This window comes from Talpa occidentalis, unplaced genomic scaffold (genome assembly GCF_014898055.3).
Source record: "Talpa occidentalis isolate TD23 unplaced genomic scaffold, MPIMG_talOcc4v2.1 talOcc4.17, whole genome shotgun sequence".
NCBI classification, from domain to species: Eukaryota; Metazoa; Chordata; class Mammalia; order Eulipotyphla; family Talpidae; genus Talpa; species Talpa occidentalis.
Window position 1 is genome coordinate 32,571,263 of NW_023601754.1, and position 72,089 is coordinate 32,643,351.

The following is a 72,089-nucleotide window of genomic DNA, read 5'->3' on the forward strand; positions in this document are numbered from 1 at the left end:
TCACCCGGTCAGTAGAACTATTCACTTCTCTATCATTCATATAAATCTACTATGTACAGCAAATAATAATTTAATCATTCCACTGTTATTCTCATAGATAAAGCTCAGTCACTTTCTTTAGAGTTATGTTACAGATATTGCAGAATATGTTATTCACACAGGACAAAGATAACAAAAAATGTGCAAATTCTATCCTAATGGAATATTTATGTATAAAAGTTTGTTCAAATAGGGAATGTTTGAAAGGTCACAAGTACACCATGGCATCTTTCTTTCCCAGTCTCTATTATGCATGTGTACTTGTGCTTGTGCAGACACATATATATACACTTCCACCCCAGATATGCACAGATTGATTTATTTCCATCTATGTCACCCTTCTATCTGTCCATCTAGTAGGAGCTATCAAATGCAATAACCAAAAAATTAGTCTAGTTTTCACTCTGCAGTACTTCAGTCCCTTGTTCATTATCCATTAACCAAAATCTTAAGTAGAGTGATCTTCAAATTGTATATCCAACTATTTATTCTAAGGCCACCCACTGGCTTCCCATTTTGGGGGGGTTAAGGTACAAGCTTGAAATATGCAACGCCTCTGATTTTCTAGATTTGGAATCTGAAAACTGTAGCCTCTGAGTTAAATTAACTACCTTATTAGTAAATAAAATTCTATTACATGTTGCCATACATATTGATTTATTGTATATGGCTGATTTTGTACAGCAATGATAATTGAGTAGTTGCAACAGGATTAAAAAACTACAAGTAATTACTCTCTTGTCAGAATTTGTTTCCTGATAGGTAAGTAACTACCACAAAATTATCAGCTGAAAAAGGAAGAATTCTATTACATGCCATCCCACTCCACATACCAGGGCACCTTTGAACTTCTACAATAGTGCTCACTGAAACATGTGTGTGTGTCTGTATGTAAGGCAGTAGAGAGAAAGATGCTACAATATGTGATTTCATACTTGTGATCCTTCAGTAAACATTTCCTGTTTGAACAAACTTGTATGGATTTTTCCTTCACAAATAAACAGGCTTAATTAAAATGTAATGAGATGGCAAAGGAGATTTTGCATGATGAATTTTAAAGTGGTGACAAAATAATATATAATACAACTATTCATATGTACTTGAGATTATCTTAGGTAGGTGGGCATAATTTGCTGTGGCTTAAATGTTCAATAAGCTATAATATTTGTTGTAGTTATATAGAGTATATCAAAGCTGTTCTGAGTTATTTTTTTATATTCTCATTTGTATCTCTGTTATATTTTTATATACAATTAATCCCCAAATAATCTTTAGATGAAGACACCAGTTCTTATGAGTTATATGAATGTTATTTTTTTTCTTTTTCATGTTTAGAACTAGTATTGGAATAAGACAGGGCAACTAGGGAGGGGCATACGAACTTCACTTTAGAAAGAGTTAACTGCAGAATGTGGGGAACCTTTCACCCTCTGAAATTTATACTTTGAAATAGCCCACTAGAGAGAAATTGTGTCCTGTCAAGCAATTTAGTCTCCCAAGACATCTTTCTTGTAGTACAGAAAGGGAAAGAAAGAAAAATGTTCACAATTCCATAATTCCAGCAGTCTAACCAGATTAACCAGCAAAACCAAGATACAGGCACTGAAATAGGTCACCTTCCATGAGATAATTCATTCTGCCTTTCTACGTCCCTCCTACACAATTATTAAATACTCATATTAATTTCCCCCATTTTACAAATGGGGAATCTGTATATTGCTGCAGATGTGAAATACTTAGTTCTCACAATATGTCCCAAGTCCGCACAATTTTAAGGGGTGCATATGAATATTGACTGATTTATTTCAGGGTTGTGTATATAACCTTTATGCGGTCTTGCTTTTCGTTATATATATTTTTTGAGACTCAAAAGATAGAATCTGATTATATGCTCAGGAATTAAGTTTACATACTGAAATTAATGTAAGGTATTGAATATATTTTGTGAAACAAATTATATCTTTGTTATCTATAAAGAAAAAAATATGTGATAATGTTATTCATTTAACCCAAAGGGCTTTGAATTCTCTATATTTTCAGTTTTTAAGTCCTACTATGATTATCTATTACCTTCTTTCTTCCTTGTGGGTTATATATTTATTTTATTTTTGTATTTTAACCTCTGTAGATCTATTTTGAAAACAAGGTGAATAATTGTGTAACTAGGAAAAGTAGTGTGATGAGATGGAGAGGTTCTTTTACCAATTCATTTCAATATCTTGTGTGATTCTTAGCCAGACTATGTGGATTCTGTGTGTAAATAGATGAAGTTGATCTCTAACTCTGAACTGATGAATTAGACATGTGACATTCTGTGTGTGTGTGTGTGTGTGTGTGTGTGTGTATTTCTTCCTTTCCTTTTTCCCCCTCAAGCTGCCCCAGTTCTCCTCTTGATGCCACAATACTGAATCCTTGCCCATATGTGAATTCCCTATGCACATCTCACTGAAAAATGTCTCACACAATCCTTCTCCAACATACCATCTTTCTAGGGATTAACTCAAAACTCACTACATCTTGAATGAGTAGATATCCACAAATGAGTACCATCTGGAAAGGCTTAGTAATTAGCAAAATCAACTCCATTTTTCAAATGGTGAAATTGAGTCCTCTTTTCAACTAGATCCTGACTTTGGACTCTGCCCTTAACCCTGTTTTACCAGTTTAACTATAATCCTACTGAGTCAGTTTAGCAGAAATCTTATACCCTTGGTCTACCTACTTTATTTTTTTTTAAGATTCATTTATTTATTTATACAAGCACTGGGTACAGTCAGAAGCTCGGGAGGGTGAGAGAATTCACCAGAGCCGGGGGGAGAGCAGAGCAGGCAGACTGATGAAGTACACTGCTGAGGGGAGCAGCGAGTGGCAGGAGAAGTCTGCGTGCCCTATGGGACCCTCGCCCTGCAGCTGGGGATCGAACCAGTGCTGCAGAGGCTGCGGGCAGCTTTGCAACCCAGAGCTCAACCGCTGCGCCACCGGGGAGGCCCCTCTAACTACTTTATTACCCTGGCTGCTTTCAGCAAAAATCTTGTTAAATTAGTTGAGAAAAGAACTACCCTACCTATTAAGGTTCCCTGTGTCAACCTGCTCATCTTTCCCCTTGTTGGTAAGTCCTTTTTTTGTTTTTTTGTTACTGTCTGTAGAATTTAATTCATCACTCTTCTTTACTATGAATCCACGGTAACAGTAGCCCCTGCCTTGAATTAAGTCTTCCTTACTGCTTTTTTTTTTTTTTTTAATATTTAAATTGCAGGTTTACTAGGGAAAGGGACAGCAGAGTAAAAGACCCTTGCATAGACACCAGCAGGCAGGATGAGCTGCCCCCAAAGGGACATGTTTGCTGAGAGAGGCCCGCATGGCTGCAGGCGGGCGCCTTGAGAAGAGCTGCCTCCACTGAGGGAGGTCAGTGAGGAGAAGCCCCAGCAGGTACAGGTCACAGGCAGGCAGGTAGCTGCTGCCCTGCAGAGGAAAGTTGGTAAAAAGATGCATCTGCATAGTCACAGGTGGGCAGAGGGAGTGCTGCCTTCCTTACTGCTTTTAACAAGTGTTATGAATGATTTTGTAAAAAATAACATAGATAGAAGGTCAAATTATTTGTTTCCCAGTTTAAGACTTAAAAAAAAAAAACAACTTTTGCTAATAATTTCATATAGTTTTTTGTTTTGTTTTTAATGATCAGATAGTTTTTTCCTTCTTTTTCCTTCTTTTACCCTGAAAAATCTGAGTCATCTTTAACTGTGCCTAAGTGGTAGTTGTTGAGGAAGTAGGAAATAAAACATGCCCAGATAGTTCCAGTTGCAATCCCAGCTTTGTTTCTACCTAGTTTTGTACTCTTAGGCAATCATGTAATAGCTCTAAATCTTATTTTAGTTTACCTAGGGAAAATACTGCCTGCCTCAAAGAGTTGTGAAGAGTTCTTGTGAGCACTTGGTCATAAGGTGTCCTATGGTAAAGACAGGAAGTAGTAGTTACCATTATTCCTCCTAGTCACATTCCAGCAGATTAAAATGGCATAAGAGACATTCATAGTGCTGACAGTGGGTGGAGGGGGAAATGGGAGAGTTTGGGTTTTGAAATCAGAAACAATTGTTTTTAAACCCTCCAAATAACTCATTTATTGAAGTTTATAAGACTTTAGCTTACGTAGACTTTATATGGTTTTTGTCTATTCTATCCAGCAGTGAGTTTGATGATGTTGTTTGTTGATTTGCTTTCCTTAAATAATTCCAGTATTTCTCATAGTATGCCAGGGTATTTTGGGAGAGCGCCTTAAAATTTATATTCTAGGGCAGCACTTCATATCTCTTCAACCAGTACTTCTAGGAATTATCCTTTTCATTGTGTTTTTAACAAGAATGTTTTTGAGAAGCTTTTCCAAAGAGAGAAAATGAAGCAGTTCATTTTCTTTCCTTATGAGTCCACTTAGAAAGTAATCTATTCCAGAAACACAAAGGGCAAAGAAAGGCAGAATATAAATAGAGAAGAAATTCCAATGTGTTTGACACTGATATACGTCAACTCTGGAAAGTACTGAAAAACCAAACACTGAAATATCACAGGCATAAGATGCCGACCCTTACTTGGCTGGCAGCTGAGATCAAAGTCAATCAAAATTTCCTTTGAGGAATTTCCACCAGTTGCTGAAGGATATTCAGTATCCTTGTCAAGATAAGTGTCAGGTTAATTTGGTAAAATAAAGTAATAACAATGCAATATTCTTTTACATGTTTTTAAAAGATACAGCTTAGGTCATAGAAAGTGAGATTTATTTAATGGCACGTGAAATTATGGAAAAGTACTACACATGATTTAGTGGATAAAATTCAAGGATATGATACTGATAATAACCAGTAACCAATCATAGAATGTGATTAAACTCATATAACATTCTCAAAATGACAAAAATATAGAGATGGTGTGATGGTTAATTTTATGTGTCAACTTGGCAGGACCATGGAATCCCCAAATTAATAAACATTATTTCTGGGTGTGTCTGTAAGAGTGTTTCTAGATGAAATTAGTACTTAAATTAGTGGACTCAATAGAGTACTTTACCTAGAGTGTATGTGTTTGGGAATCATCCAGTCTGTTGGAGTCCTGAATGGAAGACTATGAAGGTGAAAGAAGGAGCTATTTTCCTGTTTTCTGCATGTGTGCTTGAGTTGGTACACTGAACTCCTTGCCTTGCACTGGGGTTGACACCATATGATACTCTGGTACTAAGTCCTTTGCACTTGTCCTGGAATTACATTACCAACTTTTTGTTTCTCCAGCTCACAAACGGTATATCACATCATGGGACTTAGCCTCCATGGTCAAATGAGTTCTGCAGTGTGTGTACATACATATGCATGTATACCTACATAATCTTATTGGTTCTATTTCACTGGAGAATCCTGACTAATACAACTAAGGAACAGATCAGACATTAATAGGAATAAGGAAGGGGAGGTAAGGTGTGTCTGTAGAGTAATAGTGTGGAGGTGCTTTAAGATGAGAGAACAGTTCAGTGTCTTGATTATGATGGTTATAAAAATCTCTTAAGTGCTATTACATATCATAGAACTATACAGAGGCATGTAAAAATTTTTCATTCACAAACTGTTGAAACTTGAGTAAGATCACAATATATTTGTTTAGTGTCAATATCATAAATGTCCTGTTTTGATAAAATACTATGATCATGTAAATATTAGTGTTGGGAAACTCAGTTACACACAAATAGAACATGTTTGTAGTGTTCTTTTCCACTTCATGTAAGCCTATATATTATTTCAATGTAAACAGTAAAAAAAATTGGCTGTATGGCTGATACTACCATAATTGTTGGAGATTTGAGAATGTGAATAAAGCACATGGATTCCTGATCCTTATGGAGCTTATAGTTCAGCATAGCTAAACAAGAAGCAAGAAAATAAATATTTAATATTATGGGGGGCAATGATTGATTCTGTGGGAAAAAATAAGGAGATAGAGTTTAAAGGATGCATTTTGGGAAGTCACGTCTGGAAAGGTGACATTTGAGACTTAAAAATATTTGGATATTTGGAAGGAGTCTAATGATGTTTCCATTTAATTAATTTGTTCATATAGAATAACTTGAGTATTCTTACATTTAAAAAATCAATAAAAGTAGTCTGGCCTTTAGGACATTATGTGTAAGGTAAGATCCACTGAGAAATAACTATCTGCAAGATAATACTGGTTTTATTTTATTTTGTGGGAAGAAAAGAGTGTGTGAGTTCTAAAATAAGTGATTTTTGTGTATTGTTCTTTGAAGATTAGTGCCTGGAGATAATAGCATGTAGAAACTATTATACTCAATCATTATGGTAAAATTATTAGTTAGCAGCTTTTATATTAGACATTTGATGCATTTTAAATAGAAAATTCCTCAACTGCTTCAATCTTCACTACTATCCTGAAGACGAGTCTTTGGTAATAACTTTAAGTGTCCAAGGACAGACAAGTGGATAAAGATGAAATGGTCCTTACACAAAGGGAATGCTACCCAGCTGTAAGAAAGATGTAGTCTTGCTCTTTGTAACATCAAGGATGGAACTGGAGGGGATTATACTAAGGAAAATAAGTCAGAAGGAGAAAGACAGATATTGGGTAAATTCACTCCTATATTAAGTAAGCAAAGGAACAGACCAAAACAAACAAAACAAACCCTTGAAATCTGAGAGCAGAACTGAGGCTACCAGTGGTAGGTGGAGCACATAGATAAACGGGTCTAGTGACTATGGTGGAAGATTATTGAGACTTTGGAAGTGGCATGTTGTAAACCTTACCTCTAAAATATATATAATGTAAATCAACATTATCTCAGCAAAATTAGTTTAAAAAAATGATGAGATAGGGCCTCCTCTGGTGGTGCAGGTGGTTGAGCGCAGCACTGTGAAGATGTCTGCAGCATCTGCAGTGCCAGTTTGATCCCGGCCGGCCGGGGAGAATCCCACATGGCAGAACAGACCTCTCCTGTCGTGCCCGCTGCTCCCCTCAGCAGTGTATTTTGTGGGTCTGCCTGTTCTGTTCCCCACTCTGTCTCTGGTGAATCCTCTCACCCTCCCGCACATCTGGCCTGTACCTCGGTTCTTGTATAAATAAACACATACATCTTTAAAATAAAATAAAATAATAGCACCAGCAAAGAAAAAAAATGATGTGATATATACACAATAGAAGACTACTCAGTTAGTAATCTTGCTCTCTGTGACAACCTGCAAGGGCTTGGAGGGTTTGGTATTAAGTAAAATAACTCAGATAGAGAAAGATAAGTACCTATGAGTTCAGTTATGTGGAAGATAAAGAAACAAAACAAAACAAAAACAGACTCATAGATTATGAAAGCAAAATGGTGCTTCCTAGAGGATAAGGACATTTTGGGGTGGATAAGTCAGGCAATGTGGGTCAGCTCTATGAATACTAGACTTGCTGGGGATAATAATTTGTTACATACAGATGTCAAATTATAATCTTGTCTACCTGAAATCTATGTTTTAAGCCAGTGTTACTTCAGTAAAAGTTTTAAAAATAAACATTAAAAGCAAGATGTGAAAAAAAATATGCTATTTAACTAGGAACCACATTTGGCTAGGTGAGGAATTGAGACTCATAGAGGTTAAAATAAATTGCCCAAGCACACAGAGTATATGGTAGAGACAGATCGTTGGCCTCTAAGATATGTCTGTAAGTAGTATTTTGCAAAAATAGAGGTGGGAAGAGTGGTACTCCAGAAAGAGGTTCTTCATCAGTGAAGGTAGTAAATCCGTAGCTCATTCAAGTCTTACCTAGACTTGTGCCTAGATAATAATGTAACAAAGTAACTGGCCACTGGGAGAGGCAATTTATATTACTTACATAAATGATACAATGTTTTTCAAAACCCTAAGGTAGATATTAGCACCATTTTAATGATGTTAAAATGACGAATGGAAAGAAAAATTTACTTGACCAAAGTTACTGCACTGGTATTAAAAAATACATTCAGCTGAGTAAATTGAGTAAATTGTAAAGATCTTATTTGGTTTGCTCTATGATTCATTAATTGAGCAGCATCCAGCTTAGCAGATAGAAAGGAACACTGAGCGCTATACAAAGTGAAGGGCTTGTAGGAATAAAGAGGTTATAGTAAACAACAACAACAAAAATAGTGGTTATCACAGAGTTACTTTTCCTTTTTTCTTTTATATATATATTTTAACATCATTCTTCATTTTTATACAATGTATTCTTTATCATCTCGGGTACAGTTCCCATGCAAGGTTGTTTTTCTTTAGAGATTGGTGTAAGCCATCAGGCAGGTTTCCTAACTAGGATTATTCAGGTCTCCTGGTGGACTGATTTAAGATTCCACTTCTGGGAGGCCCCAGATTCTTAAGTTTTGGTTTATTAGCACATAAGACTCTATTTGGGGCTTATCTTTTTTTTTTTTTTTAATATAGGTAAAGGAAAGAGCTGGAAATTACCTGAGTAAGCACCTCCCCTACTACCTACTCCTTTAGAATTTATCTTGGTATCCTTTTCTGCTAAATTTCAACAATTCTAAATTCTTTATCAACACATTACCCTGACAATATTTACTGATTAGAATTACCAGAAGGGAGAGGAAGTATTCATTCCCCATGTATAGATGAACCCTAGCATCCAGTGTTCTATGATTCTTTGTTCTGTAACGTGAATTAGGATTTCCCTTTACAAAAGTTTTTGTTCTTTCCTCTGTCCAACCTGTAGCTATACGGGGGTATGTATCAAGGCCCATAACCAAGGCTCATAAACACATGAGACTTTGTCCTGCCTGTGCCTCTAAGGTACATTAGAATGTAATATGAAGGTTTTTATTTAATAGTATGGGAAAGGGGAAAAAAAACTCATAAGATAATTTGACATGGAAGAGAAAAGCATAAACCATGCAATTAAACCAAATTTAATTTTTCTGTGTCCTGCATGACCTTGGCCAAATAATTTAACCACTCTAGAACTCAATTTCCTCATATGAAACATTGTTAGAATACTGCTATCTTGTTGAATTTTCTCAGAGGTTAAGTGATACCTGCCACATAAAGCTTTAAGTATAGTGTTTGTTTATAGAATGCACTAAAAGAACATTTGTTCTCTTCCATTTTCATATTATGTAGGGGAATTACTAAAATAGAGCATGTGATTTTTCCCTGGACATGCAACAGTATTAGACTTTTAGAATCAGAGAATGTTGAGGTGGAAACAGTCTTTTGATCATGCTGTACTGTCTTCCCCTTGATGGCTGGACCAGGAATTATCAATTTCTTTGTAGTGTTTAATGCCTTGCATTAAAGTAGTGGTTTATCTACTTCAACAGCTGAATATCTATTCAAATCCTTACTACTTAGACAAAAAGAAAAAAGGCACAGTATATCAAACACAAAATAAGTAATTTTATTTCTAGAGTGTTATGACCTAGATTCTGTTTACTTCAAGAGTGCTACAGTGGTTCCTCTTTAATGAGTGTCCTTTTTAATAAAACATTAACTTGAAATAAGTTTCTGAATTTTTCTTAAGTATCAGATAGATTTCAATTGAAACTACATTTGTTCTGAAGGGCTTGAATTACCATTTGGATGAGGACACGTTCACCTATATTGCAGGTCATTATCTAAATTAAATCTGAATAAAATGGAATTCAAAAATATGAAGAAAGTACTTTTTGTTTAAAATATTGTTTTACTTTTTAATATGTCATTGATTGGTAGTAACTGTGTTGGAACTTTGCAAAAGTGTGGAAGGTGCTGGCAGCCTTGTTAGAAAGGTTCCCTATCTGCCAGTTTAGTGAACCACTTAGGGAAAGTGTGTGATATTAGAATATAGCATCCAGAGCTTTAGCTAGCAAATCTGAAATAATAGGTATGCACCTGGGACTCTAAAGCTTCTTTTATATCACAGCATCTTAAATGATGATTTTGCATAAATAGGATTACTTATATAGATAGGATTACTTTTCTCTAATTAATAATAATAATTGGCTTGGATGAGAAAGTAAAAAACAAAGTTCTCTGTATTCAGGATGTGTTTTTCTCAGACTGTATAATTGTGCTGCTTATAAACTATATTTAACCATTTGGATTCCTTCTAATATCTTCTATTGCAAAATGCATAATATAAATTACCATAATAATGCAAAACAGTATAAAAAGTAGTGGCATGTACTCAGTGGGACTTGTCACCGGGAATTACCTTCTGTGGCCCAGTCTTCTTTGCTTTTGGCAACATTAGAAACTGAAGCTGAAGACCGTTGTTGTGACATTGCATTTTGATACTTCATGATGAAGCAGTTCTGGGAATAGTATAAATTCATTATCCTGCAAGGGATAGTTGAGTCTATCTTAGTATCCTATTAATATGAGTGATGCAGTAGTTTCCCAACATTTCCTTTCAACAGTCACATCTTCACATTTATTTGTGACTAGACAACCATAATGCTCTTCAAAATATATAAAACATATCAATCTCTGCTTAAACTCAAGGGAATCCCACTGTTTGGACCAATCTTTTCTGCAGCTTTCCTGACTCTTCCAAAATTATCACATGCTTCTCTTCCTTTGCATACTTGAGAGTGGAAGGAGAAGACTGAAATATTTTTCCTCACAACTATTCAATAATTGGGCCTCCCTAGTGGTGCAAGGAGTTAAGCAACACACTATGAAGCAGTCCACAGTGTTTGCATGAGTTCAGTCCATAGCTGGCCAGGGAGCTACCCACATGGCACAGCAGACCTCTCCTGTCTTGCCCACTGCTCCCCTCAGCAGTGTATTTCAGTACATGTGCCTGTTCTGCTCTCCACTCTGTGTCTGGTGAATCTTCTCACCCCCTGCATCTCTGGCTTGTACCCCAGCTCTTTTATGCATAAATAAATAAATCTTAAAAAAAAGACAAACAAACTTCAATAATCTCAAAGACAGAGTCCTCCAGAAAATCAAAAGGGGCACCATAGATATGACTGCCTGAATCTTGAAAGTGACATAGCAAGGGAAGATTCTTGGTAAGATGAACTTCACAATCCACTGAATAGAAAAGCACTTAGGTGCTTCTATTTACAGTGATTCCTCTCCCAGTTTTCTGTGTCTAATATCACCACATAAAGACTGACATGGGGAGGTTAGTGGAGGTAGCAATGTTACATTCATCCTTTGACTATTGCATATCCATACCTCTAGTTCTCAAGACTTCATGGGATAAATCTGAATGAATCCACTCCCGCCCCTTCTTATAACACTATACTTTTTTTTTTTCTTTCTGCTTTTCTAACCCCCTGTTAAAATTAATAATCATTTCACTGCTATAAATCTTCCAAATGCATGTTGACTCTTCTCATGTGCAAATGCCGTCTTTTTCATTCTTTTACTACATAGGTTTTTTAATTAAAAAAATGAGCCATCTACTATCATTTTAATAGACATCTGCATGAGGAATGCATGAATTCAATAAAATATGTTAGGCCTCTTTTTTATTCACCAACAATAAAATTCAATTGTATATGCATTAATGCACTGTAGTCTTACATTCTAAGTTAAATAAGAATGTTTTATTTGAGATAAACTTCATATTGCATCCATAATTTCCAAATATTGAATTGCAGTCAAATAAAGGGTCATTTCTGTTCAGAGATTTATAGTTTAGCAGATGCCCCAACTATTATATCTCTCTGGTTTCCACTCTGTATTAATTAAAAGTCTCATTTATTCTGTCCTTGGCCATAGACCACTGATCTGAACAATTACTCTAGGCAGAAACTGTTGTGAGCACCAGCTCAGGTGAATAGTAAAATAGAAATATACTGCAGTTAATTTTGAAGCCTGTCAATGCCTTCATAAAATATATATATGTATATATAATTGTGTTTATATCTATGTATATGTGTAGATAATACATATATACATATAAAATGAAGAACATCTTTTCCCCTAAACCATCTTTGTGCTATACATCACTCCAAGGTATCTATGTTCACAACACATCAAGTATACTAACATTGCTTCTGATATTTTATTGGATCCATTTAATGGATGAAGTTAGGGCTTAGAAAAGTTAAGAACTTTATTTTTTTTTAATTTTTTAAGATTTATTTATTTATATAAGCACTGGGTACAGTCAGAAGACCGGGAAGGTGAGATAATTCACCAGAGCCAGAGCAGGGAGCAGAGCAGGCAGAAGGACCGAAGTACACTGCTGAGGGGAGCAGCGGGCGGCAGGAGAGGTCTGTGCAACATGTGGGACCCTCCTCCGGCGGCTGGGTATTGAACCGGCGCTGCAGAGGCTGCAGGCAGCTTCGCAACCCAGTGCTCAACCGCTGCGCCAACGGGGAGGCCCAAGAACTTTTTTAAATACTTGTGTGGTAGTATTAATAATAATACACTCTAAATGTTTAACTGAGCCAGTCACAGTAATACTTGTTTTTCATTTATTAGTATAATAATTTGCCATAAAATTCCCTAGCAATATAGATGATATTCAAGCAATACCCATTCAAACAATTGAGAAAACGATAATTAGGAAAGTTTAAGAAAATTATAATTTGAAAAATAAAAAGCAATGCAGAACATATATAATATCATGAAATTTATCAGTAGACCTGGGGTTCAAGGTGAGAAGAATCTGATTCTAAAATATAAGATGTGGTACATATATACCATGGAATATTACTCAGCATTCAAAAAAGATAAACACATGCAATTTGCAGCAACATGGATGGCACTGGAAGGGATCATGCTCAGCGAAATAAGCCAAAAAGAAAAAGAAAAATACCGGATGGTCTCACTCATAGCAGGAATCTAGAAAACTTAAATAAGGGACCAGGAAAATGAATATAAGAAAGTGAAAATCAAAATCAACAAAAAACTATGAACCAGAGACACTTTTTGGGGGTGGGGGGCTGGAGGGGAAGGATTGGGGTCAGAATGGGGCGTTGGCAATTGTATGGGGGAATATAAAAATAAAATTTAATATTTAAAAAAAAATAAAATAAAATAAAATAAAATATATGATTCTTCCACAGCCTTCACATAGCTTGTTACATGACTATGCCTCTCCATGACTTGAAAGTTATGAAAATATCAGTTAGTACTAATAACTTTGAATTAAAAGCAGTGATTAAAAATAAAAAAAAACTTATGTCACATTGAGTTTTGGATCTCTTCTCATTATCTTTTGGTTATAAAATGTAGTACCAAATTTAAGTCGCAAACACAGACTTTTTATTTTCATTTTTTTATTCAGGTAACATTGGTTTACAACATTGTGTGTGATTTGTCTTTCCCATTCATGTACCACAGGACGCCTCTCACCAGGGTATACCCATAATCTTTTACCATAAGCCACTGCACTGCTCCTCCATATAGTCTCACCCTCACCTTCCTCCCCACAAGTAGCCTCAATACTGAGGTCATATTTCTCACATTTGCTGCTGTTTAGTTTTGTCAGTTTCTTTGTTTTGTCTCTCTAAATTCCACATATGAGAGATGGCATCTGTCACTCGTCTTTCTCCTTCTGTCTTGTTTCACTTAGCATAATCTCCTCCAGCTTCACTCATATTGTCAAAAATGACAGGAGTTCATCTTTTTTTTAAACTAAATAGTATTCCATCATCTGTATATACCACATACTTTGAATCCACTGCTCTGTGGTTGGACACTGAGGTGGTTTCAATAACATGGCTGTTATAAATAGTGCTGCAATGAACACAGGAGTGCATAAATCCCTTTGAATTAGAGTGTTCGCATTCTTTGGTTAGAGTTGTAGGAGTGATTCTGCTGGATTCTATGATGTATGTATGTATGTATGTATGTGTGTGTGTGAGACCTCCATACTATTTTCCATATGGATTGGACCAGTCTATTTTATACCAACTGTGTATCAGGATTCCTTTTTTCTTCACATCCCAACCAACATTTTTTATTTCTGCTTTTGGGGATTTTTGTTTGTTTTTGTTTTTGATATGGACCATTGTTTAAGGAGTGAGGCGGTATCTCTTACTGGTTTTGATTTTTATTTCCCTGATGATAAGTAATGTTGAACATTTTTTTTATGTTCCTGTTGCCCATCTGTATGTCTTCTTTGGAGAAGTATCTATTTAGCTCTTCTGCCTATTGTTGTTGTTGTAATTATTATTATTATGTGGTTTTCATTGTGTCGAGTTTTATGAGTTCGTTATAGGTCTTGAATAATGGTCCCTTGTCCTATGTATGATGTGCAAATATTCTCTCCCATTCAGTATAGTATCTTTTTATTTTGTTTTATTTTTTTAATTAATTTTTATTGATACATTGCTTTTTTTTAAAGATTTATTTTTATTTATTTATATAAGCACTGGGTACAGTCAGAGGTGCGGGAGGGTGAGAGAATTCACCAGAGCCAGAGCGGGGAGCAGAGCAGGCAGAAGGACCGAAGTACACTGCTGAGGGGAGCAGCGGGCAGCAGGAGAGGTCTGCGCGCCATGTGGGACCCTCCTCAGGTGGCCGGGGAGCAGCCGGGGATCGAACTGGCACTGCAGAGGCTGCGGGCAGCTTCGCAACCCAGCGCTCAACCACTGCGCCACTGGGGAGGCCCATGTGTCTTCTTCTTTGTACTTTATGGTTTCAGGTCTTTCATCCAAGTCTTTAATCTATTTGGAATTCATTTTTCTGGATAATGTGAAAAATTGGTGTAGTTGCTTTCTTCTGCATATGACTATACAGTTTTCCCAGCACCACTTTTTGAAGAGACTTTCTTGTTTTAATACTGTCAGTCCCGGGCCTCCCCTGCTGGTGCAGGTGGTTAAGCGTCACGTTGTGAAGCTGTCCACAGCCTCTGCAGTGCCGGTTCTATCCCGGCCGGCCAGCGAGGGTCCCACATGGCATGGCAGACCTCTCCTGTCATGCCCGCTGCTCCCCTCAGCAGTGTATTTCGTCAGTCTGCCTGTTCTGTTGCCTGCTCTGTCTCTGGTGAATCCTCTCACCCCCCTGCGAATGTCGCCTGTACCCCGGTTCTTGTATAAATAAATAAATCTTTAAAAAATATATATTGTTGGCCCGTTTATCATAGATTGTCCCTAGAATTGTGGATTTATTTCTGGGCTCTCAATTCCATTGATATATGTATCAATATTTATTTCAATACCATACTGCCTTGATTACTGGAGTCTTATAGTATCATTTTAAGTCAGGAAGTCTGATAATTTCCTCTTTCTTGTCATGATTGCTTTGTTACATATGTTGATTTATAATTCCATATAAATTTCAGCAATGTGTTGTATTTTGAAGAATTTCACTGATAGTTTGATAGTAATTGCATCGAGCCTGTAGTTTACTTTGAGTAAGATGGATATTTAACATTTTTTGATGCTACTATAATCAGAATTGTTTTCCTGATTTCTTTCTCTCCAGTTTGTTATTTGCATATAGTAATGCAACACATTTCTATTAGTTTTTTAGTGGCATCTTTAGATTTTCTATTTTATTAGGATGGCATCTGCAAATAGTGATAGTTTTACTTTCTTCCAATATGGTTCCTTTCATATTTTTCTCTTGCTTAGCTGTTCTAGATAGTACTTTCAATACTTCATTAACTAACGGTAGTGGTGAAAGTGGGGGGTTTGTCTCATACCCAATCTTAGAGGAAAAGCTTTCAGTTTTTCACCAGTGAGTATGATGCTGTGATTTTTCCTCCATTATTTCTTTGAGAAAGCTTTTTGTTCCCTTCTTTCTTGCTTCCCATTCTAAGATACCCCTTATTCTTAGGTTGGCATTCTTAATGGTGTTAATTTTTCAGTTGCCAATTTTTAACACCTTTTTCCTTAAACATCTCATTTCTCCTCTTCCACTTGTGGCCTGAGTATATCACTGTCTTTGAGGTCAATGAATTGATCCTCCATTTGATAGATTCTACTTCTCTGACATTTTTTTTAGATTTCTTCATCTCATTTATTGAAATGTATCACCTGAGATGGTGCACGGGCGAATTGGTGAAGGAAATTCTATGGGGACTGCACCTGCGTAGTAGGAGGAGTGGGAGAAACAAATATTGTTTAAAAATGAACAGTGAGGGCCTCCCCGGTGGCGCAGCAGTTGAGCGCTGGGTTGCGAAGCTGCCCACAACCTCCCCAGCACTGGTTCGATCCCCGGCTGCTGGGCGAGGGTCCCACATGGCGCGCAGACCTCTCCTGCCGCCCGCTGCTCCCCTCAGCAGTGTACTTTGTCAGTCTGCCTGTTCTGTTCTCCGCTCTGGCTCAGGTGAATTCTGTCACCCTCCCACTCTTCTGACTCTACCCAGTGCTTGTATAAATAAATAATTTTTTTTTTTAAAAAAAAGGTAATTTATAAAAAAAAGAACAATGATATAAAATACAAATAAATAAATAGAAATTTACCACCTAATTTCTATTATTTTCTTATTTAAAACTTCAGTTTCTACCTCTATTCACTGATTTTATTTCTGAACTCATTAACTTGTCTTTCTTGGTTTTGTTGTAATCACTTTGATAACCTTTCTCTGAGGTCTTCTGTATTTCTTTGATGTGCGTTTCTAAGTTGTTACTTTGACTTGACTTTCTGAGTTTTCTCCTATCTCCTTGAGTGTTTTTTTTTTCTTTGTTTTTATTAGCGGTTATTATATCTCTATTGGATAGGGAGCTATAATCTCCCATCTTTTTTTGGTTTGAATTCTGAAGATATTCTTACCTTGTGATGTCATACTTTCTTGAAGTCTCCCATTTCAGTGTGTTATATATATATATTTTTTGTCTACCCATTTTGCTCCTCGAGTTTTCTTTATTTTATTATTTTTATTATCTTTAATAATTACCTAGAGATTTCAACTATTTTACTTTTCCTCCAGGTTATTGTTATGGTTTTGATTGATTTCATTTATTCATTTAGTTCTTTGCTGGCTCCTGTATGTATTCAGGTCTTTTTATAGTTGATATTTCGGCAGGGAGGGGAAGGGCCTTGAGGAATTCATATGTTGGTGTCAGTTAGTTGGGTTGTGACTGGTTTATTTTTGTGACATCGTGAATACCCCCTCTCTCTGGGTTTTGGAATGAGAGACTTGTTAGTCTCTGTGCTTTTATTGCTCTTCATAAGGTGAAGGTCTTGTGAAATACCTATCCTAAGGCCTAGGAAGGGGCAATGTAAATCAGAATAACAGATCTGCTACTTTATTTACTAGGACTCAGCCTGTGTGGAACATCCCAGCTCTTCCACAGATTTCCCCTTCTTTTAAGGGACTATGCTTCCGCACAAGCTCTGCTTCCCAGTGATACCAGTTTTTGAATAGGCAAGTAACTATCTAAGATTCATCTGGCAAAAGTCACTTCAATAGGAAGTGGTTTTTTTTTTTTTTCCCCCAACTGTGCTTCACACCTTTAATATTCTTCAAGAACATTCATTCAGTGTTGACACCATTCACAATTGTGCAAATGACATTATCGGATTGTCAGGCAAATTGAAGTAATTATCTCATGAGTCTTAAGTAATGCACACATTGACATATATTTGCCTTTTGATAACAAGAAGTGATCTGTCAGCTGAATAGCAGGTCTATCATCGAAATGCTTCTTAGATATTTATTTCATTTCCAGGCAAATGACAACTTTGGCAATAAACAGCGATATTCTTTCACTTAAGGTGTGTTTTAGGATTTGAGAGCTGAGTTAGCACTGGCAGCTTGGCATATATTAGCATATGAAAACACTCAGCATTTTGTCTCTTGGGAAAGTGGTAATTAATCATTGACAAACAAACTGTAATTCTTATTATGCATAATACTGAAGAAATAATATCTCAGCTTTCCTCAGACTTGGTTTCAGTGCGGGGTGAGGAGCTGAGAACTGCACAGTGGGAAGCCCTGTAAGAGTGTCTGAGCGTAGAGCTCACCGTATGATACATTTATCTGACAGAGAGAATAGAGCAAAACAAACCATAGTGGGGTAAATAATCGTAATGAACAATAGTAGGAGTATTTTCTACTACCAAGATGAGTAGTTCAGTTATGCTCATTTATTTTCATTTTGTTGTAAAAACATGTAGTCTACTTCAAGGTCAACTTTTGTCATGTAAAAATTAGGACATCATGCAACTAACAAGTATGGTTTTTGCCACTATATCTACCCCTGCCCGTATCTACTTACTGTTCAGTGACTGATGTGCATGTAAATGCGGGCATCCTTTCAGCCTGCCACTAAAGGTTATTTAGTATTATCATATAGCACCCAATCAGTATGTGTACAGATGTTCACTGATCTATGAACTTTGCTCAAAATAGTAACTATGGGGATTGAATCAGGTGATAAATAAAATTACGTTGTGTGGCTGTTGTACAAAGGCAACTATAATTCAACTAGATTTATTCTTTCTTTTTAACTTTGATTTTGAAATAATTTAAAATATACTCATGTATCTCTAATGGTAACATGGACCCTTGCACTGTGCTGTATTTCATGAATAAGTTGGCCCTGTAAAGAGCTACCCTCAAGGGCCTCCCTGGCGGTGCAGTGACTGCAACACTGTGAAGCTGTCCACAGCTTCTGCAATGCAGGTTCGATCCCTGGCTGGCCAGGGAGATACCCACATGGCATGGCAGACCTCTCCTGTCTTGGCCACTGATCCCCTCAGCAGTGCTTTTGGTCCTTCAGCCTGTTCTGCTCTATCTCTGGTGAATCCTCTCACCCTCCCACACCCTTGGCCTATACCCCAGCTCTTGTATAAAAATAAATAAATCCTTAAAAAAAAAGAACTACCCTCAAGTCAATTTAGATTCCCATCTTTATGTTGTAAAAATGCATAACTAGCATCTGATTATCATCTTCCTATTTTTTATGAAAGTAGACTCTAAAAGTGAATCAGCATCAATTGCAACTTCTATCTAGGATTTCTCACTATAATTTTTATTTTAATTTAATTAATTTTTATTTTCATACATCATTGTTCATTTTGTACAATCTCTGATTTCTCCCCTCAGGTTGAATCGCCATTCTTCTCCCATCACCACAGTACCCGTAAAGCATCACCAAAGTCCCTGTGCTCTTCCCTTCCCATATTGATCCCTTTCTCTCCCAGTCTCCTGCCGTGTGCCAAAGATCTGTGGTCGCCTTGCAGTTTTGTCTTTTTTCTGAACTTTTGTTTAGTTTTCCTTTATTTCACTTACACATTAAACCATCTGATATTTTTCTTTTTCCTTCTGACTTACTTTGCGTAGCATAAGTCCTTCCAATTCCATCCATGTTGCTGCAAATGGCATAAGTTTATCTTTCTTGACCACTGATGGTACTCCATTGTGTATACAGACCACATCTGCTTGATCCATTTATATGTTTTGGGGCATTTAGTTTGTTTCCATATCTCAGCTATTGTGAATAGATTCACTATGATGTGATTTATAATACCTTTATAAGTGGAACAAGTAAGATTTATTTGGACATTAGTATTGTCAAATGATTTTACAAATTTTGTTATTTAAGAATAACAAAATGTTTTTGGCAACAGAGTATTTAATTTTCAAAAATAGATATATGTAGCCAGAAGTTAGGATAGAATTGGAATTCATATTTGAATTTTGATTTTTCCACAAAATAATTTATGTTCACTATTAACTTTTTCTTGTGTGATTCTTTCAAATATATTCATATAACAATTCCAGCACTTATTTAATTACTATCTCAAAGATGACCTCCCCTCTCTTTGTGTTGTTCAGCTTTATACTCTTTAAGGGGAAAAGTACTGTGGTCCACTCATTTTGAGTGGTATGATATTTAAAATAAATATATGAATACATTATTGACATCCTACTGTCATTAATTATTTGTTTGCTGGGAAGTTGTATATTGGCTGAAACTCTTAACACTGTTTTGTTTAACCAAAATGATGGGCCACTTAACAGGTAAATTATGACAGTATACCTGGTGTTAAATAACTTTCTACTTATGTGTAAATCACTACATAGTTGTTTTTAAATGATATGATTTTTTAAATGAGCTATGAAAAATAAAGCTTAACTTGTTGTAGAAAATAGTTGTAAGAAATATTCCAGCCAGTAAACTGTTGCAGAATATGAAATGTTAAAATCTGTTCTGAAATTTAGCAAGCAATCTATTCATAGAATTTAGACATTGGTGAGAAAAGAGGAAAACTTGCTGTCTTATGCATTCAGGAAAAATACAGACAAAGGAAAAGAAAACAGTTTCAGAGAATATAGCCATATTAAAATAGACATATTTTATCTCTCCTCTATTTTAATCAGTGTTACTGAGATATAATGTATTTACAGTAAAGTTCTCCAAATGTATATATATAATTGAATATGTTTTGTTTTATTTTAAGATTTATTCATGCATACAAGAACTGGGGTACAGACCAGATGTGTGGGAGGTTGAGAGGATTCACTAGAGACAGAGGAGGGAACAGAACAGGCAGAATGACTGAAATACACTGAGGGGAGCAACGGGAGAGACAGGAGAGGTCTGCTGCACCACGTGAGTATCTTTCCAGCTAGCCAGGATAGAACCCACACTGCAGAGGCTGTGGACAGCTTCACAGCACTGCGCTCAACCACCTGTGCCACCAGGGAGGCCCTAGAGATGAATATGTTTTAACAAATTAATTTCTGTAACCACCACCTCAGTCTTAACATTAAGAATTTCCAGTACCCGGGGCCTCCCCAGTGGCGCAGCGGCTGAGCGCTGGGTTGCAAGGCTGCCTGTGGCCTCTGCAGCGCTGGTTTGATCACCGGCCACCAGCCCAGGATCCCACATGGCGCGCAGACCTCTCCTGCCGCCCGCTGCTCCCCTCAGCAGTGTACTTCGTCAGTCTGCCTGTTCTGTTCTCCGCTCTGGCTCTGGTGAATTCTCTCACCCTCCTGCACTTCTGACTGTACCCCAGTGCTTGTATAAATAAATAGATTAAAAAAAAAAAATTCCAGTACCCACCATAGTCCTTTTTATTAATTCTCAAACCCATAACTCTGACCTGGGAAACACTGAACTGCTTTCTATCATTTCTACAATTTCATAAAAATGGAGTGTTGCAGTATATAGTCCTTTTGGTCTTACTAATCTTGTTGAGACTACCACATTAAAAATCCATCAGTGTTGTGTGTGTACTGGTAGTTTATCTTTGTTGTCATTGTTATTAATTCATTATATAAATATATACCATAACTCTTATATGCACCAAATTGATGGACATGCACTTTTCTTGTGTGATGATGGTCAATTATGAATAAAGCTACTGTGAGCATTCATTTACATATATCAATTACACAAAATGGTATGCCTATGTATAATATGTTTGTGTTTATTGAGCAGTGACCTAGGAATGGGATTGCTGAGTCCTGTGGAAATTATACTTTTAACTGTATAAAAACTGCCAAAATGTTATCTCAAAATACCTGCATTACTTTGACTTATACCAGGCATATATGCATTGTTTGGTTTGTTCTCCATTCTTGTCAACATGTAATATTGTCAAGGCCTCCCCTGGTGGCGCAGGTGGTTGAGCGCCGTGCTGTGAAGCTGTCTGCAGCCTCTGCAGTGCTGGTTCGATCCCGGCCAGCTGGTGAGGGTCCCACATGGAGCATCAGACCTCTCCTGTGGCGCCCACTGCTCCCCTCAATAGTGTGTTTCATCAGTCTGCCTGTTTTGTTCCCTGCTCTGTCTCTGGTGAATCCTCTCACCCTTCCGCACATCTGGCCTGTACCCTGCTCCTCGTATAAAATAAATGAATAAATATTAAAAAAAAACAAAACATGTAATATTGTCAGATTTTCAAAAGAAATTCAGCTACACGATCATTTAAATTTTATCCTTTGTAGTGGGTATACAGTCATATCTCATTATAGTGGCAATATAAAATTCTCTGATGATAAATGATGTTCATCATCATATGTGCTTTTCCCTTTCAGCTGTCTTTCTTGATAAAACTTTCAATTGCCCTGATTTCTTTATTAGTTTTCTATTCCCCCATTAATAGCTACCTCCATGTTTATTATTTCCTTTCTTCTGCTTGCTTAGGTTTAGTTTTGTTTGTGTATTTGTTTGTTTGTTTGTATGTGTGTCTTAAGTTGGAAGCTTAGGCTATTGATTTGAGATCATTTTTTAAATATAGACAAATTAGCTGTAAATTTTAATCAAAGCACTGCTCACTGCTCACTTTTGTCCTTAGACACAGTTCATTAACTTTTGGTCAGTTTCAGACTTTTAAGTCTTGTTCTAGGCTTTGTTTTGGCAATTCCAGAGATCCTTGATTCTGGAATTTCTTTAGCCCCAGTACTAAAACAATACTTTTCTGAGGAGTCTATCAAAGGTGTCATTTTCTAGGAGGTCTTTTCATGCCAATTGTTAGGATCAATTATTGTAAACTTGTGTGAATCATGGGGATGTGTTTTCTAGTGCTTCTGACCTTAGTTAGAATCTTCTTATACATGTAGGAGCTCTCTTTCTATGTAATTCCTTTTTTTCTTTTATGGTCACCTGAAAATTCTAGTTGTCTCAGGCTTCCTAAATTCTAATCTCTTCATTCTTTACTCAGTAAGTTCACGAGACTCTGTTTGCATCTTCCATCTCTCTGTGACCTGAAAATTGTTTCTAGTCCACAAACTGAAGCAATCATAACACCTCAATTTTGTTCTTTTGTTTAGGCTTGCATTCTTTTTATTATGTGTCTAGTATCTATTTGTATTCAATATATTTGTTTAATGATCTAGTTGCTGATGGCATGAGGGCAGATCTATACCAGAATATTTTTCTTGTATCTTGTATCAAATGTATCTTTTCTTTCTAAATTACATTAGTACAGAAAAAATTAAAATTGAAAATTAATATTTAAAATATAAAATAGTTACAATGTAACTGCTTAATTTCTAACTTGAGTTAGTCTATTTTGCTAAAAATGTTTTTTTTATTTATACTTTACTAAATTCTTGACACAGTATATTTTAAATAAATATTGTATGAATGACTGAAGAATAAATGCTGATTATACAATCTATAAACAATGGGGAAATTTATTGTCTATATTGCTTATAATAATGGAGGTGTCAGGATACTCTCCTGATGGAATCTATTTTTTTAATACCCTGGAATCTGAAATTTACTGGTCTCTTGATAAGGAAATGAATGGTGAGTGTCAACATGTGACACTAATTGCTTAATTTTGTCTCCTTTATAGAAATGACCAGTAAACATAGGAAAAGTATCAGACTAATTGATCCTCCATTGGCTAGGTCCTGCCATTGAAGTAAAATGGAATAAGTTCATCTGATCATTTGAGTTTATCAGATTCCTTGTTCCAATCTTAGTGTTACCCCTGACTAAACATGATTTTGGAGATGACACCTCAGTTTCTCAGGTCTAATTTTATATCCCTAGAAAATGAAGTTGTACTAGTTAAAGTACCTGCTCACTCTGAGAAATCAGCCCAAACTATTCAAGACAGTAATATTTATTTATTGAAATAACATTGCATTATAACACATGTGAATTTCTTTTCTCTCATTTATTCTATGATATGCAGTTGGGAGAGAGGGTTACCTAATGCAGTTCTTCAAATGCAACCTTAGAACATAAAAAGGTAAGTGTATCAAAGAGAGGAAGTAACACAAATATCAATAATACAAGTTGCAATATAATTTTATTGCATTTGATATGATTTTTTCGGAGCTAAGTTAAAGCTAGCAGAAAATTCTTTATTCAGTCATTAGTTCAGTGTTCCATAGAATAAAGTACTTCTAGAGCTATAAAACTGGGCTGCATCATTCAATGTGAGAGAACTGAATATGAACTTACTAACATATTACTACAAATTTCCTTTTGCATCTGCTTTATGACTTGCACAATTAGGGATATGAGAAGTACATTTAGTATTATCTTTGCCCCATTTCATACATTACCTTTTATTTTTTTTCAAGATTTATTTATTTATGCATACAAGAGCTGGGGTACAGGCCAGAAGTGTGGGGGATGAGAGGATTCACCAGAGACAGAGTGGGGAACAGAACAGGCAGATCCACTAAAATACACTGCTGAGGGGAACAGCAGGCGAGTCAGGAGAGGTCTGCTGTGCCATGTGGGTAGCTCCTTGGCAGGTGTCGAACTCATGCTGCAGTGGCTGTGGATAGCTTCATAGGTTATGTCTTAATCCCTTGAGCCACCAGGGAGGCCCTCATATGTTACCTTTTAAATTTATCCCTTAACTTGTTCTCAGGCTTTTCTTTGCATTGTTATGAAATTGACTTTTAATAGCACTGTAAGTAAGTTTGTAGTATGTTATAATGATACAAACTGTATTTGTCTAATCCACTTATTTTATAATTAGTGTTATGATTTATACATTACTTTTTTTATAAAATAGAATGATTATGAAGTGGTAATTTGAATTCTTACAATTTTAAAATGAAAAGTATTAACATTTCTAATATTACTGAAATATTGGTGGTGAAAAAATATTGAGATATTTTTTATTGTTCCTCTTATCATTATAATTATAAAACAGGAGATTATCTAGTTACATATTGTCATTTTGTTTAAAATCCTTCAATCTAATCATTCATTTATTCCTCCAACAAATAACAAGTTTCAAGCACAATCTGTGCGCCATCAGTATAATAGCAAACACAGTAGAAATAGCACCAGCCCTTATGGAAACTTGCCGTAACTTGAGGGAGACTGTCAATACCCAAGTAACACAAATAAAGATACATGCAAAATTGGTAGCTATGTTAGATTTAGGAGAGTTTTCAAGACCATGCAAGGTGATGTGCATGGATAGATGTGTATGGGCAGTTCTATGAAAGATAGAACTGGTAAGTTAAGGGTATAATCATCTACAGATCACCCTGAATCTCCAAAAGTATAGCTTTCCCACATTTTTCTAGTACACACATCTGTCTGCTATACAATTCTTTTCTCTAAATATTTCTTTCTCTTGTGCTCTTTTTTTTTTTTTTTTTTTTTTTTTTTTTTTGGTGTTGAAGAATTGGAGTGTAGGCCAGAGATTGAGGGGAGGGTGAGAGGATTCACCAGACAGAGCGAGGAGCAGAAGGGGCAAATTGACTGAAATACACTGCGGAGGGGAGCAGCAGGTGAGACCGGAGAGGTCTGCTGTGCCATATGTGGGTTGGCTCCCTGTCCGGGGATCAAACTCAGGCTGAAGTGGTTATAGTGCTGAGACTTAACACTTGCACAAACATTTCTAATGGATAATGTACACAGTGAGATCCATTATTTAATGACTGAGTTTCCTAAGCTTAGCTACTACCTAACATTGATACTATACTCCTACTGATTTGCCACCCAAATATCCCTTGGGTATATTCTGTTTCTCTTGCTCCACGTGAAAACTCCAGTAATGTATTTACTTTGGGGTGTTCAGTAGATATGTGGTACTGTGCCATATCCAGAATACTTTGTACATACATAATCATCACCCCAAGATAGTCATTATTAAATTCTTGGCCTTTGGACCCCAGAGCTTGCTTTTAAGAACATAACACTCTTACAATCTATTTCCTGAACTGTTTGACATCCCTGAAATATTAACCTTGCACAGCAGTGCAAGATCACCACTTCTTCTGACAAAATTCTTTATTCTTGATCATGCACAAAGGCAGTATAGACCTGATAATAGTGATGACATGGGTACTTAAAAAAAGTGTGTATGTATGTGTGTATGTGTGTGTTTATATGTCATATATAATTCATGTATATATTTATATGTGTATATTTGACCCCACCCTACTTGTACAGAATCATAAATTTAAAGAGTGAGGAGTAGAAATCTGTTTTTCCTAATCCTGTAGGTAGTTCTGCCAATATTGGGGAGCGATGACTTTCCACATTGTCTGAGCTTCTGATTATCTGTTTACCTGAAATGCTACTACATTCTCCACTCTACTTTCTAACGTGTTCTGTTGTCATTGAATAATACTCCTCAAACACACCATCTTTTCTTACAACTTCTTACCACTTTTTTTAATGAATGTTGTTTTACAGTACCTCGGTATTTTAGGGGTATAGGTTCATACCTCTTCACATATATGTTGGCAGTCCAAGCCCACCAGCAAAGTATGCCCCACTATAACCTGTTCAGCTCCCTCCCCCTTTTGTTGGCCCTCCCCCCTTTTCCTCTGTGGACTTAGTTCTTTACTCAGATTTTAAGAATTTAATTTGGTTTGGTTTTGTGTATTTGTTTACTTTATTTATGCTCCACTTATGAGTGAAGTCATCCAGTATGTATCTTTCTCCTTTTGGCTTATTTAATATAATCTACTCCATATTTTTGTAAATGACCCGATATAATTTTTGTAAGTACTTGAGTGGTATTCCATTGTGTACATGTACCACATTTTCTTTACTCATTCATCTTTGTTGGACTCATTATTGGCTATTGTAAGTAATGCTGTGATGATCGTAGGAGTGCATACATCTCTTTAAACCATTTTTTTTTTAATTCTTTGCATAGTTACCTAGAAGTAAATTTGTTGGATCATGTTGTAATTGATTTTTAATATTTTGAGAACCTCCATACTGTTTTCCACAGGGACTAGACCAATCTACATTCCAACCAATAGTGAGAGAGTGTTTCTTTTTCTCCATATTCTCACTAACACTTATTATTTTTGGCCATTTGATATGAATTGACCTCACAAGTGTGTGGTGGTATCTATGGTTTTGATTTGGATTTCCCTGATAATAATTAGGTGATGTTGAACAGTTTTTAATGTGACTGTTTCCCATTTATATTTTCTTTGGAACAATGTCTATTTAGATTATCGGCAAATTATTTTTAATTGCATTTTCTTCTTTTTGAAATATTTGTGTTCTTCGTAGATCTTAGATATCAATCAGCCTCCTTTGAGATGTATGATTCACAAACATTTTCTTCCATTCAAAAGGGTGTCCTTTTGTTTTAATAAGTTTCTTTCACTCCACAGGATCATTTTAGTTTAATGTAGTCCAATTTCCACAGCACTTGTCTGGAATAATATTCTGTCATTCTGTTAGCAAGTTCCTTTCCCAACAGTCAATCAAAAAACCTGTGCACATCCATGGGAATTTTTTTTTTCCTTTTTTCCTTGTCAGGTTACTTCTGCTGTGTCCTGTGTAAAGGTATTTCATGATCAGGCCTCTACTTCCCATTGAAGAAAATATTAAAGAAAATTGATGTAAGAGCAGTGGACTATTGATCTGGTATCTATTCCTAGATCTGTCATTCATGCTTGTGTTGTTGTTGGTGGTGGTGATGATGATGATGATGGAAGTGGAGCCAGTACTGTGTACCATTAGTTTAATAAGTTTGAATGTTCACCTATAATGTAGAACCAAAAATTCATCAGAAATATAAGTAAAATAAAATCAATTTCATTGAGGCCTTGCATGATGTAACTGATATTGGATTGTTTTTTATTTTCCTTTTTGTACATGAGAAGTTGTAGAAGTTACCTAGAAGTTACCTAGACTGAAATGAAATTAACAAGAGGAAGTAAGTCTAGGAAATGGCAGAGGAAAGTACAGGTGATGAAATAAATGGATTGCAGGTTAAAATGAGTAGGAGCATGATTTCAAATTCCTGAAATATACCAGCTCTGAAAATTCAGCTCTCATTAATATCACTCATCACAGCTGTGTAAGAAAAGAATTGTATTCTCATTCTTAAGAGAATCCTAGAGATTGAGTAATTAGTCCATATTCATATTATTACTTGTTGGCACAAACAGGGGTCAAGTCTGTAGTTAAATCATCATTTTTTTCTGTTCCACCAAAATTTTCTCAATTTAAACACTCAGGTTAACACTGAATCTTTGGTTACGAGTAAGACAATGAACAATGAACAACGAACAACATTAAATAAATAGTATTGTATACTAGAAACTGAGAGCTATAAACATATAGATGTAATGAGCTTCCTAATCAGGGAAATGAAAGCTGGTAATTTATCTGTTGTGATGCTTAATTTTGTGTCAGTCTGATTAATATATCTGATGTGTTGAGGGATTTGGTTGGAGACCAGAGAAAGCAGGAAGAGATCAATGAGGGAAGAATGTTTGGGATGTGTTGAGAGATAAAAAGGGACAGACTTTGACAGGACTGGAGTATGGGAAATAACGTTGATTCTGATTATTCATAATTGTTATGTTCAATAAAGTAATCATAAGCACTAAATTAGAGAATATAGAACTATTTCTCTTACAGAGTAAATTTCCTTTAAGACTAGGTTACAGTGTTTTTGTGAACCAAAATACCATTTGCACTGTAGAAGTTCATTTGCCAACATTCTTACAAACCAACCAGTATTATCAGAGACTCAATGTAGAACATTGAAAACATGTTCTGCAAAACCCTTTTCCTGTGTAATAGTTATCAAATTGAAAAAAAAAAAAAGATAAGTTCTTCCCCACCTTCTAGATCTGAAGAACTGGCCTCACCTGCTAAATATTTTTGTACACCATATTGTCTTTTGAAATGAGTAGTCAGCTGGCACTAGCTGAGTGGGACTCAACGCTTTTTTGATCCTCGGTGGTTTTAAATATTTCTGGCTTTCAACGTCACAACAGTGCCATCCACTACACATTATTTACCAGACAGCTTATGAATCTACAAGTTTTACCATTTGTCTGTTTTTTCATAGCTTCAGTATACTCTCTAGATGTAACTTTAGCACTTTCTGGAGTGGCCTCACATGCATACTGGCAAATTTCCCATTCCTGGATGTAACATATTGTTGATTCATGAACTTTAAATTCATGGCCAATAGTACTGTAACTCATACCTTAAAGAAACTAACATGTGTTTTCTCTGTAAGGCATCTCACAGCCTTCTTAGGAACACTAGTCAGTTTTTCAGTACTGTGCTTAGGGGCCATTTTAAGCAGTGAAACACTGACAAAAAGCACAGAAATGCTGAAATGTGGCATTAAACAGGTCAATGAAAAGACACTTGTTTACAGCATGAGAGATGAAATAAGAAATGTGCCATCTTACTCACCCTCTACTCAAATTTTTGGCTGCTGCCCATGTGAATGACTGTGAATGAGTGAGAGCACAAATATTGATTTGGAGGTTACAAGTAAATGTTAATAAATAAGTACATTCAGAAATTCAGAATCTGTAAATTGTAAGGATTGACTGTATTTTGAGCCACTGAATGAAATGAGACACTTTGGAAGGTTCTGAGTAGAGAAATAACACATTTGAATGCTGAGAAAGCATAAAGATACTGGCATAAATTTATTTTTCTGTTTGTTTCATAACTCCAGATACTTTTGTTCGTGCTGAACTTACATCTTATACATTTTTGTATTATTTTGATTCCTCTTACATGCTACACAGCACATACCTTCCTTTCATGATCATGTATGTTTACCCAGCACACTTCCTGCATGTGTGTCACTGGCTGAGGAGTTGGCACAGGTGCCAGTCAGTGAGCTGGCTATCCGGTGCCCCTTATATTTTTGAATCATGTAACAAAAATAATCACATTTTAAAAAATGTAATTAGAAGATGAAAATAAAAATGTTCATTGCAGAAAGAAAAGCTTTAGCTGATAAGAATAAGAAAGAATATACACTGGGAAAGACAAGAGCTCATTCCAACTAACTTCAGGCTGAATGAGCGGAGTTTGAAAGAGACTAAAATCTACAGGTGCAGTGATTAGTGATTGACACCAGACTCATGCCAGTTAAGGCCTAATGGGGTAAAATGGTGCCTGGTATGTGTGTTGGTAAAAAAAAAAAAAAAAAAAAAAAAAAGAATATAGGAAAAAATATATTTTTTATTTTATTTTTCTATTTAAATATTTTATTTTATATAATTCTTACATCTTTTTTTTAATCTTTGCACAATGTATGTATTTTCTTTTTTTTTTTTAAAGATTTATTTTATTTATTTATACAAGCACTGGGTACAGTCAGAAGCGCGGGAGGGTGAGAGAATTCACCAGAGCCAGAGCTGGGAGCAGAGCAGGCAGAAGGACCGAAGCACACTGCTGAGGGGAGCAGCGGGTGGCAGGAGAGGTCTGCGTGCCATGTGGGACCCTCCTTCTTTGTCTGGGTAGCAGCCGGGGATCGAACCGGCGCTGCAGAGGCTGCGGGCAGCTTCGCAACCCAGCGCTCAACCGCTGCGCCACCTGGGAGACCCTGCATTTTCATTTTGGTTATATCTCCCATACAATTGCACCCCCCCCCTTATTTTGACTCTAGTCCTTCCTTTCCCTGCCTCTCCCTTCCCCCCAACACCCCGTAGTGTGTCTCTGGTTTATAGTTGCTTGTTGATTTTGATTTTTACTTTATATTGATTAGTCTTTTTCCTGGTCCCTTATTTAAGTTTTCTAGATTCCTGCAATGAGTGAGACCATCTGGTATTTTTCTTTTTCTTTCTGACTTATTTCGCTGAGCATGATCCCTTCTAGCTCCATCCATGTTGCTGCAAACTGCATGTGTTTATATTTTTTGATTGCTGAGTAATATTCCATTGTGTATATGTACCACATCTTCTTGATCCAGTCATTTATTTTTGGGCATTTGGGTTGCTTCCATATACCCAAATGACACAGAAACAGTAATTCCAAAGGGCACCTGCACCCCTATGTTTATAGGAAAAAATATTTTTACAAGATTAAATAAACAAACTTACCTGGTCTTTCTGTAGAATTACTTATGGAAGGAAGTTCTGCTAATGAACAATTCTCAAAGAAAACAAAATCAAATGTAAAAAAATATTTATTTCATATTGTAAAATTTTCCCCCAAAATAATAATGCCTTATTTGGAGCAATCTCCCATTTATATAGGATGAAATGCAAAGTGGAAATATAATTCAATTGTAGATTCTGTTGGTACATTGTTATAATATATTGCTAAAAACATAAGTTGGTGCTATATAACCAATGTATATATCATACTAATACATATTATATGGTGTTTATGTAGAGAGAAGGCCTCTTGGTCTTCAGTGACTGCATACCTGTGTGTATGTATATAGTATGTGTGTGTGTGTATACATACATTTAATTATCTCTTCCCTAAAACATAACGAGTTAGGTTAATAAATCTATCTTGTATTGAGGTGCTAGAGTTTATTTAAATCTGTTTTAGAGTCAATGAAAAAGATCATTAGGGAAAGCATGATTTTTTTTTTCCTGGTATATTCTTTATGCTATGGAAATTTGGAGTTTGGATTACTTTTAAGACTTATTTTCTCAATGATAATCATAACCCCAGTCTTCATTAATCCAGTAAAATAATGTTATTTTAGATACTTGTCAAAAATACTATGCTTATTTGGAGAAATCAGTGTTCATTCGTTCATGCTTTCCTATAGCTCAAAGAAGGTCAGCATAATTCATTTTTAAACAATGCTGAAATGAATCCCCAAAATTAAATTTTACTTAATCTTTGCTTTATGAGAAATCTTTAGTCTGTTTGGTGTCCATGAAGAGTAACTGTACTTTGAGGAGAATAATGATGATATACACATCTATGTCCATTCATACATTCACTTCTCTAAGTACACTGCTCTTTTTTTTTTAAAGATTTTTTTTATTTTATATAAGAACCGGGGTACAGGCCAGATGCGCAGGAGGGTGAGAGGATTCACCAGAGACAGAGCGGGGAACAGAACAGGCAGACTGAGAAAATACACTGCTGAGGGGAGCAGCGGGTGAGACAGGAGAGGTCCGCTCGCCATGTGGGACCCTCGCCTGCCAGCTGGTATCAAACTGGCACTGCAGAGGCTGGGAACAGCTTCACAACGTGGCACTCAACCACCTGCGCCACCAGAGGAGGCCCTATACTGCTCTTTCTGAATGTTCTGTGGATCTATTTTTTTGTCATGGATTTTGCCGTAACATTGAAAAGCAAAGATAAATATGGCACATGCTCTATCCTGGGGTGACTGGAAGTCAGTTGAAACAGGCAGAGGTTAACAAAGTTAGTAAACCTTACTTAAAGTGCTGACTAGAACAAGAACACTAAGGTGTGCGGATTATAACCAGCTGTTTTACCAACCAGTAGGTAATCAAACATCCATATATACAAAGAGCCATCAAGGGAATCAATCAAGCCAGCATACACTTAGCTTCTCTCTGGAGTGGGCATTTTAATAGATGCTGGGGATAACAATAGGGATAAAGCTTATTCCTGCTTCTGAGGAGTTCCAGAATTTACATCTTTTTGTGTTTTGAGTAGGGCACCTCAGAAAATACTTGTTCAGAAGCCATGCCATGACAGCTATACCTAGAATATATTGAATACATTCTGCAGTTATTTTTTTTTGGAAGGTCTGAAATGCATATGAAAACATGGAAAGCAATGCTTGTAAAATGAGTTCATATAAGTAAGGATAATTTTCTAAGAAATATGTGAATGATTAGACAACAAGTTCATTGTTGGTTTAAGCCAGATAAATAGCAAACAGATAAAATCAAAAGGAATTAGTAAAGGCTTTCAAGATTGTATTTTAGAAAAAAAAATTACCTTTTTTCTGCAAATTACTTGAAAGCCCCAAATAATAGGAATTAAATTATTCAGGAAGTTTATCATTATTCTGAGTATTTAAAGTTTTCTCTCTAAGTTATTGCTAGTTTGGAAATCACCAATTTCATCAGCTTTGATTTTTTAACTTTTCAAATAAAAAATGAGTTTATGTAAATCTATTTAATATCATACTTCTAGTCAATCTTTAGGCATCTCTGAGATATCTCAACTACTGAGTACACAGAGATAATTTTCATGCTAAAACGACTTTAATAATTGTGATAAAGAACTCCACATATTAGCTTCCTATTGTAAACTTACTAAATTACCACAAATTTAGGTGCTTAACATGAAACATAATATTATTATACATGGAAATGACATATAAAACACATGTCAACAGGACTGTGATCATTTGAAAACCTCAAGGGAACCCTTTACAACTTCTAGAGATTGTCTACCTAGTGGCTCAAAGTCATATATTAGCTTTGGAATCAGAAAAAGATAGTGCTAGTCCCATTGCCATTCCTAGGATATGTGTGTGCCTATCTCATAGAGATTTTTTGAAACACCACATTCCCTACCTCCTTCTCAGTTTTTAGAAATCAAGGAGGTATAAAGTTAAAAGTATCTGTCTCTTAGGAACCCAAGTTCTCCATTTTCAGTGAAATGTGATTTAAAAAAGCAAAAATCAATAACTCAACTTCTTTCTGAGGGCTGTTTTGGCCCCTTCACGTTCTTTGTCTACCTGGCATGCTGTGATATTATCTGTCTCGCTGCAAGACACCGAATGAGAGCTGTCAGTATGACGTGAACTGAAAAGGAGTAGTTTATCCCTAAACCAGGGCTCCTCTTGGGTCTATTCAAAAGCATTTTACTTTTCTCCAGTGACTTTCAGTTTCTATTTCTTTTGTTTGATCAGATAAAAAAGAAAGGACTGGGGAGAAAGGGGGCAGTAGAATAAGATGACAATCAAAACACAAGTATAAGTTTACTGCATAAATAAAAAAAAACCTGATATTCTTACAATTGGAAAGCTTATATGTGTTAAGTACTTACGTTGGACCTGGACCTTTGGGATTCAGAAACTAGTTTTACTTTTTTTTTGAAGTTTTATTATTTTTTTGACTTAAAACTTGCCTTATTTGTCATCCAAAAATTCTGGATTGTGGAGAACTGCTAATTTAGAATATTCCTTTCTATTTAAATGTACAGAAATTTGACATTTTGTATCCAGAGTATAACCCCATTATGCTTGTTGATGCATAAAACAGCAATACAAAAATGGTTACTCAGACAAATACAACTATTGTGGACGATAAAATAGCCACATTTTATATAATAAGACTTACTCATTCACTTTCATTAACAATCTAAAATGTAGTATCTGTAATGGGAAGGGCAGACACATCAAAATTAGGTTTAATTCCCAATAAGCTGCACAAATTAACTACCTGATATCCATTTTTCTCAATTGTATAGATATAGTGAACTCTGATTTCATTTTGAGGGGTGATTCCCACAATGCCTGATACAATGGAAATGTACAAAAACTACCTTTTTTCTGTTAGACAGATGCCTTAATACTGCAAAAATCATGAGAAGCCAACATTCCAAATCACTTGCCTTATATCTTTCTCACCCCGAAATCCATATTATATATAAATCAAGAGTGAATCACAAGGTGTGGGAGACATCAGGACTCTAACATAAATATTCAGAATTGACAATGAAGAAAACTTCTCCATAAAATGATTTGCAAAAAAAAAAAAAAAAAAAAAAAAAAGATGGTTATGGAACCAATTATTTAGAAAATTGCTCATTTTACCCTTTTTTGGGAATTGATAATGCCATTTGACTAAAAAAAAATAAGAAAAACAAAGTGAGATTTTTATTTTATTTAAATGCATATTTTCTCAAAATAGTTGATCATAGAATATTTTTCTTTAAAGATTTATTTATGCATACAAGAACTAGGGTACAGGCCAGAGGTGTGGGGGATGAGAGGATTCACCAGAGACAGAGTGGGGAGCAGAACAGGCAGATTGACTGAAATACACTGCTGAGGGGAGCAGCAGGCAAGACAGGAGAGGTCTGCTGTGCCATGTGGGTAGCTCTTTAGCGATCATTAAACTCATGCTGCAGAGGCTGTAGATAGCCCTGGTCATAGAATCTTTTTGGTTTCAATTTAGCATTTCAAACACTGAGTATTCTGAAAAATATACTTTTTGTAAATGCTAGTTTCTAAGTCCATGGAGAAAATCTTTCCAGTTTTCTTTCACACAGCTACTGTTAGGTGCTTCGTTCAATCAAATCAAAACATTCACTTGTGCCATTTCTGTTAGTCAAATAGAAAAGAGATGGCTTCCTTTCTCTATATCCCTCCCCCCACCCTGTTCATGATTGTGGCAAAGATTTTTAGTGATCAAACCCCAAGAGAAAATCATCAGCCTTCAGATGAATTAATCTCAGGTGATAATACCTGGTTATTGTTGAAATCACTATCAATATATAGTTTTTTTCCCTTCCTGAAACTCCTGCAAGAATGTGAAAATATAATTTCCAGAACATAACCTGCATCTTACTTCTATGTAATTGTTCTGCGTTTGACACAAAAGGTCTGAAGCAGAGGCACCCAGGGAAGAAAGCATTATGAGAACAGTCAGATTAGATTTGTGAAGACAATTAAGCTCAATTTTTTATGGCTTCTTCTTATTCTTAGCTATGAAATATTTCTTGCCGTTGAATCATTTGGATTCCTGGTAGCATTGCTGAGTTGGAAAAAAAAAAAAAGAGAGAGATTTATTAAACAAACAAGTAAGAACAAAGTAATCAATCTACTTTTGTTCATACTATGTGAAAATGAATTGAGGGACTATAAAAGTTTACATTGTTTGTGTTTGGATTTTTAGAGAAAAGTATCATTTCCTTTCCCACAGATAAGTATGTGCAGAGTGCTGTCAAATTTTTATTGTCCCCAGAGGACAGGTTACAGGTAATTAAATCAGTTCTCTCCAGCAAAGAATACTTTGAATAATTTTTAGAATCCTCTTGTTTTCACATGTCCTTTGAGAAAATCATTTTGGAATTGGCATGGTTTGTGTTTTTCTTAAGTGTTTATCTTTGGCGGAGGTGAATTTTCACATGACTACATGAAATTTGAGGTCAGTTCAACTCAGATACTCTTAGTCATTTGCTTTTCTCAAATCGGGTGCTTCTTGAATGGAATCCTATTTTGTTATCTCTTTCATCAGTGGAGCTATATGAATAAAAGTGAATGGTTTACTTCACATACATCAAGAATGGCTTACACTTTTAGAAACTAGGTAGGACATTACCCCCCCAAAAAAAAAAATGCAACAGCTACCCTTATGCTTGTAAGAATCTCATTGATGATGCTGATGCTAATCCAAGAACTTTAGCTGATTTACCTATAGGAGAACCTTTGAAAGGGCTTGGGAAATACTTGGTTTTGCTCTCTTCCCAACTTTATTTTTCCTACTCACCCCACCTACTCACACACATGCCCAGGCACACACTTCCCAACTTTAATTCCAGTTCCCTTCTTGTATTGTTTCTAAAGCACTAAGTCTCTGGCCAGCTTCGATATATGAATTTGCATAGTGGGAAGTTCTCAAGTCTGGAGCACTTTCTTGTCCATCTGTATGTAATATGATATGATATAACATGATACAATTAGTATAATAAACATAATATATAATATAATATAATATAATATAATATAATATAATATAATATAATATAATATAATATAATATAATTTTGTATACAGCCAATTCTCAGAAAATGCTTATTAAGTATTTTAAGGAAAATGGTAGACCATTGGATTTGAAGTTGGAATAATCTATCCCATCTTTCCCACTACATTACTGTGAACATTTGAGCAAGTAAATGAATCTGTAGTGGTATCAATTTCCTTTTTGTAAAAGAAGGTATTTTTAATGTAAATTTTGATAGACTGTGTTACAAATTTCTATGTCCAATTAAGCAAAGGATATAGACATGAGCTTTTCTTGAACATTCATAGCTGGTTACCTATGTATTTTAATCATCATGTATTTGTCAAGCTTGTTTGATGGGACTAAAAAGATTAATGAGTTCACCCTTACCTTAAAGAAGCACATTGTGAGGATATAATTCTATAATTAGACACTTCTTTCTGAGCATTAGGCTTCATTTCAAAGTATTTTACAGATTTAAAGTTTTCTTGTGGCTGTCATTTTCTCATGACGCTACCTATAAATTTTAATTTTTTTTTAAATTATGAAAGTAGTACATGATGATTGAGAGGAATTAAGCAAATGAAAAATGGCATGGAAAAGGAAACAATAATCTCTAGGATCCAACTAATCAGAAGAAATGTGAATTTTGAAAACCCCATATTGCCATTTTAATTCATCTGTGCATGCACATATATAATGATTGTGTATGTTGTATAGGAGTGAGTTATTATGCTCATATTAGAGTCCTATTTCCATATACAAATGTGTGTCCTGGCATTTTTCTCTTTTTCACCTGTGATGCTAATAAACATATGTTACTAGCAGAATTTTACTATCTTCAGATTATTTGCCCATACTAATGAAACATATTTATCTCATTTCATATTTATATCCTTCTTTAACTTTTAGTGGAGCACATGCACGAAATAAACATTAATAAAGCGTTTATGAAAGTTTTCAGAGCATAGAGTAGACATTTAAAAGTTAAATTAGGGCCTCCCCAGTGGCGCAGCGGTTGAGCGCTGGGTTGCGAAGCTGCCCGCAGCCTCTGCAGCACCGGCTCGATCCCCGGCTGCTCCCGGGCCACTGGAGGAGGGTCCCGCACGGCGCGCAGACCTCTCCTGCCGCCCGCTGCTCCACTCAGCAGTGTACTTTGGTCCTTCTGCCTGCTCTGCTCCCTGCTCTGGCTCTGGTGAATTCTCTCCTCTCCCGCGATTCTGACTGTACCCAGTGCTTGTATAAATAAATAAAAATAAATCTTAAAATAAAATTTAAAAAAGTCAAATTACTTGTTTATGTTTTACAATATTTAAATTTTTTCTCTATTTTTTTTTATATTTTGTCTTAGAAACTTATTTTTAGCTTACTTTTTCTCTTGAAATATTTAAATGAGGTTATGCTTTTCTCAGCCATGTTACCAATAGATGGAGCTTGGATATCCCTTTTTTCATCCCCACTAGTATTTGCCTAGATACTACTAGAATACTAGTCTTAGGCATTTAACTAAACAGGACTTCTTTTCATTGACTCAGTATATTTCAAATGTCTCACAATCTTACATTCTAGAGTGATTCCTTGAGGATGTGGAGTCTGATGTATTGCTGGATAAATTTAAAAGTCATCTAAAATTTGTCCCTTGATAAAAGCACCACCAGATAGAATAAAATGGAATATAATTATGAGATAATAAAGAATTTCTAACGTATTCTCCTTCTGTGACCTTTTCTTTCTCTGCCATTCCCGCAATCACATTGACATCATCAAATGCAATGTATAACCACCTGTCCACTTACATCTTCCTCATTACCATTGTACTGTAGTAAATTTTCATCTCTAATTGGATGTGCCAAGATGGATGAGGCACATAGATGAAGATATGGCACAAGTGTAGCACATGAAATGTTTCAAGTACTTTAGAAATCAGTTCACTCAAAGCAGTGATATGCCACCTCCTCTTACTCTGTTAAAAATAATCCGTATCTGAGAAAGTGTCAGCATGGAGTCAGAAATATATATCCTCTGTAGCTTCCCCCCATTTTTTCCTCTACATACTCAGTATTTTAGGACTGGTCTGTTTCACATTTTAGTTAGTGGGAATTCACTCTAAGATTCGTAAGGATCAGATGAATTATTAACCAGAATTTCTCCTTTGGTCCATGTGAGCCAAGTGGCATACACACAGTGATATAGAAGTGTGTGTCATGCTTCTGCAAACTCATTTCTTCTTCTCCAACTCACCATAAAAATCTCTGTCTGACATCTGAAATGGTATCTTCAACATGTCAGTCATTTGCATAGCTTTCTATGAGGCTGCCTATTCTAACCCTTATTTTTCATTTGGGTAGAACTATATGAGGGTAGACACAGTGTTCACTTGTTTCATTGATCTTGTCCAGTGCCAGATGAAAACATTCAATAATTTGCTTAATAATCCTACTTATCACTGCCCCCGCTGTGCCCTCCTTACAGTATAAGACTGTGTTACATCAGTATGTAAGCTGAGATATTAAATATATGCCTTTCCCTGGATTTAACCAGTTGGGGTCCATACTGTCATATCTTTTAAGTTCTCGTGTGTAGTATTCAATAAAGAGGTATCAACATTCATGAATGTTTTTCTTGGATAACAATAATCAGGATAACAAAATAGTGGCCGTAAAAGTAATCATTCTTTATTGCTGCTGTGTACTGGGCATTCTAGTGAATACTTAAAATATTACTTTATTATAGCACCACATCAACAGCTTATGAGAGGGGCTATCACGTTCCTTTATAAAATAAGTAAACTAACTCTAGAAAGTTAAGGTATCATTCATGTGCTATAGCAGATTTGTAATTCAAATCCAACCCTTTTGAACAATAGTGTGATTTCCCCCTTGTATTCCAGGAGGGTGTGTGTGTGTGTGTGTTTATTTCATAATTCTGTAATGTGCTGATGGCTCCTTTGTACGTATCCTATTTGGTAGGCATGATATCAGTATTGTACATCATTACACATTATTGGTAAACATATGTATGTAGTAACTTTGAATTTCCGATAAAGAGGAAAAATATTAATCAACATGTATGAAATACCATAGTTATTTCTTTCTGATTAAAAGGTAATCAATTGCATTTTTTCCTTGCAAAAAATGATTTCTTATTATCCAGCTTTTTCAAGCCCTAGCTGATGGTATTAATCATCCTTCATCTCCTTTTATTGCTTCAATCCAAGTAGTTCAAAGTTGTGGGCTTCTGAGATAATAAAACAATGCTGTGTCTTAAATTACTCCTTGTTCCACCCAGTGTATAGTGTAAATCGTCACACTGCTTCCTACTAAACAGTTGTGTTGACAGAAATCCTCCAGCAGCAATAATTGGCTTGACATTTATACATAGGATTTAGTTCAGGTATTAAAGAAAGTCTTATTGTTCATTCTTTTAACAGAAGTTTGTAAGGAATAAGTATCTGTAGATAATTTTCTGTTCTTCATCCAATCTTTAGTTCCAAAATGGAAAAGCAGAATCCTAATTTAGTGATGAAAATTTACTTTGCTTCAAATCCATATTAGATTTGAGTAGACTTAGTTTACATGTAATATTGAATTCAAAAATAATTGAGCAGCTGCATCAATTTTGGTGTAAGTAATTTAGAGTGCTTTCCATGGTTTAAATCTTAATGGTATTTCTGATTTGCCCAAATAACAGCTCAAAATCAGAGTTTTATGAGTAAATGATCGAAAATATCATTAAAGTTGTTGAAAGTAAATGTCACCTAAAATTTAAATACAGATTTTTTCCCACAATTTTCTTTCTTTCTTTAAAAACTCCCCAAATTTTGAGAACAGTGTCTCTGAAAAGAAAAAAAAAATGAGGAAATCATTCTACTTGCTTCCTTAGTTACAAATGCAAAGATAATTTGACAATAGTTCACTAGAAATAACTCCAAAGTATTTAAATTGCTTATTTTGAGGAGATACATATGTTTTGTACAGTATGAACAAAATTAGAAAATTTATTGTTCTCAGCAACACCACAGTAGGACTCATGGTACCCATCACTATCTGCCTTTTTCTAGCATGTAATCCAACCTTGGTCCCTTAAAGATGACTGGTTAGTGAAAACTCCTGCTGCCACCACTATTTGGAATTAGAACTTCCCTTTTTCTCAAAGCCAATATTGTAACTTGTCTTTCTAGAATGGGACTCATAATTATAAATTTCTGATCTAGCATTGACCTCCCAGATTCAGTGGTAGGAGAGCGTGCCCTATAGTTCTACTACCTACTGGATATCATAAATTTAAGACTTACAGATATTTTGTAATTCATGGAAATAAAATCACAGTCATCTCCCCTTCCTTTTTGTAAATAAATTTTAAAAAAAAAGACTCTTTTTCTTAAATTTTTGGCTTTTCCATTTGTTAACTTTATTTTGGTAAGATGTTGGTCCCCTCTCATATGTCAACATCTACTAGTTTTACAAACTGGAAGTCTGAAATTCATCCTAAAACCCATCTTCTTTATGACAGTACTGGCCCTTGTGCACAATAAAGAGCCATAACCTATTCACTTTGTCCACCTTTCATAATCATAGAAATTGCATCAGAGTCCTTCTTCTATTTGAGACTATTGGCATGCATCCTAACTACCTATTCTTTCAGTATTGACATTTTCAGTTGAATTGATCTGCCCACTCTTCTCAGAACGGTCTGTCTGGAATGGAAATGAAAACATGTCTTGCTTTAATCAGTGCAATGGCCTGTTTTTACTGCATTCATCCTTTGTATATAGAATTCAGATATCTACAGTTATCTTTGATTAACCCTTTGCACTCCGAACCATTCTGGACATTGGCTACCAGGTACTTGACGCTACTTTGCGGCGGAAACGTGCATTTACAGACCCTTGTGTTATTTAGTATAATTTTGGAACCAAGTAATGTATTATAATGATATTGGACTTATATGAATTGGATGACATCGAGGAATGTGTATTTGCAAAAAAACCAATATTTTATTGTTTATAATTTTGTACAGTATGATAAGTTTTGTAACACTCCCCAATATGCACTGCAGGCTGATTAGTGCATGTTTGACATGTCTGTATAGAGGTCTGTCTGGAGCTCATCTTCACTACTACTTGTGTCATGAGACTCATTCGTGGTTGGACACTTTGCCATTGTTCTAATAAAAAATATGAATAAATGCATGGGTTGAAAATTTCTAATTGTTATTACTAACTGACAAGATGATATTTACCAAAATAGCTTTCACCAAACAATTTATTCACTAAGAAAAGAATCACTTTTCCGATTTTCTCCTCGTTAGATCTATGTGCACTGCTCGAAGCTTCAAACCAAAATGAGCTCAGCTTTGAAAATCTTTTCCTCCAGATGTAGACTTGTTTATTTGTAATTATATATCTCACTATACAGTGCGTGCTATGTTCGAAAACCACCCTTTCTTCTACAAACTCCCCTTATCGCTCTTTTCAAGTGGCGTCGCAAAGTGCTTGGACCATCATGAGCACGCATCTCACGTTCTTGTCCGACACAAAACCCGCTGACATTTCTTGTATATATCTTAGTAATTTTACGATATTTTGATTTAATTTCTTGTGCCATTTCAAGATAAAACTTCAGGGAAACATGCATGTCTCAAAAAGTTGCGTTGAAATAACTCAGTTCCCCGTAATCACTAATAAATTGCAATGTCCCCTGAGAGGGGACATCCGAGTGATATGCTAGAATTCCGATGTCCCCTGAGAGGGGACAGCGGAGTGCAAAGCGTTAACATCCCTCTAACAGCTCCTGAGGAGGGAGTAATGGGACATGAGGGCATGCATGTTTAGTGAACATGACAATAACTGCCACCCTTAATAGACTGGCACCTAAACTTCTTTATCTTCATTTACCTAGGATACGTGCTGCTCACCATCTCACATTACCCAGTTTATATTGAGGCAATGCTTGCTTAAAATAAACCTCTGAAGCTGTTGATTATGAATTTTAATTTAGGCATACATGCAAAATTTCTTTCACCAACTCTTTATTTTTTATATTATGATATGTTCTTGGTACCCCTTGGTTAATGACCTAAATCAGCTTTTCAATGTTTGCTATATTATGGTTGTAATTTTTAAATATATCTTTATATATTTATGTCTCTACGTCTGTTTCTATAGATCTGTATGTACAAAAATAATATAACAGAAGACATAATATACCACGAAAAATGAAAATAGGTGATTTGAAAAATATTTTTGACTCTCTCTCTCTCTTTTTTTTTTTTTTTAAAGATTTATTTATTTATTTATTCAAGCCCTGGGTACAGTCAGAAGCGTGGGAGGGTGAGAGAATTCGCGAGAGCCAGAGCAGGCAGAGGGACCGAAGTACACTGCTGAGGGGAGCAGGAGGCGGCAGGAGAGGTCTGTGCGCCATGTGGGACCCTCCTCCGGTGGCCGGGGAGCAGCCGGGGATCGAACCCGCACTGCAGAGGCTGCGGGCAGCTTCGCAACCCAGCGCTCAACCGCTGTGCCACCGGGGAGGCCCCTAACTCTCTCTTTTAACCTTGCATAAATAATTCTCTTTCACTCTCTCAATCTCTTTCTCTTCCTATCCTTTTTTCCTCCCATTTAGTGCATGCTATTAATTATCAGGGGAATTTCACATGTCATCTATAAGGAAATGATATTTCATTTTGTCCCAGAAATGAAACTCTGGATCTTTAATCAGGAATATAGATTATCTTTTCCCAGTATGCTGAAAATAAAGTTTTCTTCTCTCGACAGCCCTTATTTCCTTCATGTAATTCATTATGGCCCATTGAGCTCTGAGTTTCTTAACTATTGGTGCAGGAAGGTTCCAGTTTCAATTAAATCCAGCTTATCTTGTTCATTGATTACTGAAAAATCTTAGAAAGTAAGTAAAGCAGCTACTGGGGATTCTGAACAGTAATTAAGATCAGACTGACTGAATAGGACAATCAAAACTGAAAGAATGACCAACCATATGGTCATCAATTCCTTTGTTGTGTTTTGTTTTTTTTGTTGCTTAATTGTGCTATTTTTAGTTGCCATGTGCTTTTAGCATATTGTCTTCTCTTGTCTCTCCTTGACTACACACAATGGATATAAATAGACATTTTCTAAGAAAACATACTTTCTCTAGATAAGGGAATGAAATGGTGGTGTGTGCAATAGCAGAATTAAACGATTTTGATGCTTTCAGCAACATAATGGGCAAACCACAATAGCAAACTGAATCCTTGTGATTGTGACAACAGTGGCAGACAGTGGATGTTCATTCAAGTGGCAAGACTAAAGTACTTTGTAGGGAACACTTTGTCAAAAATGACATTGTGTATGGAATAACTGACTTAAACTAAGAGCTTTAAATATATTGGTTTCTATTTTTCCCACTGAATTATAAACTGATTACTGAGACTCTGCCTTCAACCTCTTTAAACCTTGACTTTTCTGTTGATGGAAATAAATATTCAGTGATTCATAAATCTATTCCACAAATATTTATTGAGTACCACTTCAGTGGTAGGAAGTGTACTAGGCATTTTGAATGATTTTTTTTCAGGGTGAGTGGTGAAAATTTGAATATTCTAATAAGAGGCATAATACTTAAGTTTTAGTTTTCATTAAGTCATGTCTTAACTCTGTAATTTCAAAATGCAGGCTTCACTTCTTGGTTTATCTGCCCTGCTTACTGGGATAGAAGAATAAACTATATCATTTGAATGCTAAATTTCTACTGCTAGATAGCATTTATTATATAATTAAATTATCATGTACTTCTTGGACTAGCACTTTAATTTGCACATTTCCCCTAGATTGGGTAAATATCACTAAGGCTGGTATTTTCTAGAGATCATTATCCATTCAGAAACCTATATTTTTCAATACATTTTTTTACAAAATACTTTTTGTCATAAGGAACTATATCATATGTATATCCTTTCCATAATTCCAAGTTGATACAGTATGAAAGATTAATGTCCTCTCAGCCTTTCTTCTGCCTTGTCTTATGATGACCAAATAGTTGATAACAAAAAAGAGGAGTTTCCTCAAGTGGCTATATCATTTATACTTTCCCGCATTTGTGTAAGAAGTATTTATATTCTCACTGTGAATCTAAACTTCCTGTTATCAGTAGGACTTTCCTAGCAGTCATTTTAAGGACTTTGAAACTGTACAGTGTAGTGTGCTAGTTAATTATATAGACATGCATATTTTTATTTTATTTATGTTAAATATAAATGTAAATCATCACAGACGTAACTACTTTTAGTCCAAACTATATGAAGTATTTACTCCCCAGTGATGTCCTGTGTCTTTCCTTCTGTCATGAGAGTCGAGTCGACAGGTTAATGGTCATGCGGGTCAGTTAGTGTTTAGTTCGGTCTCTGCCATAAGGTTCATCAAATGAGTAGGGCATTTCAGCATGTTGCTATTCCAGGAGAGAAGACAATCATCTACTCTTGCATGTCAACAGATTGTGTCACAGAAGACAAAAGTGTTTCTGAAGGCAGCTTGGAGAAGAGTGCTGTCAAAATGTGAAATATTTTCTACTGTCTTTATAAAGTCCGACTATAGTATGAGACTTACTGTGGTTAGCAGAAAAGACATAAAATATTAGAGAAAGATAATACTGAGAGGAAAATTAATACAGTTATATAAGTTGATCAGGGCATTTCAAGAATTTCTTGCTATTCCAAAATTTTTAACAAAAACTTTCAAACATCAAATTGAGAATGTGATTTTAGGAGGGAAATGCATTCCTGTAGTCAATTCAAGTGTCCTTTGGTCACCCAGAAATCAAGCAGGAAACAATCTTAGCTCTAGAGATCTGCATAAACCAGAGAGTTCAAGAATGACCAGAAAGGGGCCTCCCCGGTGGCACAGCAGTTGAGTGTTAGGCTGCAAAGCTGCCCACAGCCTCTGCAGCACCGGTGGTTCGATTCCCGGCCGCCAGTGAGGGTCCCACATGGCCCGCAGACCTCTCCTGCCACACCCACTGCTCCCCTCAGCAGTGTATTTCGTCAGTCTGCCTGCTCTGGCTCTGGTGAATTCTCTCATCCACCTGCGCTTCTGACTGTACCCAGTGCTTGTATAAATAAATAAGTCTTAAAAAAAAAGAAAAAAGAATGACCAGAAAGTTAGACAATGTGTCCTTTAAGTCCTGATGTGGAATTGGTACAGGATTTTTTCCAGTTCTTTTAAGGTTAATAATAGGATCTCTGACTTAGAAAGGGACTAGAAATATTTGATACCCTTTTAATTTTGGGAAATCTTTACCCCTGCTATCTTCCATTCATATAATTCAGTCAGTGAAACACTGAAAGTTTTTTATAAAACAGAATTTCATTCTCAAGTCCTTGGTGATTTGGACTAGACTTGGGAACATAATCCAAGCTGGCACAGTCAGTGCCAGTAATTTGGCATTTGGAACTGTTGAGTTTACTTTCTCTCTTCAAGTGGCTGGATATTTAACATGTTAACTAAGGACTGACTCTGTATGGTTTTGACTTGTGGAATATCAAACAAAAGAAACAAGGAATGTCACTCTGGACAAAAAAGAATAAAACAGACATGCAGGAAGTAATAAGAGCCTTTGGAGAGGGGTTCCTCATGGGCTTGAAATACCTGATTCTGGTTTACTTTATGACACAAATGTCCTGGATTCTTACAACAGATTGTACACAATTCGTTACCTTAAAAACTTGCTCATTGCAGAAGATAGTCTACCTAGTATATAAGAGAAAGACAGTAAAATACTAGAATGGATCTTTTTATCAGTTTCACCAATTGGAGTTAAAGTTGAACTTGCCATATTTCAAGATCTATCTAGAATCAGAATTGTATCAGTGAAAAAGAACACTGATTCAAGTGACATTTGTTTACCTAATTCTGGATCTGGAATTTAATTTTATGGCATATGTGTCTAAAAATTTATGTTTAGAAATAAGAAACTAGGACTCCCATAAAGGGCACAATTCAGGAAAGCAATGAGCCAAGAATGCTTGTGAAAACACCATCTAGTGAAAGGGAATAGTATGCAGCTTGTCCGTGTGTGTGTGTGTGTGTGTGTGTGTGTGTGTGTGTGTGTAAACTGCAGTTTTTAATCCCTTGTGTTAAAGAAGAGATAGCTAATATTTGATGATTTAATATCACTTGTTGAGTTCATTTACCTTACTAGACAAAGGTCTAGTTAATTTAATACCAAGTTATCCTTTATCATCCTACTGATCCAAATACGGAAATCAAAGTTCAAGGTAGTGAAGCTTTTTTTCTTGGTCAGAAAATTCAGGATTAATACTTGTCTTTGTGTACACATTCCATATATAATTTTTCTCCTTCACTTTGCCATTTACCAATAATTATTATTTCTTGATTCTCTTCTGTATGCTCACACTATAGTAAATTTTTTACCTATTATAGACAATCATTATAATCATCTAATGTTCTAAAGGTGTGTGTTAAATGTGACAGTCAGAGGATCAAACTGGGTTGGGATACAGTGGACCATAGTGGAAGATTTTGGTTTCTTGATGGTGTGTGTGGTGGTCACTTACATATGAAAAGGTATGATCCTATTCCTCTGAATAATATACAGTGTTGTAAACCATTGCTATCTCAATTAAAAAAAATCAATGAATAAAATAGTAATAGAGCCAGATTTTATATTTAGAACTGCTTGACTCTGAAATTTACCATATTACCACATCAAACTACTTTGTGTGTGTGTGTGTTTAATGAAGTGCATTTGCATAATTGACTCTTTCTTAGTTGCTAGAAGGGAAAAGTATTATTTTCAAGAAACTAACATGTATTCATGGAGATCAAACTAAAGAACCAACTCTAAGACAATTATGATACTTAAAATCAGGAGCCATAGAGTTCAGTGTGGATTATATATCAGTATCCTCAGAATGCAGTGGAATAAAGTAGTTTTTATATATTTTTATTTTTTATTTTATTTATTTATTTATTTTATTTATACAAGCACTGGATACAGTCAGAAGTGTGGGAAGGTGAGAGAATTCACCAGAGCCAGAGTGGAGAGCAGAACAGGCAGGCTGATGAAGTACACTGCTGAGGGGAGCAGCAGGCACAGCAGGGGAGTTCTGCATGCCATGTGGGACCCTAGTCGGTGGCTAGGGATCTAACCGGTGCTGCAGAGGCTGTGGGCAGCTTTGTAGCCCAGCGCTCAACCACTGCACCACAAGGGAGTCCCTATTTTTATTTTTTATTTAATTTTATATATTTTACATCATTTTTCATTTTTGCACAATGTATGCATTTTCATCTTGGTTATACTCCCCATACAATTCCCACCCCCCTTATTTTGACCCTAATCCCTCTCCCCGCCCCCACCATAGTGTGTCTCTGGTTTATAGCTGCTTGTTGATTTTGATTTTTACTTTATTGCAATTAGTCTTTTTCCTGGTCCCTTCTTTAGGTTTTCTAAATTCCTGCTATGAGTGAGACTTTCTGGTATTTTTCTTTTTCTTTCTGCCTTATTTCGTTGAGCATGATCCCTTCCTGCTTCAACCATGTTGCTGCAAATGACATGAGTTTATCTTTTTTGATTGCTGAGTAATATTCCATGGTGTATATGTACCACATCTTCTTGACCCAGTCAGCTATTTTTGGGCATTTGGGTTGTTTCCAAAGCTTAGCTATTGTAAATAGTGCTGCTGTAAACATAGGGGTACAGGTGCCCTTTTGAATTAATGATTCTGTGTCCTTTGGGTAAATACCTAGGAGTGGAATTGCAAACTGGTCCAACCACTATGGAAAGCTATGTGTAGATTCCTCAACTTACTAAAGATGGAGTTTCCATATGATCCAGGAATAAAATAGTTTTTAATAGGATTAGACTTAAAGAGACTTATCCACCTTAAAACAGAATGGGAATTTGGGTATTTTAGGGGTTTTTATTGGCATCTTCCTTTTGCAGTTATTCAGGATGGGAGTATTATTTTGCTAGGTTTTTTCTTAAAAGGTACCACAAACTGGGTGACTTGAACAAAATAAATGATTTTCTCACAGTTCTGGATTTTAGAAATTCAAGATCTCTGGGTTGGCCAGTTTTCTTTATTTGCAGGGCTGTGAGAGAGGATTGATTCTGACTTTTTCCTAGTTTCTGATCATTTGCTGGTAATTTTTAGCCTAGAAGCACCACTCCAATCTCTGTCTTCATCTTGAGGTGGCATTTTCTCTTAGTGTATGTCTCCATGTACATCTTTACTATTTTTATAATGACACCAGTCACACTGAGTTAGGGACCATCCTGATATATTAAATTAGATCATAATCTGAGGTGCTAGGGGTTAAGCTTTTAACATATGGCTATCTGGAGGGGTGTTGTGTAGTTGTGTAATCTCTAACTTTAGTTTATCTTTGAAGTTGCTTTTTGGGCAAACAGGTATTGACTATGTAGAAGGTTAATCTCACTATCCACATTCTTTCCGTTCTCTGTCAGGTTCTCATCTTCCAGGTGACTTCTACTTTATCTCTCCTTCCTTGTCTTCAAGTCTCCGCCATTTGTCACTGTGATGTCTCTTTAGTAGCATAGTTTTCACTGGTCTGTTTGTATAGGGGAAGTAGGTTAAATGGCTCTATCACTTCCATCTGTTCTGGATGATTAAATCTCTCATATATTCTGACCATGTGGTAAATCCAGCATTATTTTCAGGCAATTGCAAAGTTGTTCTGTTCACTTCTTTTGTCGAAGAAAATACCAATCAGTAAATTTTACTGGCAAGAGAGTCTGTCTCATAAATTTCTCGCACAAACATTATGAAGAACCATGCTAGGAAAGAGTCAACATTAGTTCATTACTTTTATTCTGTGTTATTCTTTTTGAAAAAGATATTTTAAACTTTGTTCTACCTGACTTCCACATTTAATATAGAAGTGTTAGGTTAGGCACTACTGACTCAGCACAGAGCCCATTAAAGCTTCGTCATTGTTTCCTTCCTTTGCAGGTATCATTAAGCATGAAATATTTTGATGCATTTGTGTTCCCCAGCAGTTAGATTACCAAGTCCACTTGTCATATTCATGAAACCAAACATACTTTAAAAATTGATAATAATAAGGAGATCTAGGAAACTCATACCAATTGGGGTCAAAGTAAAGTTCCCTTCATTGTCAAATTGTCCTACCTTCCCCCAAACCTGACTCCTAGATTTGCCTAATGTTTTGGGTTCTATACAATTCTCTATGATATAGAGATAGAAATCAATAATGTTTAGTTATTTTTTTAAGATTTGTTTATTTATACAAGAACCGGGGTACAGGACAGATGTGTGGGAGATTGAGAGGATTCACCAGAGACAGAGCGGGGAACAGAACAGGCAGAATGACTAAAATACAATGCTGAGGGAAGCAGTGGGAGAGACAGGAGAGGTCTGCCTCACGATGTGGATTGCTCCTGGCCGCAGGGACTGAAACTGCACTGCAGAGCTACCTCACAGCGCTATGCTCAACCACCTGCACCACCAGGGAGGCCCAATGTTTAGTTATCTTTGGACTTTTGACTTACTATCTTTTGACTTATTATTGATATGAAGTGATATCTACTTGGTCCCCACAACTCTTTCTGATTAGCTCCTCCACTAATACTTCATATCAGGTTAGCATTCAGCCTAGTGTTGCATATATGGCATTAAAAGACAATTGTATGCATCTCAGACTATAAAAAAAGAAATTAAAAAATGAGTTTTATTCCAAAATAATAGAAAATTCTCTTCACGACCATATGTGATAATTAAGAACACATTAGTTCAGTAGCTCTATTATTGCCTACGTGGAACAAATATATATCATTTTTATAACTCCATGGGAATTTTAATCGGCATTTTATCTGTTAGGCTTCAATTTCTAGGAAGGAAACGTCTTTAATCTTCTCTACTGCATAACAGATGATGTCTCCTTTTACTTTGGTCATCTGACAAGTTAAAGTAATTTACTTCAGACTCGGTTTGTAGTTTTGCAGTAAATATTCAAAATTGAGTCTCTGCATATACTATAAATGTCTTTACATTGTTATTGTGGGTATTCCATTATATTTTGGGTTGTGGCTGGAGAAAAGAAGAGAAAAAAATACCACATTTACTCAGAAATGACCTCTGTGAGTTATTGAGTCTATTATAAACTTTTCTAGATAATCAAGCTTTCTCTTACCCTGTGTCTCTGAGGCAAAAATTGAAATGAGTTTTGAAAGAAAGTATTGAGGTAACTAAAGGTCATAATCCACAGACTTTTATTTATTGACAATGGGATTTTAACATGTATTATTGACCTCACATATGAATTTAAAACATGTGTTTTTTAACATCACAGATTGTGATGAAAAAGTTAAGGGAAATCTTTGATTTTTTTTTTTATACCATAAGCAATATACTTTGAACTGAGAAAATCCTATATTTTAGAATGATATTGTTTTAGAAAAATAAAAGTAGTGGGTAAGGATCAGAAGTCTTGGTTTTCATACACTTTCTTTTTTGCATCTCTTATCTTAATAAGAAATGTATTTTTTAAAGATTTATTTATTTATTTATTTGTTTGTTTGTTTGTTTGTTTGTTTATGCAAGAACTGGGGTACAGGCCAGATGCATGGGAGGGTGAGAGGATTCACCAGAGACAGTGGGGAACAGAACAGGCAGAGTGATGAAATACACTGCTGAGGGGAGCAGGGGCGTGACAGGAGAGGTCTGTCAAGCTATATGGGACCCTCGCTGGCTGGCCGGGATCGAAACGGTGCTGCAGAAGCTGTGGACAGCTTCATAGCCTGGCGCTCAACTACCTGCGCCACCAGGGGAGGCCCTAAGATAAGAAAATTTAAATTCACAGGAATATAGCAAAAGTCCTAAGACATAAAGGAAATTGATAGCAATTACCAAAAACCAAGGTTTTTGAATCCTAGTCAGTTCCTTATCCAACATGGCCATGGGTGTGTTTGATGAAAAATTTTTAAAATTTAGTTAAATAAATAAATAAATACATTTTTAGGTCATGGAAGGCACTCAAATTGAAGAGATTCATATACTTTTGTGGAGTTCTAAACTCCAGGTTTATGTTGTGTAAATGAAGAATCTGAAAGCTATAGTGAGTTCTACTTTTTCCCTTTTTACCCCTCATAGATAGCTGGATGGCATCCTTTTTATAAGGCAAAGCAAAAGACACTATGGATGTAAGCAAATAAATTTTGATTTGTATAATCCCAAATGTCTATAATCTAGTCTTTTTCCTTTGTTTTCATTTATTGGTTTATTTTTCTATTTTTGCCTTTACATAGGCATATTCTTTATTTATAAATTTTAGTAAACTCAAAACAAGGAAAGGGGATAAATAAGGTTAATAATACTTATTAAGTTTCATCCTTATGATAGGAATTTATGTTGAATTATTCTGTTTACTAATTGATTCCTCACAACAATATTGAATTTGTTGCATTTGTCCCATCTAATAAGCTATGAAGCTATTGAAGCTGTGACCTATATAGTTTCAATATGACCTATCAGCCAAACTCAGAGCAGCTGGAATTCCGAAAATACCATAGTCTGATGACTGAAAAGTGACTTTAGAAAAAAAAGGAATTTTCTTAAAATTTTAAGCTCTTAGGAACTCTCTGTGTATACTATAGACACCTTGATAAATGCATTATAATTTATGGTTTGATTCTATTTAAACTTCACAATAAATTTTGAAGATTTCTCATATTATTAAATTGAGACAGGCAAGGCCTATTAAAGTAATCAGTTTAAAATACAATTTCACAAGCAAATTTAGCTAGGAAAAAAAAGCTATAAATATTTAAACTTAAATTATGTCTTGTTATAGATAATGGAATATTGTGTGAAGTTTTACCTACTTCACAGATCAATATCACTTTAGCAGATGTTGTTTAAGTCTGTTAGGGATATAATCACCCTAATCATTTCATTTCTCAGTAAGATTCCAGATGCTTGACTATAACCATAGTCATGTTCTTAAAAGATATATCTTATTTCTGTAGAAATACAGATGATAAATTAAAGGAACTGATCTTTGATCGTGTATTAAGTGTAGTAACTACATTTTTATCTTTTTTAACAAAGAAATTGCGAACTCATGTAGATTTTCTACAAATTTTGTGTGGATCTTGCATGCTCTATCCTATGATAAACAGTAGTAATAGAAGCATGAATGAAGCACGAACCCTTTCTTCAAAGAACTTGCCAACTGTTCAGGTAGATACACTTTGAGGAGATGATTTATAATACATGAGATGCAAGATAAATAAAACTACTCAGTACCAAGGGAGAAAGTAATATTTGTAGTAGAGCAAGTGTAACAATACAGGTTAACCTTTATTGAACTTCTACTATATGTCTTAAAAATTTTATATATCTTTTTTATTTTATTTTATATATTTTACATCATTTTTCATTTTTACACAATGTATGCATTTTCAACTTGGTTATAGTCCCCATACAATTCCCACCACCCTTGTTTGATCCTACTCCATTCTCCTCCCTCTCCTTGTAGTGTGTCTCTGGTTTATAGTTGCTTGTTGATTTTGATTTTTACTTTATTATAATTAGTCTTTTTCCTAGTCCCTTATTTAGGTTTTCTAAATTCCTGCTGTGAGTAAGACCATCTGGTATTTTTCTTTCTCTTTCTGGCTTATTTCGCTGAGCATGATCCCTTCCAGCTCCATCCATGTTGCTGCAAATTGCATGAGTTTAATTTTTTTGATTGCTGAGTAATATATCTTTAACTCATTTGTTCCACATTACATTCTTGTGATGGGTATATTGCATAAATCCACAACTAATAATTTTTATTTTTTTGTAAATCCATTTATATTAACCACACCAAAGACAGTATTATAAACATGAAGACAGCAACGTTTAGAGGGAGTTAGTTGTCTAAGGTTATACAACAGATTCACAATAAAACTGGGTAATTTGAAGAGAGTTCAATGAAAAAGTTCTCTATAAATTCTGAATAAATTTCGGAAATCATTATGGCCTAGTAAGGTTCCATGGTAATGAGTAGGGAGTTTTTGCCACTCACTTATGTAAAGGGATAAAGAGAATGGAATTTAAAGGAAACTTGAGTGGCATCTGGTAGAGAGATCCACCTAATGTGAGCTGTGACATTTGATAGAGAATCACCGCAGAACCACAAAACCCATGCAGGACCCAGGGGTATTATTGATAATAGCAACATCTCTCTTCTCTAAGGTAAGATCTGCTACTCATTTTTCTATTGGCTAAAACTGCCTGGATGGTGTAGTGAAGGGATAATTATGTAGTCTAAAGAAGGACATAGGTTGATTGAAAGTAAATATGAGGCATGGTAATTGGTAGAAATCGAGCAAAGTGGAGAAGGTCACACCTGCTGAGGAAGGTGAGCTGTTCAGTCTGAAGTTGCAGCAAACTACAAGAGTTGGCACCCATAGAGAACTCTATCCTCCATATGTTTACTCCTTGTTTAGCACCTCCTGTTCCTTTTATATCTTTAGCAAAATGACTCAGATTTAGGTATGTGAAAGCTCTATGGGACAATTATAATGAAATATATGACTAGAGAAAATTAAGTAAATATATGCATAGATAATTTGAGGAAATTTTTCTCAGATAACCAACAGCACCATACTGTTTCTATTTCTTTGTGGACACATATTGACTATCTACTGTGTGCCTGGCATTGCTTTAGGCACTGAGGGGGACAAGGGCAATTTAGTTCTTAAAAGAGAGGAGCCCAGATAAAGAAAGATAAGGAAATCAATGATCATTATACTTCATGGGTGGTAGATTAAATAAAGCAAGATACTGTGAGAAGTAAAGGAGGACTTAATATTTTATAAATGTCATTCCTTGGTCCTATGATGGTGTTTTTTTTTTTTTTTATTGCTGTTACTAAAAAAAACTGAGTTAAATGACTTAGAGAAGTTAAGTAATTTACCCCAAAATCTGACAGCAAATCAGAGTTATAGTCCATCTTCTGGTGGACTCCAAAGTCCATCTTCAAATCCGTTTAATAAAATGCCTCCTTTTCTTCAGGCAACAAAAGTCAATAATTTGGCAATGCCCAGAAAGCTGGTATAAACCATGGTTGTGCATAGAAACAACATCATAATTTTAAAACAGGTTAGAATTTCCCCCCATGATATAGTTGACTTTGCTCCAATTCTGTGGTTGTTATTGACATTTTCTGGAAAAACAAAAGATGTTCAATCTAATTCATGTTTCACTAAAGATATATGTGCATATGTTGCATCCTGCTCATATAGTTTCATAGTCCACTGCCTTTCATGTTCAGTCCTCAGATTAGCAGTTATTTGTTCCTGGCACATCATACATTATCTGATATGACCATATGAATGCAAATAATTCTCCTCTTTGTACGCTTTCATCTACTACCCTCCACTTTTTTTTTTTTTTTAACAAAGTAAAACAGTGATGTCAACACTTAAGGATAATTGCCTGCCATCTAATCTGAATAAGTAGTCCATAGTCAAGTACTCTGGGAAATATTAAACCTACATTGTGAAATAAAGAAAATAAAGAGCTTGGAAAATTGTGTCTCTCCATTCAAACATACTATTATATTCCAGTTATTTAGTATTTGAAACCTTATAAAATATAACAGTAATGAGTTACTGCCACTGGTTAAAAGTACTAGTTGGAACACATTTACCTTAATGGCATTTGACTTTTGTTGCAATCTTACTAAATATAAGCAAATATAGTAGAAAAATATTAGGCATTAGAAGAAATAATAAATTTTACTCAGCATCTACTATAGTCAGATGGTACTATTGTCATAGATTTACAGTTTGGAAATACTTTACAACAACAGTAATGTTTCTATAACTGTTGTTTTCTTCTTCATGTCCTAAATAATTAATTTAGTTTCCTTTTCACTAAGCCAAATAGGATAAGCCCTCAGACAGGGATAGATGATTTCATAGGGAATATAAAATTATTTTCTTGGAATATGCATCTCATTTTAATGTAGAATTTCTTAGCATATCTCCTAGCATTTTTTTCTTTTTCACATATGAGAGTTCTCCAAAGCTAGTATTCTATTTTTTTCCTACTATTTATTCAGTGTGAGTTTCTTCACCATTTATTACTTAGTTTGTAGAAATATTACCATTTGATATGAAGCCCAAGCTTTTTACTGATTAACTTTTTACCTTTGGTTTAATATTATACTTTAAATAACTTAAAACACTGAAATTTTTAACACCAAGTTCCATGTAGGATATCTGTCACCTTAACTTTATAATTTCAGCTATGTTTCTCTTATTTGTTACCATTAATTTACATTTTATTAATAGGTGATAAGTTATTGGCTTCTGAGCTCAGTGAACAGTATAAGTGGAAGATGGATGAATAAAATCATTGAAAGCTTTGTAGAAAAGTAAGATTGGAAATAAGCCAAAACAAGAAGGAAAATATCTTTCAATAAATACTTTGTAGAGAAGATGGAAAATAAAAGAATTCCTTTAGAAAATATCAGGAAACTGAAGTAAGATATTATTTTAGTGTTAACAAAAGCAGCAGAATAGAACAAACTATTGTAAAATTAATTGCAAAAACAAAAAAAAAACACAACAATGATTGTTACATACACAATTTTATTGTGAGGTCCCTATAAAAAACTAACTTTTATTCATTCTCATTATACCCATAATTCTCCTGAAGACCCAAAACAATTACAATCCATAGATCATACCCTTAACTAATATATTATTTTTCTCTGAGGTCAAGGATTAAACAAAAGTCAAGTGAATTAAACAGCGTACTATGATTAGCATCAAATGTTAAAGAGATCAAGGGAGTGAGAATACTATGAAATGACATAGTCATAGAAAAATTCCTGGGGAACTTGCTGTCCTAAGATATGCAGAATTTAGTAACTGCTCTAACAATGACATTAGATACTTACTGGACATCACTTAATATGCTGGATAATTTTGGTATATACATTTTATAGATGAGGATATTGAAAATGATGACATATACTTGTGTAGATAATGTTCTTAGTGTGTATCATATTTACATAGTTAATCTCTACCATCTAGAGCAAAATCTTCATGTTGGGAATAGTGAAATATAAGTTTAGAATTGTGCAGATTAGGATATTGAAAAACAGGTAAACTATTAATATTTTATTTGGAATTAATGTAGTTCAATTAATACAACCACATGAGTTGAAAGCTTTCCTTTAGAAAGTTGATTCTGTTATATATGTTGAAAGAATAAAATTGAGTTTGGAAGTGGATTCTGATATAAATGTACTTGAGGATTGTGAAAAAATCATAGTCATGACAGACATGAAGACTTGGAGAAATGTACTAATTGAAAAGCATAAATAAAGGGATGAAAATATGTGCATGGGAATGACTTTGAGACAAGAGTGAAAAGAATACAATTGAGTGAATATTTATTCTGAGCCAAGAACTCTCATTATAAATTGAATCATAACTTCTCTTATTTACCCTTATCACAAAAACTATGTGAAAACTATTAGTAGTGCTAATTGATTAGTCAAAAACAATATGACATAGGGTCTCCCCTGGTGGCGCAGCAGTTGAGCGCTGTGCTGCGGGGCTGCCCCTGCCTGCCGGCGAGGGTCCCACAAAAAACAAAACAAAACAATATGACATAGAAATGAAACAGCCCAATTTTATGCAACCCAGGCGTGTTAGAACCCATCCCTCTCTTACTCTAAAATCCTTTCCATTTCCCCACACATCCCTTCTGAAGCACTGCAAGATAAAGGATTAACTAAAATCTTAAGAATGCCCCCCAATAATTGTAAGGTAATAAAACAGGTTTTTGATGTGTACCCTCAGTTAAACAGAAATTTCATCAGGGCATGGAATACTCTTATTATCTGCAATGTACATTTCATCAAATCAGCCTTAATTAGAACATAACATGTTATTATTGATAGTATTTATTTTATGTATTTTTTGCCCTATTTCATCTTGTTTGTTATTTTTTGTAATACTATTGAATAGTTTCCAGGTTGGGCCCAAAAGCATTTGTAGGAAGGGATGGCTAGAACATCCATCTTAACATTTCTTTTCCTTATGGAAATGCAGATTCTCTCTTGTGCAGGAAACTAATTAAAGTCCCTTTCCAACACAATATACAAACGGCACATAAATATTTAACGGCCTGGTTTAGCATTTTTATTAGATTCTATGATACATCAAAGTATACACTGTTTAAAAGCTGAATCTAAATGATATAGTGCTTTTGAAAACCCTATCATGCATGATGTATTTTACCAATAAAATTTAAAGAAAACATTTAGGCTGTACTGAGAATATTATTCTTTATTTATTCTATGACTTGAACTTGAGCATTCACCAAGAAATCATTGTGATCTTAGAAGTAGTAAGTAGCACTGGATGAACCATATAGGATATAATATTATCCAAGGATTATCCTATATACTGGGGCCAGTCCTACCCATTAAGAATTCCCTATAGGCAAGCCTAGGAAAGTGTTCAAGATTTTTAGCATTACCTTTTCAAAAGCTGTTTTAGGATTTAAAATAACTTTGCATATTAGCATTTCTATTGTCCATTCTTACGTAATCTTTAGTTTTTCAGTCCATTCTTATGTATTCAGTTATATGTATATACTATATATATAGTCTTCAGTTGTATATATATCAAATTTTATATATATATATAAAATTCTGTTGCCTTGGTCATGTCATCATTAGGTCTGTCAAATTTGTTTTCAAAATTTTTAAATACCTTCTGTTACAGACTGAAATAGATCAATAACATCTCAGCAAATTCTCACCACTATTATAAGCACCTATTTTTTACCATTATCTACAATTGTTTCTATTCTTTTAAGCATACCCTGTGTAGGAATACCAAATTCTATGAGTGGTCCTTAAATTGCCCATGTGGTTAACACCTTTGACAAGTAGTTTATATGTGACACCATAATTTATAGGGAATGTTAATTGTGTCGAACCATGATAGGTCAATAAAATATGTTTTTTTCTAAATTTATTCTTTCCATTTATTTCATGAATTTTTTAAATAGTATTTACCATTGAATTAACATTGGTTTACAGATTTGTTTGTATTCAGAAGTGTAGAATCTCTTCTGTCAGGTGTTGCCAGAATGTACCCACCAATGAAGTCACTCATAGCCCACCATCTTAGACCCATGTGTGTGCACCCCATTTTGTTTTCTTCCTTCCCCTTTGCAAACCGCCCCCCACCCTTTCTGGTTGTTTCCATTGTATAATCAGTTCAAGGTTTAGCATTTTAGTTTGGCTTTATCTGACCCTTTGTTTTGTTTTTCTGTATTCCACATGTAAATCCCACCATCTAGTATTTGTCTTTCTCCTTTTGACTGTACTTTTCTTATTTTTCCTTTAACCTTTTTGCAGTTCATCCTAGGGTCTTACCCTCAAACCTAAAAGAACTAAGTTGAAAACCAGTTATTAAACTGGCAAATAATTCTAATATGTTTCTATTTAAGGAGTCATTATTCTCAAAATCAGTTCTTTTTAACAATTTCGATACTATCCGATAGCCTATTAACAGGTGAAGAAAAACTGGAAAAACTGAAAAACTGAACGTGAGCAATCCCTGCATTAACGTTTACGAAGAGGAGGAAAAAGAAATACCTAGGTCTGACATTATTATCCATATTATCCAGGTGTTACCTATTCTAATTACATTTGTGCTGCTAACTGAAAAAAAAAAATGTTAGAGACATGAGAAGGAATGTTTTCAGAGAGCTTAAGTGTTACGTAAGAAAAAAGTTATTAGATTTGAGTATATGATAAAACTTAGAGCATGAGTGGAAATCAGGAAGACTGATTCTATGAAGTTGTGAGAATTGTTGTGGTTACTTAGATGAGTCTCTAAGAATACAAAAGGTCCGCCAAACATCCCCCATGGCTGATCAATAGAAGTGTTTGTGGTAAAGAATATTACAGATGCCCAAAGCAGAGAACGACTTAGGTTACAAAGCTATTTCCAAACCTAGTATGTTGTGATTATCACTTTAATAAATTACTTGAATCATTCCAGTCTAGAGTTACAGCCTTCTAATTGATGCAACAGATGGTTCCCCCCCCCCAATTATACTAAATTAGGAGGTCTCAAATTCAGTATATTATTTCATGTTTCCTTATTTTTACTAATGATGTTCCTTTTACCTTTACTCTTACTTTATTTTATTTAATGTTTTTCTTTTTTTTTAAGTGAAGAGCCATATGTATTCTTGAATATATTGGTATTTTTCACTTACAGAGTATTTGGATGCTTGTCTCCTAGATGGAGACATACTAGTTGTTCAATAATCATTGGGTTTTTTAATTTTTTGTCGTTTTTATTGCTATAGCATACTCATTGAGAAGTCTTTCTTTATCTTACACTGGCTACTTCTAGCATAAAGATTTAAATATTTTTTTCAAATTATTGCTATTCCTGCTTATGTTTTGCTAATGTTATTGTTATTAGATATCTCTTAGTAACAAGTAGAAAATTTAAAAAAAATTAGTAGGGTGGGGGATAGGTAGAAGAAAACTTAAAAACATTTTAAACATTTTGCCAAGTAATCATGTTTCTTTGTAGATCAAGTCTTGTTATGTTGGCATGATAATGCCAACAGACCTTCTAGGACATAGGTCTAGCTGGTGCATGCTCTGGAGGCACTATGTACCGATAATGTAGTCAAGGTGAGTAAGTCTATGGAAAATAAGGTCACCCGTAAAGATGAGCAGCATTGCCTGGGAGACTTCCTAGAAATCAGGTAGTTAGCAGTCTTTTTTTTTTATATGGCATGTGAAGACCTTACAAGTTATTTAACAGGATCCATTTTATACATTCATTTAGTTGTGTGAAATCTGTTTTGCTTTGCTCCATTCTGATCCAGACTCTTTGCTTCATTATGAGAATACATAGAATAAAAAAATGCTCCAGCTTGCTGCCAGTATCTCAGTATCTCTTTACCTACATAATTAAAACACTGTTCTCATATATATGTGTGCGTATAAATATATATATATACACATACACATATATATATATTATATATATATTGAAACTAGACAATATATATGTATTACTCCCAGAAGGTTTCATTGTATAGATTATGGCTAGGAACCAAGAGAAGTTCTTTTATCTTTTACATTTTATCCCATCGCAGATATCATTAGGTAAAGGAAAAGAGAGAAAAAATTTCTCTTTTGTAGTTGCCTATGTTTATTTTCCTTCACCTGTCTCCATGTCTTTTTGTTTTCTGTTTTCTATTATTGTAGGTTTTTTTTAATCACTTCTGAGTCATACTTTGATAAAATGACGAACGTTTTAGATTTTCCACAAACACATTTAGCCTGAGCTTTTCAAATTCAAAGTGAATTTTGCACAATTTTGTGGGAATAACTGTGGATCTTGAGCCCAAGATTTTTGTGTTCTGGTTGATAAAATTATACTGTATCTTTTGTCATGCCATGTGTTAATCGATAATAAATTTTCATATCCCATTGTCCTGAATATGATTTTCCATTAGCTCAGTTCATCCTTCTCTCTGTGAGTGACATACTTGGTGTCATATTGATATACCTATGACAGTAAACAATCACAAACATGTATGTTTGAACATAGGTCTTTCTGGTGCACAGTTCTTGGTGGTGGTATTTATATATATTACAGTGAATGCAAATATCTCTGGAACACAACATAACCACTCATATTTTGGAATGTCACAATACAGGAAATACAGTTATTCCAGGAAAAAATAATCCCAGGCTAGATTTTCTATATGTCAAAGAAAAAATAGTTTTTCTGGAGCTGAAGTTTAATAAAGGCAGTACTCTTGAGTATAAAGAGGACATTTCTGTTGCACTAACTCCTACAAAATATTAAATGGGGATGATGCAAAATATAAGTATCACTTACATAATAATTAAACCCTTTGGGTAAGTTTAAATTTATAGTTTATTTTCCAGAACTAAGTACTTATTCTATACCAAAGTCAACTTCTAATAAACTTCACCCATACAAGTATCCTTTTGAAACTGGACAAATGATAAGAATATGTTTAACAAATATGCCAGCACTTTAAAATAATAATACAAATTATTTCCTCCCTATCCTGATATCATTGATTTCACCTATATATAAGCATAAATAAATTAATAATTTATACATAAGCACACATAATTGAATAGTGCTGCTGCTTTTATATTGAACAAACTGCTATTTATTAGATTATAAGTAACAACGATGTTTATATTTCTCTTCCTCCTACTTAAGCACCAGCTCTTTCTTTCCAACCTTATATTATTTTCCTTCTTTCTAAAGAGCTTCTTTTAACATTACTATCAAGGCAGGTCTACTGAAAACAAATTCCCTCAATTTTTATTTGTCTGAGAAAGACTACGTTTCCTTCACTTTCGAAGGATAACTTTTCAGTATATAATATTTACATTGCTGCTTTTTTTTTTCTCTTAGTACATTAAATATTACACTCCACTGTCTTTTTGCTTGAATGGTTTCTGAGAAGATCTAATTCTTACCCTTGTTCCTGTATAGATAAGGTGTTGATTTTTTTCTGAGTTCTTTCATTATTTTTATTTGTATTAGATTTTCTGAAGTTAGAATAGGACATATTTATACATAGTTTTTTTTTGTATTTATCTTTTCTAATGTTCTGTGACTTTTTTTGATCTTTGTTTTAGTGTTTCATGTTATTTGGGGGAAATTTGCTGCCATGATCATGTCAAATACAGCATGTTTTCCTTTTTCTTTTCCTGTTCCTTCTGGGATTTAGACTACATATATGTTATACCTTTCTATTTGTCCCCCACTTCTCAGGTATTCTGTTATAACTTTTCTTAGTCTATTTTTTTTCTCTTTGCTTTTTAGTTTTGTAAGTTTCTTTTATATCTTAAAACTTAGAGATCCTTTCCTTGTATCCAGTCAATTAATAAATCCATCAAAGACATACATTTTTGGTTATAATGTTTTTGTACTCTAGCATTTCATTTTATATCTTTGAATTTCTTTCTTTCTTGTTGTCTACTTTTTCCTTAAAATCCTTAGTATTTCAATCACATTTTTTTTTTTTTTTGCTGATAATTCCAGTAACTCAGCCATACCTGGCTTTGTTTTTTTAAGCTTATTCAACTTCTGTAAATTGTTTACCTCATAATTCTTTCTGCTGTAGGCCAGGCAGGATGTATCCAGCACTGATACCTTTGGAACTTTCTACGTATAAGTTTATTTCTAGTAAATTGTGAGTCTCTTTATCCCCCATCTCTCTCTCCAATTCTAAGGACAGTAGTATGTTCTGTGATCTCATGTTCCTCACAAATACGGGAAGAGTTCATAACTTTTAATTTAATTTTTGTGCTTGTTGTTAGGCTACAGTGATAACAGTGGATGTTCTTTCCAAATATTTTGGGCTTTATGTTTTATTCTATTATTACAGATTTCTAATTTAGTTTTTGTCAGAGAGTATATTTTGTAGGTTTACAGTATTTTCAAATTTGCTGAGGCATATTATCTCATATAAGGGATATTTATTTTATCATTCTGTCACATTTGAAAGAAAGTATATTCTGCATTTCTTGAGTGAAATATCATTTAGGTAAACATAATTGATAGTCATTTTTACTGATTATTTTGTTTAGTAGTGATCAATTACTGAGAAAGAGATGGTAGCATCTCACCATCTGACTATGGATTTATCTATTGAACCATTTAGTTCTGTCAACTTTTCTTCATCTAGAGTTAAGCTCCATTATTCTGCACCTATATATTTATGCCTTCTATTTCTTCTGATGAATTGGCCTATTTATCATTAAGAAGCAGTCCCAATAATTGTCTGGTCTACAACTTGCATTGAAGTATATCTTTCCTGATACTTGGTTTTTAATTATTATTGTTTGCAATCATGTATTTTCCCACTCATTTACTTTAAGCTATCTACCCTTATATATAGAATGTGTAACTTATTACCAGAATATTGTTATATCGTCTTGATTTTTTTTAAGATTTATTTATTTAGCTATTCGGGGTTTTTGGTGATTCAATATGAATTTCATCAATAATTGCTCTATTTCTTTGCAGAATGACATTGAAATTTTGACTGGAATAGCATTGAATCGGTATATTGCTTTTGGTAGGATGGCCATTTTAATAATGTTTATTCTTCCAATCCATGAGCAGGGGATGTCTTTCCATTTCTTTGTGTCTTCTTCTATTTCTTTTAACAGTGTTTTATAATTTTCTTTGTATAGGTCCTTCACCTCTTTTGTTAGATTTATTCCCAAATATTTGATTTTTTTTGTTTCGATAATAAAAGGGATGGTTTTTTTTATTTCTTCTTCTTTAGAATTATTGTTTGTGTATAGGAGGCATCATACTCCCAGACTTCAAACTATACTACAAAGCCATAATCATCAAAACTGCATGGTATTGGAACAAGAACAGACATACAGACCAATGGAATCGAATAGAAAATCCAGAAATAAACCCACAGATTTATGGTCAACTAATCTTTGACAAAGGAGCAAAGACTATGCATTGAAGCAAAGAAAGTATGTTCAATAAATGGTGCTTGGAAAACTGGGTCGCTACATGCAAAAGTATGAAGCTTGACTACTACCTCACAGCATACACAAAAATCAACTCAAAATGGATTAAAGAACTAGACATAAGACCTGAAACCATAAAATACATAGAAGGAAATATAGGTGAAACACTACATGATTTGCATATCAAAGACATCTTTACAGACACATCACACAAAGCAGTGATAGTGAAGGCAAAGATAAACAGCTGGGACTACATCAAATTAAAGAGCTTCTGCACAGCAAAAGAGACAATAACAAAAACAAAGAGAAACCCCACCAACTGGGAGAACATTTTTGCACCCAACACTAATGATAAAGGACTGATCACAAAAATCTGCAAAGAGCTGATAGACTCAACAACAACAAAGAAAATAACCCAGTCAAAAAATGGGCAGAAGAACTAAAAAGAAACTTCTCTGAAGAGGAAATGCAAATGGCCAACAGACATATGAAAAAATGTTCAACATCACTTGTAATCAGGGAAATGCAAATCAAAACTACCATGAGATACCATCTCACACCAGTGAGAATGGCACATATTAAAAAAACTAGCAACAACAAATGTTGGCGAGGTTGTGGAGAAAAAGGAACTCTCCTGCACTGTTGGTGGGAATGCAAACTGGTCCAACCACTATGGAGAGCTGTGTGGAGATTTCTGGACCTACTAAACATAGAGCTTCCATATGATCCAGCAATTCCACTCCTAGGTATTTACCCAAAGGACACAGAAACATCAATTCCAAAGAACACCTGCACCCCTATGTTTATAGCAGCACTATTTACAATAGCTAAGCTTTGGAAACAGCCCAAATGCCCAAAAATAGATGACTGGATCAAGAAGATGTGGTACATATATACCATGGAATATTACTCAGCATTCAAAAAAGATAAACACATGCAATTTGCAGCAACATGGATGGCGCTGGAAGGGATCATGCTCAGCGAAATAAGCCAAAAAGAAAAAAAAAAATACCGGATGGTCTCACTCATAGCAGGAATCTAGAAAACTTAAATAAGGGATCAGGAAAATGAATAACTATAAGAAAGTGAAAATCAAAATCAACAAAAAACTATGAACCAGAGACACTTTTTGGGGGGCGGGGGCCGGGAGGGGAGGGATTGGGGTCAGAATGGGGCATGTGCAGTTGTATGGGGGAATATAAAAATAAAATTTATTATTTAAAAAAAAATATTTATTTATTTATATAAGCACTGGGTACAGTCAGAAGCACGGGAGGGTGAGAGAATTCACCAGAGCCAGAGCGGGGAACAGAACAGGCAGACTGATGAAGTACACTGCTGAGGGGAGCAGTAGGCGGCAGGAGAGGTCTGCGCGCCATGTGGGACGCTCGCTGGTGGCCTGGGATCGAACCTGCGCTGCAGAGGCTGCTGGCAGCTTCGCAACCCAGTGCTCAACCTCTGCGCCACCTTGGAGGCCCTCGTCTTGATATTTTTATCCTATCTGATGATCTGCCTTTTAGATAGATTTTTTAGCATATTTTGCTTATTTATGTTTGCTTATCCTTTTTCATTGAATTATTCTATTGGTTATTTAACTCAACCTCTTTGAATTGTTTTTCTAATTGTTACTCATGGAATTGCACTGTGTATCCTTTATCACATTAGCATTATTTTATATTTATTATACCAAATAAAACATGAATCATTTCTTGTATGTTTTTCTATTTTTTTCACTCTGTGCATTGTTTATGCTTTTGTTGGCATGTGTACTACTCCTAATGGCATTATATATCTCACAGTGCAGAAGTGCATACTCTTGCTTCAAATAATTCTACATTATTTAATTGATTAAGGGAACAAAATGTATAAAAATGCTTAACATTTAATGGTTTCCTATGATTTTCTTTACATATTAGAACATATTTGTATTAGCTGCTTTAAAGTTTTTTTTTCCTGCATATTCCAATATCTAGATCATTTTAGTATAATTTCTATTGACTTCTCTTGATAGAGAAAATTTTGTTGATTTTTCTCATGAATAGTAACTTTAATTATATTGCAGATATTGTTGATAGAATGATTTAGAGAGTGTGGATTCTATCACATTCCTTCAGATGCAATTGATGTTTTATATTAGGCAGTTAGACTGGTCTCAAAACTCCAATATCTATCTTTACTTTAGTGAGCATCAGTTGAAATTTGTACTTATTTCTTGTAACTGTTCAGTTTTTGTTTCTCTTTTTTTTTTAATCACTGTAGAGTGGGAGCAATTGATGTATTAGGCAAGGATTTGCGCAGCCTTTAGATTTTGGATTCTGTGTGGACTTCTATGTTTTAGGATAACCCCCTAATTTTCATTTTGCATTGGTAGCTTCAAACTGTATTCTATTACAATGTTCTGCTTGAGTCGTAGGCAACCAGAATAGTATAGAGTACCTTCAGATAAAAACCATATAAAATGAATTTTCAGGTAATGTTTTTGTTCTTTTTCTGTTTGATGACACATCCATCCTCCTCACATACATACATGCTTCTATTCATTTTCCAGTACCTTTGAATAATTTACTTTCTGTGTGTATAAATCCAAATTTAGTTTGGAGTTTATAAATGTTATTTGCAAGATGAGTAGCATACTGCAAGCTGTTCTTATATTTCTTAAAGCATAATTACAAAGATTTTGGATTTTAATGTAAGAAACCTTTGGCAGATTTTAAAGTAGAGTGTGATGTTACTCAATTCGACCTTTAATTGTACTTTGTGAAGATTTTTTTTTTTTTTTAGTTTAGCTGTAGATTAAGTAGAAAGGATTAATATCAGAGGCCAAGGCAATAGATGGTGGCAACTTAGATACATCTTACAGTAATGGAAATTAATAAAAGTGGGTTATATTACTTGCTGTGTGACTTTGGATATACTATTTTATCAGTCAACTCTAAAATGAAGTAAGGTAGCTAAATCCACTAGTTTATTTGTGGAGATTAATTAAATAATACATACAATACCTTATATTTTACCTGAAATTCAACAATGCTCTATAGCACTTAATATTTGGCTATGTAGGTATAATATACTGAATATTGCACTTTTAGCACAGAATTGGTCTTCCATTCATAGGTCTAATCATGGAGAGACACATTAAATATAAAATAAATACATGAAAATCCTTATGAAATAATTGATACCTAGTTGTTTATGATGACATAAAAGAATATAATTACTTTCTCCAGTGGCAGGGATAATATAAAATATATACTTGATTCTGTTTACTAGTTATAATACAAAAGTATTAACACAATTGGTTGATCTCTAATTCATGTTAATATTAATAGGAACTGTAAGTATTCTTGTGACAGTAAGAAATAAAATGAGACCTAAATGAAAACAGGGAAAGAATTTAGGTGAAGAATGTGGATAAGGTTATTTCCAAAACAGTGTGAAAAATATCAGAGCCTTTAATAGCTGTGGTAATGGAAGAAAAACATTAAGGCTGATGAGAGCATGAAGGTGACCATGGTGCCTACAATGTTGATAACATGCAAGAATCAGATGGTACAGGAGCCTCACCTTCCATGGAATATTTTGATTTTCATTTTTTTAGCAATGAAAAACTCTCACTGAGTTTTAGGCAAAATATTAAAGCACACTTTGGGCAGAGAGTGCAATGGAAAGAAACAAAATCGGATGAAGCAAATCTTAGTGCGTATAGGATGATGATAGATAATGTATATGGAATAATGATAGTGGTGGCAGTACCGTTGCTGGTACTGCTTATGGTGTGCTTCCTTTTGAAATGTTTAGAAAGAATGAAAATGATAGTGGGAAGATTTCCTAGGGGTCACAATTTCTGTATGTTTGATACTTTATATCAGGGAAAAAACTGGCAAAGAAATAAGATAAAATTAGTCTATTTCATACTTCATTAACACCACTAGTAGAAGGAGAGTTGCTGGGTCTTCCCAAGCATTTACTGATCCTTGCAGGTAAGCAAGAGTTGCTTAGAGCTAATTATTAGGGTTTCAGTAGTATTTGAAGTGTCTTAAATACTTAAAAAGAGGGTTGGGATTCAATTTTATTTTAACATAACATTATCTCAGCAATGACTTTATCATAACATAAAGCTGATTAGAATTTTTCTCTTCACTACATCAGATTGAAGTTTTATGTATCGATAAAGAGATAGAGCATTTGTGCAGAGATAATCATCATCGGTGTCCCCAGATGCATCTGGGAAACCATTAAAAACCAAAGAGGAGGCTAATGAAATGATCTCCTGTGGTTAAGAAATTACATGCTTTGGTCTTTTTCTCCAGATATTTTCTTTGTTAGTTTCTTCTGCAACACCTGGCAAAGCATATTTATTAAACTGCCTCTATTTCCCCAATGTGCTTTATCTCTGGGAGACCTAGAATAAAATGGTCTAAAGAAACACATAATTAATTTTCCTTATCATTTCTTTATAAGTCTACATATGAGTAAAGGAGTTGATTAGCCCTCTAATTCTTTCACATACACACACACACACACCCCTCAAATAATATGGTGTCAAGACCTTGTGAAAGCAACAGTTTCCACAATATGTATTTTTCTGGATATCTCTGAAGTGTTTCATTTGTCATACCAGAGAATTTTACTTCTTAAGGAACATTTTTATGAAATTTGATCAACGCTTTCTGACCCATGTCAACTCCATCTAAATGGAAAAGTGGCATTGTCTCTAGAATAATAGATAGCACACCTATAATAATCATAGACTTTCTGACAGAAGCACTTGTCTTTGTAGAAAGTATTGAGCAGCACCAACTATATTAACCTGTGAAAAGAACAAATGTAAATGAAAGAAAACCCAATTAACAGAGCTGGGTGCTTGGACACATGTTCTAAATCCTTATGAGTACTCCTGGGTTCAGTAGTCAAGATGGGTATCTTGTTATCTTGGAGGTTGAGAGGCAACTATTCCTTGTAGTCACAATAAATATGTACTCTGTGTGACTGTGTGTGTATGTGTGAGGGGGAGAGAGAGAGAGAGAGAGAATGTTGGATTTTGAGTGATATAATAGTCACACAGATAGTTCACTGTAAACATGAGAAGTGGCTCACCAGCTACACAAAATTTATTATAAGAGAACAGTTAAAGCCCATTTGAAGCACATGCTTCTTACTTCTGAATATAAATTGATTCTGATCAAGTCAATATTTATCATAATATTTTTTCTTTAAAAAATGGAGCATATGCTTTTTATCTTTTCAGAAGCAGGATGAGAATATCAGTGCTTTGTATATGTTTAAATGAATTATTTTAGGTGTTTGTGTATTGTTGTATGTATAAATCAGTTTTGATTCTCCCTTAATTACTTAACTACCAAAGTCATCTAAGAGCCAAAGAAAGCGTCTCGTGAAGGTGACTTCAAAAGGCCTTGTCCTGGGATGCTTATGATGGAGAATGAGAAGAGTGTCTGAGTATCATTAGCACTTATAAACTCCAAAAAAGAATATTAGCCTTCCAATCTCTATGACAGTGCTAAAAGGGAACTTCTAAAAGACATAAGGATGTTTTGAATATCTTTCATTTTAATGTTCAGAAAGTATCTAGATTTTATTCATTTTTTAATTAAATTAGAAAAGAGCCATAAACATATAGTGTTCAGAAGTGAAACAGATCTTTCACTTCTGAATTATTTGATACAGGGTACAATATTTCACTGCCATGAACTAATACAGAAGGGAGATAGTATTATCTCCTGAAGAGACATTATAACTTGTGGTTATAGTGGTAAGGTAAGAAGATTCTATACACGAGTGGTTATATAGCACTTGGTAGATAGCAAGTGTTAAAAATTAAGGTGAGAAAGATAACAGAAGGCTATGTTTATTAAAATTATATCATGCTGAAAAGTTAATAATAATAAAAAAGATTATAAGAAAAGATGTTTTCAAGTAGTTCATGTCCAGTTACATATGCCAGTTGATCTCTGTCCACTACCCATTTTCATAATGGTTTCTATTTTTATTTAAGATAAAAGGTTTTAAAAAGAAAAAAAAAATATGGAGAAGAAAATAACTGAGGTGGTTAGTAAAAACATAAGCAAATTTGGGCCTTTAAATGAAAGGTAAGGGGGGTTTATAGGATGGGGTACCATGAATGAGAAGATCTAGTTTTTTGGGATATGAGTGATAAGTCAGGATAAGGTGTTTGAGATCATAGTGAAGTCATAAATTTAGACAGGTTGGCAAAACATTCAAACAACTATCCCTGAAACATCTTCCTCTTTCAGCACATCCCTCCGAAGTTCACTACAGAGACTTTCTTTCAAAGTGCACAAGAGAAAGGGAGTGTGCTAGTTGACTGACAGTTTTGGATTCAAACTTCAAATCTTTCACTTCTGAGTTATTTGATATGGGGTACGATGTTTCACTGCCATGAACTAATATAGAAGGGAGATAGTATTGCCTTCCTGAAGAGACATTATAACTTGTGGTTAAGAACACATACTCAGAATGTGAACTTTCTGGGTTAAAATTCTAGTTTTCCTACTTACAAAGTTCTATATCCTTGGTAGTTTTTTTTTTTTTTCCTTGTGTTTTTTCCTCATCTCTAAATTAGGTTGCACATAGATCTGTTGTGAATATTGAATGTGTAATTTCTTATAAGAGTGTGTGAAGAAAGGACTTTAAAAACTATCCATTATTAGTGTATGTGTTGCTGTCTTTACATCATAGGTGGCTTGAAACATGAAATGATAGTGCTTGTATTGTGTCAAGCATAGTGTACAGGACATAGTAAAGATGTGGCACTCGTATTTCATCTCACCCCTGTTTTCCTGCTAAGAAATGTCAAGGAAGACTTTTCCATGCGTGATTACCTGCAGGAAATCTCTCTGGCATCCCATTAATTTTCTGGTAGTCATACTCCCCATAGGAAATCTCCCTAACAGCAGTTATAACTAGTCTTTCCCCAAGAGCCAAGAATGAACTTTCTTATCTCTTAATTAATCTGACTCTTCAAGGCCTATGCAGTGGAAGTTAAAACTCTCTTTGTGTATGGGGCCATTGTTAACAATAGACTCACCTAAAACAGTTCAATTTTTCATAAACAGATTTATGAAAACCATGTACAGCTCTGATGATTATTTTACTTATATCAAAACTGTCCTTTTTCTTCCCATTAAGAAAAGTATATAACCCACTTCTCACTATTTTTTTTTATGTATTGCAAAGATTTCCCAAGTTTCATCTAAATTCTATCCATTATAGGATAGGTTGGCTACTTGCTTAACAGTTACTAAATGACAAGATCGTAATATTTAGAAATACATTTTTCTTTTTTTAAACTGTTAACATTATATTTGATATGATATCAAATAAAAGTATTTTAAACACAGTGTCTGGAATGGCAAACCACATCAACAGTCTACTAAAATTAGTATATTTATTAATGTTGTTTAAAATCTAAAAATACTACAGCAACTTAATAAACAATTATTATTTTTTTTAAATAACTGCCACCAGAGTACCAGAGATTATCTCAACTGAGGCACTCACTTGCCATCTGCTTCTGAGAAGCCATATAGACTTTAGATTTGGTAAATAGTTCATCATCCCAGTAGCTTCAAGGACATCAATAAAAATTTCATAGATAACAGATTATGTGTCAGAAATTTCCATGTGTTAACTATTTTTCTTTACTCTATTTCAGAACTAATAAAATACTTAGGCTAATCAGATGTTGAAAATAGAATATTAACTTAGAGGTTTTACAACTTCCTACTGCTCACTACCAGATGGTGACGTTGTGTTTCCAAAGGCTATTAGTCTTAAAAATATTTAAAAAGTACACATGGCATGTTATGAATGTGAACCTTTTTTGCACATTTTTTTTCATTTTTGCAACATCTGGGAATGTCAGTGGAAGCTACAAATGATATGTCAAGAATAAATGAAAGACACTATAGGAGAGCAGTGATTTCTCCCTCTGAAGCAGTGAAGGCATAACCTCTTAATAACTGTACAGAAACAGAGACATAGATCCCTGGGACAAGGAATTGCCTTAGGTTTGACTTTTGCATTGCTATACTGAATGTTCTGGATTTGAGCTCATTATTAAAGTTACATGAAAGTAGAGTAGAGAGAATTCAAAGATGTGGGAGAAAAGAAGTTACAAATTAACTTAAGTGACCTTGGAAAAGTCATTGTTCCTCTCCAAAAGTAGGAAAACTTTAACTACATCAGCCATTTTCAATGTTAAACTATC